Raw genomic sequence first — 71787 nt, 5'->3', positions numbered from 1 at the left:
CTGTACCTCAAAAGGTTCGTGTTTCCTACCTTGTCTTCATCCGGACAAGAGATGGGATGAGAAGAAGTTCTGAGGTTCTGAGGCAGTTCTGTGCTTCTGGGAGTTCAGGCTTCAAGGAACATCACCTGGGTGAGCTCTCAGTCTGCTCAGGAGAGGCAGGGACGGTGCAAAAGAAACCAGAGCTGTGGAGAAAATGCAATTAATTATAAATTAACACCGAACCGAGATACTGAACAAATCAAGGAAACCTCAAATGCTGCTTTACTGTAACAGGTTGGGATCTCACACTGTTTATTTTTTCTTTCAGGATAAGCTAAGCAGCATAATTTGGATCCATATCAAGATTTCAAACCGAAGCTCAAGGCTGCCTACATAAGGCTTCTTGTTGGTTTTGATATGAGCTTTTGTGATTTTTTTTTTTTTAATGAAAATGCCACATCACTCATTACAAGACCTTTTATAATATATCAAAGTAATTTTTCAGTATTCATGGTCTTTCACCTCCCATGCTGCTGGGAGTAGAATTGAAAAAATCACGTGCTTCAGCACTCAGAGAGACCCTGTGAAGTTAAAAGAAGCCAATTCAGGCAGCTGGGAACAGCCTTGATAGCAATTTTCAAAGGCACATGTGATTTTTGTGACCTTACCACTATTTCTTGCCTTTAGAAATCTCTTTTCATAGCTTAATTTTCAGATCCCCTCTTCGTGAAAAGTTTGCCCTCTGTTAGGTTTACACCTATTTTAAAGTCACTGAAACAAACGTTGTGGGTACTGAAAAGGGGGAGTGAAAAGTGAGGAGATAATTTGAGTTACCTAACATTTATTTGACTGAGTCATGCGGAGCTGATACGGAACGATGATTAAACCATGTGATCACCCTCATTATCTCTGCTATCCAGGTTGATCTGACAGTAACTTTTATTCAGAATCAGCCATACTTCTTTTTCCACACCCACCCCAAAGGCACTGGAGTTGTTTGCAGCTCCCCACATGGAGAAAGTAAAATGTGATTTACGCCCACAGTGCAAAGAAGGAGCTTTGGGGAAAAGAGATCTGGCTCTTTATTTGGGAGGGAAGGGCTGATCCAAAACCCACTATAGGCAAGAAATCAGGGTTTGTAAAGAGTCATAATATCCCAGAATGGTTTGAGTTGGAAGAACCTTAAAACCCATCTCATTCCAACCCCAGGGACACCTTCCACTAGACCAGGTGGCTCCAACCTGGCCTTGAACACTTCCAGGGATGGGGCAGCCACAGCTCCTCTGTTTGGTAAAGAGTTTGAAGGTCCTTGGATTCAAAAAGACAAAATGCTCTAACTCAGTTATTAAATGCCCACTGGTTCCTTATTGCTTTCTTGTACACATTTGTAATTAAATATACAGATATATTGCAATATCTCTTGAAATACTGCATAAATCATTCTGGCATAAGCCCAGAACCCTTGACCTTTAGTCATGGAGGCAAACACCTGAACATAACAATATTTTCATGACAAAAGGGCGCAGAAAATATTAGTTACAATCACTTCAGGCAGAAATTTCACTGTGCTAAATACTCCCAGAATATCGAATGTGCTGCTGGATAAAGCACAGGTTTGGTTAATGGGCCCATATCTCAGCTCCGGGGTGACCTCCTGCCTGACCTTTCCTTTAGTGGAGCTGACTCAGTGACAGAGAAATGGTTCACTCACCTCCTGTCCCATCCCTCTGTGCCCAGATGTGTCAGTGCCAAACCAGGGGCACAAAGCTTCACAGACTGGCCATTCCCAAAGAGCCTCTCTATTCCCAAAGCCAGGCTAGAAACTAAATTTGCAGTGCAAAGGTACAAAGATGGTTGTCTTCAACTCTGATTTCTGCTTTTGGAGTTGCTTGTTTTGTAAAAACTTCAGTCTTGCTGAGCTGCAGATCGAGGCACATTTGAAATGAGCTCATTTTTTTATGTCTTCTGACAGTTCTGAGACTTACAAGTTTTCCTCAAAGATTACTGAGGATCTCTTGGCTCTGGAGAGTCGTGCCCAGTTCTCAGCAGTTCCCAGTGTGCATTAAAAGGGAGGCTGGAGAGCAAGGGGAGGAGGCTCTGGGCGTGCTGTGAGCTGGGAAGAACAACATCTGATACCAACTTCATTTCTTCATTGTCCATTTGTGCTTCAATGGGAGGAGAATCCCAAAAAGGACCACTGGTGGTGGAGTTGGGAGAGCTCTGCAAGGCAGGATGAACCCAAAGCTGCTGCAGTGCAAGGCAGGATTGGAGTGGGTTTCTGTAAGCTGAGAGTTCAGCCTTTGCTCTGCTTTGGGTTGGTACTTGGTAACCTGAGGGACTGTTCTGTGGAGCAATTTGTTTGGATGTTCTGGGCCCTTTATTCTATGAATTATTAGCTTCATTTTATAAAAAACCTCTGAGGCAAGAGGGGAAACCAGGCAAGTTGCAAAATAATTCTCTGATCAGCCACTAAAGCCCCACGAGATGCATTATTCTGACAGCAAATCTCCCTGTGACAAACCCAATCCATACTTTTAAACTGTCATGGTAAAACTCCCATCCATCACACCCCCCAGCCTGCTTTGGGCTGCTTTGGCCCATCTTGGTTCTACCTGAGGCGTGGGAAACAATGTTCTTTCTCCTGATTTTGGGACAGGGAGAGGCCTCAAGGGGAGGAATTTGAAGGCAGCCACCCAGATATTGCTGCCACAGTGCAGGAGACAGAGCCTTTTGTCTCTGCTGTCACTAAAGCCAGAGAACAATTTCTCTGATTCGTGCATGGACTGACATTATGTGTCTTTCCATTGTGTGAGAACATTTCTCTTGCTTAAAATGTTACACTTAATGGAGCAGTCAGTCCTTAAAGATACAACATTGCACTTTTCTTCAGTGTGATTAAACCTGGAAGAGACCAAGGCAACAGTGTCAGTATAGAGGATTAGATTTCCTGTTTCTACTTGTATAACTCCATAGATTATGTGCAGTGCTTTGCACAAGTACAGCAAGACCTAAATACTTTACCATCTATTCATCTATATCAGATAGAACTCCCTTCTCAGTCTAAATAATTAATAAATGTTGCCTGAGTCATTAACGCACCAGAATTGATCAACACTGGACAATTAAGAGATAAACTCGGGGAGCAGAAAGTTGGCAGTGAACTGTCTCATTCCCATCCACTCATTCTCACCCCCTCAGAGAAAAAAAAAAAAAGAAAAAGAAAAAAAAAAGAAAAAGAAAAAAGGCAATGAATTGTTCTAATGACAATGGGGTGAGGAGGAAGGCACACAGCCCTTGGAGAGAGAAGAAATGGCATTGTGAATAGACTGGAAAAGCTGGAATCCTGAAAAGGGAGAAGGGCAGGGCTGAGATGCAGCTGAGTGCTGGGCTGCACACAATCACAGAACCAGCAAGGCTGGGAGGAGAATCCCAAAAGGGACCATCGGTGGTGGGGTTGGGAGAGCTCTGCAAGGCAGGATGAACCCAAAGCTGCTGCAGTGCAAGGCAGGATTGGAGTGGGTTTCTGTAAGCTGAGAGTTCAGCCTTTGCTCTGCTTTGGGTTGGTACTTGGTAACCTGAGGGACTGTTCTGTGGAGCAATTTGTTTGGATATTCTGGGCCCTTTATTCTATGAATTATTAGCTTCATTTTATAAAAAAACTCAGAGGAAAAGCCCTCCAAGATCATGAAGTCCAGGTGTTAACCCAGCAACACATGATCATGCAGGGCTGGAGATGGGGTGTGGGGAGGGGTAACCAGTGCTCTCCCTCACCCAGTGCTCTTCCCCATCCAGAGGATGGTGCAAGCCAAGGGCAGGAGTGGAGAAAGACACCGTGGTGGAGGAGAAGACCAAAGTCAACCTAGTGCCCTGGGAGCAGTGCTGGTGGAACAGGGAAGGAGGAGCTTCTTATGGGAAAAAAAGTACTGAATGGTCTGTAAATGCAGAGGAAAAGAGCTACAGAGATTTTCCAGGAATAATGCATAAAGGAACTTTGCTGGACTGGGAAAAAGGGAGGATGGACTGATAGGAGCTGGAAAACAGGAGTTTGACAAAAGAAAGGGACTGTTCTCGTACGTGAAAAGAAAGGTGGGTGACAGGGTTGAAAAGCAGAGGACACAGAGAGGCAAAGGTGAAGCTGGGGAGGGGTTGGATTTCCTTGCCTTTAAAGGATTTTATAGCCAATGCTATGTTAATTTTGTGTGGTGCCAAAGTCAATATAAAGTGCAGAGCAAATCAGATCTGCAGTGGTCGAGGATGTGGAGAAACAGCCGATTGTATATTTAACAGGAAGCCAGGGAGATCAAAGAGTTTTCAAAATGGTTTTGTTTTTAACTGATACCCTGGCTTTATTTTGTTTAGATTGAGCTGGGGGCCTCTCTGAAGAGGATGAAAGGAGAACAGAAATGTGTAACAAAGACATTTCCCCTCTCCTTAATAGTGGAGGGAAGTTGACATCCCTGTCAAGCAGTAGCACCATTCTATGACCCTCTGCAAGAAAGGAAGCTATTTTGTCCTTGGGAGGGAAGAGAAATGTTATCTTCCAGCAAAGAGGTGAAGTTCTGCAGAAATGCAATGCTGTTAATAGACTGTTATGACAGGGTGCAATTTGATTTCCAGAGAACAATGAGTGTCCCAGGCCTGAATTCTGCAGCAGTTCACCAGATCAAACAGAGCAGGGGCTGCAGCACCTACACTCTCTGGCAGCAGATCCTTCCAAACAGGCTGCTTATTTCAAGAGTTAAATTAGATTCTTGCTTTTAGCTATTTTCAGCTCAACATGAAGGGATGGTTTTGCATTAATGGAAGTGGCAAAGTCTAGCCATGAATTAAGATAGAATTACATTAGACTCTGGAAAGAGAATTCTCTACGAGATCTGTAAAAGGGAACATCTTGTAACACTCCTGGAGCAGGCCTTGGGCACAAATTTTTTGAATTAATTAAGTGTATGCTTAAATCTGCCTTCGCTCATCAAAACACTGAATCATCTTTATGCTTTTTTCTTGTTACAGAACGAATTTGAGTGAATACTCAAACATGTGTTTGTTTTGCAGGACTTTGAACTTAATGTGCATCAATACCCTGCTTCAGTCTCATCCTCCTTGCATGTAGGCAGAGCTATGAGACTAAAATCTTAACTTCCAGTTAAAACAGGATATTAAAGATTACAGATTAGAGGATACAAGAGGAAGGGGATGTGCCATGGGAGGCACATGTGCCCTCCCTGCTTCAGAAGGAGGAACAAACAAGAGGCTGTTTCCCACTTCTGCAGCCACGGCTCATGTTGGTGTCAGAGGCTCAGCAGCCCCTGCCAGTGTTGCTCCAGTTAAGGTGGTGCCAGCCTTTCCCTCAGAAACCAATTCATACCTTGGCCATAAACACTTTCTTCGAGCTGAGACTTGGCATCAAAAATTATCAGTCCTTCAGCAATTCTGAGGACATTTCCCTCTTCCCCAGGCTGGGAAATTCCCCAAGTATTTTCATGCAGAATATCTATGATTGATAAAGTTTCCTTTTGGGTCAGTATCCCCATTATTTCAAACCCACTTCGTACCTCTGACTGAACTGTGACACCATCCTGCTCATCAGTGCAAGGGAGAGCTGCCCTCCTGAGATGAAATATTCAGTGTACAGAGCATGATAAGAAATAATTTAGGGTAGGAGTTGCAGGTAGTTTCTAAATACTTGTACACTCATGTTTTCCCTTCTGCTGTCTCATGCAGCTGAGGATCTCAGAGTGATCTGTGAGCCCCGTGTGCTCTCAGTGTCATCTTTGCCAACACAGGCCCAGCATTCCCTCTCTCTCTGTCAACCAGACCTGTGTTTTCACCAGTGCACCCACTGTGTTGTTTTTGTGCTTACCACTCATGGATGACTTTCCATTTGATGTAACAGCTTTAGGGATGTAGGAGACACCGACACCTTGATGTCTTTGCCTGCTGGCAGGGCTCTTCATCCCCATCCTCATCCAAATGACACGACCACTTGGCCACCTCGCTGCCCAGGACAGGGATCACAGCAGGACAGGGGAATGGGCTGCAAGGCTCTGTCTCCCAGCCCCAGAGAGCTGCTGCCAGGGTGGGAGCAGTGTGGGTTCCCCCTCCTTCCCATGGTGTGCAGCCCTGGTGTGAGAGGAGGGAGGCTGTGAAACCCCATCTTCCTTTCTCTGCCCGCAGCTGTGGTCGACTTGATGAGTTTTTGTTCCCCTTTCTGGCATGTGCTCCTCCTTCAGCTCCAGCCTGGCTCGCAGGGATAAAGCTCTACTTCAGCCCTCTGCTCTCATCCCATGGTGGCACGAGGAGGGTGGTGAGTCAGGCAGCCCTTTCTCACCCACAGGCAGCTGCCTGTTGGCTTTGTGGTCTGCACCAGCAGGACGAGAGGAACCTTCATTGCACCGGCCTTCCCCAGGGCTCAGTGCTCTGCCTTTGGCTGAGGTTGCCCTCGGTCGGTCCTTTTGTTTCCAAACCCCAAAGCCTCTTTACTTTCGGGGTTACCCACAGCTTTTGAGAGCAGCTGTCGTTGATCACCCACTTTGCTCCTCCTGGATTGCTCAGATCCATCCTCAGGTGCAGACGGCGCGTCCAGACCTGGCGAAGGGGCAGAGCAGGGGCACAGAGCCAGGAGCAGAAATTCCCTGCTGCAGGAAAAGAGCTCTGTGTGAGTCAGGGCCACGCACCTGCAGAGCCCAGGCCTCGTGAAGAGCGCCCATCCCTGCCCAAAAGGGCATTTGTTCCAGACAAGCTCTCAACAAATGTTTTTTCTGCAGTTGGCAGCTCGTTTAGGCCATCGGCTGGGGGGAGGGGGGATGTGAAATATCTCTGGAAATCCCACAGAAATGCCGAGAAAAACAAGAATACTTGGTTTGTTGGTTTTTTTTTCTTTTTCCTCTCGCTGAATAAAGGAAATTTTTCTGCTCTCAACAGAGAAGGGAAGAATTTACACTGCCTTTAGTGATGCTGTTCTGAAGGAGGAACTAACCTGGTTCACTCTGGTGTAACAGAGAGCAGAAAGTCACTGAGGTGTGGAGGACTCGTGTGCTGCTCACACTGGCTCCTCTGAAACAATATTCACCAAATCAGCACAGAAAAATGCCTGGCACCAGGCACTAACCCAGGCTAACACAGCCTAACAGGAATGTAGCCCTCAGCCTGACATTCCTTGGAAGATGTGCAGCATTCACCAATTCGCTTCACTTGATTTTAAGGAGTAAAATTGTGGATTTTTAAGGTGAGACTGGATGTGGCATCAGTGCCATGGGCTGGGAACCACGGCGGGGTTGGATCAAGGGTTGGACTTGATGATCTTGGAGGTCTTTTCCAACCTGGTTGATCCTGTGATTCTATGATTGGGCCCCCTAAATTTGCATTTGTTTACATATATGGCACCTCTCAGAGGCTCTGAAGGGGTGATCCTTGCTGCCTGCTCCTTTCTCACTCCTTCTCTATGTTTCCTGGGTGGATTTTCCCTGGTGACAGCACAGTTTGGCAGCTCTGCTTGTGCTGGGGCTCCTTGCACTCCTGGGAGGACCTGCAGCAAGCCTGGTGCTCTTGGAAAGCTTTGGATCTGCCACGATGCTCAGGCAGAGCAAAGCAGGAATTCCAGACCTCCTGCTGCCACTGCAAGGCCTGGGGAGCCCCACAATACCTTCCATGTGCTGACCAAGCCTTCAGGGACAGTGGCATGGCTTATCCAAAGGGGTTTTACAGCTCTGAGGGCCCAGCTGTGCCCCCCCAGGGACCAGGCAGCTGAAGGGGTCATAATGTCATCGGAACAAGACCTGTCTGAAAGTCAGGAAGGGCAGAGGAGCCGTGGTCTGGCTCGGGGTTTACGCTGGGCCACGGGAGATGACAACATGCCACACTCAGGAGTTTATAATTTCTGAAACAACACCTTACTATATCAGTTCCCCCTCCTTTGTCATCAGAGAAAAACTCACACTTTCCTATCTGAAAGTTCAGTCTAAACATAAATGTCACTGAAAGCCCAGCGAGACCTTTGGGTTTCTGGTTTCGCTCTCCTGAGCCGTGGGGGAAGATTATGCAACAGGAACACTGGGGTGAATCATCTCCTGGCACTGCAGCACGTTAGGAAATGTTTGCTGTGATGTTGTAGGGGTTTCTACCGTCGGTTTGTGGTCTGATTTTTTCTTCCCTGGTGGATTTTTGTGCCTTCAAATCTCGAGTGCTGCCCTGCTGCCCTTGGGTGAGCACGGAAAAGGCTCATCCGGAGGTGCCGTAGCTCAGCTTTGGAGCAGAGGGTAAAAACAGCAGCTGTTGGAAGGAAATGATGTTAAAGAAATTCTGAATGTCCTTGCTCAGCATTTTTCTCCCCCTGTGAATATTTCTTGCAAGCTTTTGAATTACTGGCTTTCAACAACACCCTCACCTGTCAGGCACTGCAGCACTAAGGGGGTCAAGGAGATTTTCTTCCGATGTTTGTTCTTGAAGTACAAGGCTTGTCAAGATCACAGAGACTGTTCTAAGAGAGTCTGAGCATATCAGAGGAAGGACAAATTGAATGTAAGAAAAATCCTGAGTCAGGTTCATCCCTCCTTCTTTGCAGTTTCTTTTGGTTTATGGTTCAAAATAACTGTATATTTGTCCTGAAGCGTGAGAATCCACAAGGTGAGCCTTCTCTTTCCAAATGTAAGGATAGAAATCATTTCTGGAAGGACACTGGAAAGAAGAGAAATAAAACAAAAAAAAAAAAAAGAATAAGAGAAATAATAAAAAATAAAAGAAATAAAATAACAGAAATATTAACATTATGAGATTCAAAGTCAAACCATCAGAACCAGAAACACTACCAAGGGCATTAATGAGACACTTGGTTAAGATGTGGGATGCCACAAATAACCTGGATGTAAAGATGTGAGCCTTCATCACAATTTCATTTCTGGTCACTCTTTGTACATGTTTTAAAGTAAAGGATTAGAAGATGGGAAGTCCTGCAAAAACCCAAAGCTTGATCAGCAATTCCACAAATGACCCTCCTGTTGTCAGGAAGTGCAGCCCTGAGCTGGGACATTTCTGAGCTACACAACCTGTTAGGTTTGATATGAACTGAAATCCTAGGCAGACAAAAAGGGGCATGAGCTTATCAGCTTGTTCATTTTTTGCAAAAAAAAGAAACTATGAACTTATTTTGCCACAGAAATCAAACAAGGCATCAAAGCCCAATTTCCTAAGGACACTACCATCGGTTTCTTGAAGCAGACATTTTTATGACTAGCTATGTTAACAAATCCAAACTAAGTATCCAATCTGTCAAGGAGAAAAATAAGTTTGGAATGAAAGTAAGTATTGCTCGTTAAACTTTAATGGCGAGGCATTTAAAGGAAGAAAACCATCCATTATCATGTTGGTGGAACAGAGCGCTGTCAGATTCCCCAGAGAGGATTTTCATCACGGTGTTTAAATATATTATATTAAGGGATGGTTGTTACTCTGTTCTCTAAAAGGGAGGATTTTTTAGAGGAGAAGTTTATGTCTGCTTATGAAAATTTTCAAGGCAGAACCTGTCCCACATTTCCTTCCCCAGCCCCTCACTCCAGTGATCACATCACACGAGTCCCTGGCTCCGGTCAGCCCTGCTCCTGCCAAAGCACAGCTTTCCCCTTTAAAGCCTGCTTAGTTTTTAAAGATACATGGAAGCAGTTCCATGTTTTAGATGAACTACTTCCACATACAGAAATCCACCATAAGAAATGAAAGAGCTACAAAGCTTTGGCCCAGCTTTTTCTTGGGGAATCTTGGCACGGCCACTGGTGCCCCAGGCACGGTGCTGTCCCTGCTCAGCCCTATCTCCAGCATCTCTCCCTGGCAGCACAAGAGCCTGCAAACCCTTTGAACCAAAGATTACCACCTCTGCAATCTTTTAATGGTTTAATACCTTTAATATCACTGTCTGGTCTCACTTTCTTCGGTTGCAAAACCCTGTGAGGTCACCACAGTCTCCGTGAGTAAAACGTGGCTCTTACAGTTGGTGCTACAGCTCTGCCTCGATGCCAAGCCTTGCTGAAATCCTTGCCAAACTTTCATCACCTGAGTTGAAAATTTCATGGCAAAAGCCTGCCATGGTCTGGTTTGCCTCGAGGTTTTATTTACCCTTTTGATTTAAATTAAATCATGTGAAACCGTTCTGGAAGAATCCAGAGGCACAGACTTGATGATCTGTCTGTGTCAACTTACTGTGGCCCCCACAAAACTATTTATCATGGATTTTATTGCCACATCCTTGTTTTCCCCCCAAGTTTCTATCAGCATGCAGGCAAGACCCTATTAGGGGTGAATTAGGGCTGCAAGGTGATGGAGGTTGGAACCTGCTGGCCCCTGCTCCATTTGTTGCAGGAGGTGGATGTAGTGAATTAAGGAGGAAATTAGGAAGAGAACCAGCTAATGCAGCTGAAAACCAACCTGGAAAAAAGGTCTGTAAGATCCTGCCTCTGTCACAGAATTTTTGAGCAGAATTAGGCAAGTGACTGAAATAAAAGATTCCCAGATCATCACTAAATACACACTCTGCATTCACCAAGTTCCTGACTGGATCTGAGAAGTCGCAGCACTGGATGGGACCATAATTGCAGACACACTGTGTCCAAAACCAGCATTGGTGAACACTCCCGAACTTGATTTCTCCCTGCCTCAAATGTCATCTGTAAACCAAGCAAATACCACCCCCACATCTCACAGGGGAACCATGAAAAATAAAATTTGCTAAGGCTTGTCACCAGCGCCCTAAGAGAGCTCGCGAGGAAATGAATAATTCTGTCTTCAGAGCAGGATTTGAACAGGGAGCAGTAAATAAGGCACAGGGCCACACATTGCACAACAAGGAAGAACAAGAGGTTGAATAATGGTTCACTGAGCAAGTTTGTACATGGAAAGAGGCAGGAGCCCTACAAGGAAAATTGTGCAGAGTCACAGAGCAGAAGACGACACCGTAACACAAGGGCACGTCCACGCTCAGTGAGCATCCTTCTTTCAAAGTGGCACTTCCTACCTTTTGAGAACTTGACTGTTGAGTGCTTGATTTTAAGTGCCAAAATAAGTCTTACTGTGAAGAAGAAGCCTCGTTCACATCAGAGAGAGGGTACATACCTCGTGCACAATGAAAAGGCTCAGGGGTCACTTGGGGCTGGAAAAGATTTCTTGCTTTCCGGGCTCTGCCCACAAATGGTGCCCTGCCTACACCTCACTGAACAATTGTCTAGAGAGTTTCCTGTTCTCAGAGCTGGGCAGAAGCTGCTGTGTTTGCCTGCCCTCGTGTCACCTTTCCTGGGGCACCAACAGGTAGAACCCTGGACACGTCCCAGACACCTGAACGAGACAAACGACCCTCGGCTTCTCGGTCAGCAACGCGGTGACACAGGTTGGAGTTCACCAGAAGGACATTTCTCCTTGAGATTTGAGTAGCTCAGTTCCACCTCCATCAAGAACAGCCTTGATCCTGCCCATGGCAAATGGCAAAACTCCCACACGTTGCAGAGGGAGCAGCGTTGGAGCATAAGATTTTTTTTCTCCCTCTGGGTTGTGCAGTGACTTTTTGTCAGGCTCAGCAAGAGAGAGCCTTGGGATTATACAGTCTTCTGTGTCAGCCCAAGAGCAGATGGAATATGGGCATGCAGGGAATCTCCCACTGTGACCCACTGTGAGGTTTTGGACCTCTGAAGTGGAGAGCGATGCCTCCCTCAGAGCTCTGTCCACTGCAGCTCTAAATTTCTTCTGCAGCTCCAATCAGTGCTCATCACCTGCCAGGCTTGGACTTCTGGTACCAGCCAGTTGACTAAAATAAAAGCATGAAAAATGGAGTAAATCTGAACTATCATTTGTCACACATCTGGCAGCACAAGGACTGCCTGTCAGAATCTGAGACCCTGGAGGATACACTTCCACATCCCCTGGAGATGTGCACAGTGAGCCCCAGCCCCTTAGACAACAAATGTTGAATGCGGGGGAAAAAAAATGATTTTTAAAACAAGTGACCTTAATCCAGGGAGACCTGTCAACCTTGGATCTATCTCAAGTTTCCCTTCTGAGGCTGCTGTAATAATCTCCAGCTTATAAGGCTGAAGGCCGGGGGAATCAGAGACTTGTGATCCTTGTGCGTGGCCTCTGCACAGCTGCACCGTGAGCTTCTCCCTCCTGGGTCACTCTTTAAAAGGACTTAATCAAGGCTGATAAACCTAAAATTAGCTTTGCCAGCTCAGGGGAGTGTGAGCATGTCTGTCCTCTGTCTCAAGGCTGCACCTTTGTTCAGCCAGTGGTGATTGGAAATCAGAATTCTTGCATATTTAGGAGCTGGGTGCACAGTGGTGCAGAAAGGGAGCACAAATCCACACTTCCACTGACTCCACCAGGTTTTGGGTCAGGCTCTAGATGGGAAGAAGGGTAGTGGGAGACTGTCATTAGCACAGAGGTGCCCTTATACTCACAATGAATGCCAGTAAATGACAATTTCCTGTCCTCTGTGGTCCTCTGTGTGTCTCCTCTGCCAGCAAATCCCACGGGGAAGGGAGTGTCTCCTATTCCATGTTTGTTTAGTGCCTCGTACAATGAGGCTCTCTTCCAGTTGGGGCCACTTGATGCTGCCACAATATAAATAATAACGATTCTAATAATAAAATGCAGACTTCCATGGGAATTCAGCAGGTCGAGCTGCTCAGAAGCATTGGCCTCTCTTGCTGACTTGCTTCCTCCCACTTCCTCGCTTCCTCCTCCTGCAGGAGAGCACTTCTGCATCACCAATTCCCAAAGGTGGTTGTCCTCACTGTTGTTTGGCTCTGCAGGAAGCACCATTGCTTAAGACACTTGGCCTTCTCTTTACAATTTTTTTTTCCCACTGACGTGCTGCAGAAACTCTCGTCCCACACCCTTCGCTTCCCGGGAACGTCTGCCCGCTGGGATCACCCTCCCGAGCATGGCCCCGCTCCCACACTGTGCCCAGGCACTGCCTCTGCAGCAGCTGGCACTTTCTCCAGCCCTGAAGACGAGGAAGAAGAGGGGACACCCCCCAGGGCACAAGCTGGCAGGAGGCGGGCAGAGAACAGAACAGAAGCGCAGAATCATTAAGGTTGGAAAATCCCTCCAGGACCACCCAGTCCAAGCACTCCCCAGCACTGCCAAGGCCACCACTAACCCATGTCCCCAGGTGCCACATCCACACAGCTTCTGAATCCCTCCAGGGATGCCTGCACCCCCTCCAGCTTCATGGGGGGGTTTCCCAGCAGAGGACAACAGGCCTGGGCTCAGGGCTAGGGAGCAGCTGGAGTAGCTTCTTCCCACATTTGTGGATGTGGTGGGAGCCAGTTTAGCTTTGTGTCCAGGCCTGGTTTCAATTTGGCTTTTCACAGAGCGCTCTGCTGACAAAAATGGCTCTTGGCTAAAGCTTTTCTTTGTTTTGGTTGGAATTTTCCAAGTTTTCGGACAAAAATGCACACGAGGGTTTTGATTTTCTGTCACTTAATCTGCTCCTCCGTTGGAAAAACGGAAGCTCAGTGGAAAAACTGACAATGAAATGTATGTGAGAGCTCAATAAAAAGATACAATAATCAAGGAACAAAATCTGTGAAAAAAATTTGAAAGGAACAACCATTTTTGCAGAGAATATATATAACATTTTCCAACCAGCTTTAGCAGTGACCTGTAATTAAAGAGGAGTCCAAGCCACAGAATTCAGAACCAGACTTTCCCAGAATTTATGGGTGTCTGGGTTTGGTTGAGCCCAATGTGAGCCATGGCAAGAGCTGAGATCCAACTCCCACCTCCCCTGAAGCTGGACAGAGATGGTTTGAAGGCACCTCTTCTTCTAGAGCATCCTGCTCTGGCTCAGAGGAGCTGGCTCCCTTCCACCCTGTCTGAGCCCTGGGTAGGGACAGCAGGACAGGCAGAAGTGTCTGTCCAGCTCCCAGCATCATGCTGGGAACACTCCCTGCTATAATACAATTACTAAATCCCAACTGCAAATCACAACCCTTTGGAAATTAAAGCAAACTACAGAAAAAAAAATAATCAAGAGTGAAAGAAAAGAGGCAAGGAGAGAAAGCCAATGGAATTAATTGCACAGATATTTTTTGAGAAATGACAGTAGTTGCTGTCAAGCCACAATTTCACCCAGAGATAATTCAAAAAGATTCCTTACTCACCTCTGCATGGGAGAAGGAAAGGTTATTGGCACTGTGCCCAGAGCCTGGAAAAGGGTCTGAGGCCTCCTTGCTCTTAGTGCAGTGGGAAAATATTTGTGCCACCCTCAAGGAATGTATTTCTCTGTTAGATATTATGGGACAGGGTTTCAGGCCAGCCCCACACCTTGGCTGCTGACCTCCTTGGAAAACCTGGCCCTGCCAGTCACTGCCAAGTTCCTGAAACACTGGCCCTGGGCAATGTTGGAAATATGGCCACACCTGTCCCCGTTTCGCATGGCTATCAACTCCAGCACATCTTTGGCTTGGCCTGGTTTCAGCACCGTTTGTGATTCCTCCTGCCAGGTGTTGTTTGTGCAAACACGCTGTCCTCACGTCTCAGAACAACCTCATCCCGTGCTTTGGACCCAAACCAAGGTGCATTCCTACAGGCTAATAAAAGTGCTTGGTGTGAAGACACCAAGGGGTGGTTGGAGAGGGATCCCAGGCTCTGATGAAAGCAGGTTACCTGTCTTGCTCCTTGTTGAGGCTGGTCGGGGCAGGCTGCCAGCAACAGCTGTTTCTTAATTGCACAGACACTTATCTTGTTCTGACACCACAGGCAAACATTAATGTTTTTCTGCAAATGTGAATTTAGAGATTGACTCTGTGGGCTTTCCAAAGCCCTGTGTAGTTTTTGGGCCATCAGGACAGACAGATGGAGGGGCAAAGCCTTGGGGACACAGAACAGAGAGACGCAGCAGGGCCTGGTGGTGCCTGTCAAGCTGGTGACACAAAATGGTCTCGTAGCACCATTTTCAAGCAGAGGTGGCAAAGTCCAGATGCCAAAGCCAGAACAATAGGGGGCAATATCAGTGGTGTGGAAACTATCTTTGAAGGAGAAGTTGGTCCCAGTTGGGCCACACACGTGCCTGCCTGAGGCTGTGGGAGATCACTGGATCCCAAAATGGTTTAGGTTGGAAGGAACCTTAAAGATCATCTTGTTCCAACCCCCTGCCACGGGCAGGGACACCTTCCACTACCTCAGGTTGCTCCAAGCCCCATCCCACCTGGCCTTGGATCCCTTCCAGGGATGGGGCAACCACAGCTTCTCTGGGCAACCTGTGCCAGGGCCTGCCCACCCTCAGAGGTGTTTGGCCCAGCAGGCAGCACGAGGCTTCACAGCCACCCACGTGGCTCTTCCTGGAGACTCCAGGGCTTCCCCCCGGATTACCTGTGCTTGGGCAGCCCCTCAGGCCCTGCTCTTGTGCAGGTCCCTGGTCACTGGAGCCCTGGCTGTGTCTGTGTCACAGCAGCAGTTCCTACCCCAGTGACCCGCCGCCCACGCCTGCCCGATACCCATCTCGAATTTTCCACCCAAGGAAGCCCGTCTGTGTGTCTGGGCGGGAGCCTTTCTCAAGGTTCCCAGCCCTGCCTGGCTTTTCAGCACAAGAGTTTTATTTTTGGTCCTAATCCCTAAAGCCAAAACCCCGCTCCTCCCTTTGCTCCGACCGCCAGAGCCGGGAGCTGCTGTAAACAGGCTGAGGAGGGAGCAGGTCGGGAGGATGGGCTGGGAGAGGAGCTCCTGCTGCCAGGAGGGGCTGCAGGGTGGGTGTGATACACCCCTCTTGGTGTTACCATGATTTTAATGTAATTACCATGTAATTAAGGTTTCCCTGGCGCAGACATGAGATCACCAGGAAGGGGGACCTCGAAATATCTCTGTTTCTTGGTCGAGGCGTGACATTTAACATTGCCCCTACTAAAAGAGAGGCCTGGAAGAGAAAACAGCAGCTGGAATAGCCAGTGCTGGTCATCAGCTGTCTGTCTACCTCTCACTCATCCTCAATCCCGTGAGAAATCCTATGGAATTTAACAGGCTTAAACAATAGCTTCCACAAAGATTAAATTGAGGCATTGCTCTAAAAAAAAACCCCCACAATGTATGAGAGTGATCTTTCTAAAGCTTCCTTTCAAAAATCTGTAGTGGGTTAATCCTTCTGCATTACATTAAATGTATGATTTAAGTGATTCATAAACAAAGGTCAGGTCTGCCCTGGAAACTTTCCCTTGCACCACTTCCCTGCTCGGGATTATGGGTTTTCACCACATTTATGGACCAGAGCCCCACACTGTACTCTTGCCAACAGGCCAAGACAGACTTTTGGTGCCAAATTTTATGATGTTCTTGTATAAAGCAATGTTTCCTTCATCTGTCCAAAAGGCAAAGGATCTGATAAACCCATTCCCTCTCCAGACCCTGATATATGATGTGTAACCCTGGTGGGCCTGAAACGATCTTCACTCAAACTATTTCCCCCTTTCTATTTTCTAAGTCACACTGGGCTCTTTTGCTTTTTCCTTTCTTTCTTCTAAATGAACAAACAAACCCCTCACCCCACACATGCTCTGTTTGCAGATGCACAACTTCCTAATTTTTTCTTAAAAGCAAGAGCGAAACTTCGCAGCTGGAGCAAAATGGGGACGAGCAAGCACTTGATGCCCAAATGATACAGAAAGGAATGGCACATACAGCAAATGCATCTGGTTTCTGAACCACAGCAAGGCACTAAAATAAGTACATGTGCTTAATTGAATCTTGAATGGACTGGTGTTAAACATACACTGGAGGACTTGGTGGGACTTGATGATCTTGAAGGTCTTTTCCAACCTTAACAATTCTATGATTTGCTGAATCAGTGCCCTGAATGACAGAGAAGCAGCAATTGGCCTTATTCCTGCCCAAAATGGTATTTGGTGGGTGGCTGGGAGCTCTCTGCCTGCTGGTGATGCTGCTGTTCCTACACAGAGGGTGACCCTGACAGCACGTTCCATCGAACTGGGACTGTGTTCTGGCAGCAGAGGTGCAGATCCAGGGCTGCTCTCTCCCAAGCCATGGGGAGCTGATGTTTCTGAATGGCTCCAAAGATGAGATATGGTGAGCACTGAAATCTAACAACTTGTCCAAAAGCTGGGTTTTTTTGCTAGACCCAAATTTCCGCCCCTGATAAAAACTGGGGTGTAACAATCAGGTGGTTTTAACCCCCCACAAACACTCCGTGGTGGAAAAATACCTGGGCACTGGCTGCAGCACAGCCTCAGCAAGGCACTGGCATTCTGATTGCTCCTTCCAGGCTGGACAAGGTGTAAATCTTCAGGTGCAATCCCTCTTGGAAAGCATTGTGCTGTGCTTCGAAGCCTTTGGTCGGGGCCAGGATCTGGCGTCGGAGCATCCCTGGCAGTGCCAGCAGTGCCTCCTCTCACCTGGCTGCCCCACCTGCTGCAGGGGAGGATTATTGTTTCGTCACTCAAACACTGGGGCTCCACTGAGGAATATTTTCCATCTGCAAGGGGAAAAAAAAGTCTCTGTGAGTTCCAGCCAGGCAGCTCAGACGGAGGGGAGCGATCCAAGGTGCCGGCTTTCCACACGCGCAGACTTCCCTCCCCAATCCCCTGGAAGGGACATGAATTATCCCGGGCTGTGGAGCTGCCCTTTGCCATGTGTGTGCCAGGAGAGTGAGGATGCCACGGGCAGGGCACGAAAGGGACATGAAACAACTCCTCTGTTGTATTCACAGCATATTTCTTTCCTCTGACGAAACAGTAACTCAGCCCCTCTCCCTCCTGCATTCCCAGCATCACACACACAGGCTATATGGGTTACTGGAACTGCCTTGCCCAAAAGTTTTTCATTAAAGTTTTACCGTGAAGAAAATACACACATCAGCCACACAGGCATGTGGTTTCAATCCATTAAAACACTGATTCATAACGTGTTTAGCAAACGTTTTCTCCCGCATCTGCAAACAATCGCTACTCCCAGACTTTCACTGGCCCGTGGTTGCTGCTGTGAACGCGGTGGCTTCTCTGAAACCAAAGAGGTGAAGTTTCTTTCCAAAAGGGTCTGTTCTCCTGCTTCCCAGCTGGGAGCATGGCCATCCTTCCCAGTTTGGAGGGACTGATGCCTGAAAATGGATAAGTCACAACCTTTAGGGTTGCAGTGGAGGAGAGGCTGCGAGAGCTCTGAAAAGGGCCTCGGTCCATGTGAGATCCTTTAAAAATGAAGTAGAGGTAAACAAAAAGGAGCCTGTGGCCATGGTCAGGAACACACCTCTGCCTGTTTGGGATAACTGAGCCCTGCCAGCATCCCTGAGCAGGTCAGCCTTTCAGCCTTGGCATCCCCAGGCTGGTCTGTGTTTTGTCCTTGGCAGCGGAGGTGACTCACCGGAGGTGCCTCAGGACCGGCTCAAATACCAGCTCCCGGTTGAACCTCTGGGGCAGCTGTTCAAATAACCTGGGACCAACAGAACCATCCATTCCCTGAAAAACAACAACAGCCTCTTCTCCAGGGCTGGTTTCCTGCAGGAGTGAGGTGGCTGAGGTGGCACAGCTGATGGTACAGGGACCGGGTAACCCCTGAGCCACAGCGGGGAGGACCCAAAGGCAGCGACATTCCTACAAATTCCATGAAAACCTGAAGCCCCCCTTCCCTGCACAGCACACACACACCCCAAAGCAGATTTTACTCACTCCTCTGAGGAGACAGAATTACTCACAGGTGGTTCTTTTCAAAAATACATATGGGCTGAGGCTGAGAACATATGTTCTGATGGCATATTAATAACAGAGAGCTGAGGTTCCCTGTTACTCACACAGTAAAAAGCAGATTGAGGGAAAGACACCTTTCCCGAGGAACTCCTGCTGCCCCAGCATGCATGAATCAGCCCTAACCAGGTCACCCTGTTCCCAAAGCCCTGCCTAAGAAAATCAGCCATTTATGGGTATGCAGAGATAAGGGGGGTTTTTTATCCCTTGCGTAGAAGCTGGGGATAAAACCACAGACTTTCTCCTCCATTGCTCCAGGATTAAAGCACATTTTTGTGGGATACATATAACAAAGCCCTTGTAAGGTCTGGAGAAGGAGTTTTGGTCACCGTTTTTCTGTACTGATTCCCAATGCTGATGCTTGTGAATGATAAGGATGCTCCACCACATTCCCTGTGGGTACCAACCTGGTCATTCCTTACTCCAAATTCACTGACCTTCTTCCTCCCCCCTTAGTCACCTCTTCTTCCTCTTTCTTCTCCCTTTCTACCCAGAAAGGCAAAGATTTATTCTAGGGGAAGGCGTGATGACTCTGTGGACATTTTCCTTGACCTTTCCTGTTCTTAATTGCCCATTACAAACGAAAGCGCCCGGCAGAGCAGCCCAGCTCCCCCCGCGGCACACACAGCCCCAACCTCTGCCTCCCCAGTGCGCACTCACAGCTCTCAGAGGAGATCCAGGGTTAAAAACCCCCCAGATGACCCTCCCCTGCTTTGCCCCGGTGACAGAGCAGCCTTGTAGCCCTGATTTATGGCACTGGGAGAAAAGCAACCCCTCCCTCAGCGTCCTGCACACAGCGCTGCCTCCCTCCGAGAGCAGGGAGGATTTCCCAACTCCGGGAGGATCTTGCTCTTATCTCCTCAGTCCTGGGAAAAGATCAAACATGCTGCAGCTGGGAGCTTAATCCAAACAAAGCCGTGCTGGATGGGAGATGCCTCAGCCAGCTCGTGCCTTGCAGCTGGAGCTGGACTCATTCAGTGGGATAAAGCCAAGGGTGGCCTGTGGCTCTCCTGCAGGAGGGGTGAATCCCTAAGGACAGGACCCAGCAACACCCACTTTTGGATCCACAGCTGAGAGATTTTTTTTCCTGCAAACACACCCAGGATGGCACTTCTGCCAATAAAACCAGCTCAGTTTTGATGCCAGAAAAGCCCTGATGTGCCCTTGCCAAATTTCTAAGCTGGATTAACTGCTTTGGAGTGGAGAAAGGGGATGGGGACTGAAGAGGATGCAGGAAACAATACAGGTTTTATTTTGTCCTGGGTTAAGGGCAACGACTTGTTTAGGTTGTGACTTAAGGCAGGAAGAAAGTAAAGGAGCTGTGAGCTGGTGTTTGCTGTGGAGAACCCCAGGGACACTCAGATCAACTGAACCAGAAAAGAAAAGGGCCACAGCTCTGGAAACAGCCCCAGAAATGGGAGAAGTGCCCCCCTCATTGCTGAAATGTTGTACCACTATCACCCACTTCAGCTAAATGTGCCTACACAGCCAGTCAGATTTCACTAAAATTAAAGTTAATTGGAAATCGCAGCCTAAAACAGAAATACAACCCCCCCCCGCCCAGCATCCTCTCCTAAGGGTCTGTATTTCCAGGGACCTGGAGCGCTCCCAGGAGGCTGCTGGCTGGGCTGGGCTTTGGGAGAGCAAAGCACAGCACCCTCCCTCCTGTTTGATCCGCCCCATGGGAAACTCAGCGTGCTCGGGGTGAAAATGCAGCTGGATAAAAGGAATGTCTAATCCCCCACAACAGCCGGTGAAACAAAGGTGCACGGGAGATTGACTTTTATCGCGAATTCACCACAGCTGAATTTTCCAGCTCAGGATGCTCCTTCTCTGCTGGGCCTTAAATTTGTCGGTGTGAAATCAATATCCACAAACTCAGTGGCCCTGAGCCCCAAGGCTGAGGCTTTAGTTTGCTGCACTGCATGCAAAATGAGCTGAGACCCCTCTGTTTGACTCCAGGCCAGCCTGCAGACAGACCTTTCACCTTCCACCTTTGCTAATTCATCTTCTCTTTGTGTTAATGGGACAACAAATTCAGCTTTTGGTCCCCAGAATAGCTGTAATCACGGCAGGAGAGGGGGAGGCAGAACCCCTGTTGTGTTCTGCAGCAGGAGGGCAGTCTCCAGAAGCTCAGGCAGGATATTTTACTTCGGTGTTAAATTTCCTTCCAGCTCAAAAGATACCACAGAACCTCCACAAATGTGCTCTGAGCCAGCCCTTAGCTGGAATATACCAGGACTCCAAAGGGTTTTAAAGGACATTTGTATTCATTAATGCTCTGGCTTCTTATTAATTCCTTTGTTTCACTTGTAGAAGTGGCCCAGGTTTAAATAACTTTATGTTTGTTACAAGGAACTAAGAGCAGGGATGGTTGGAGAGGAACCAACAGAGAAGCCTCTGGAGAAGATTTTTAGAGCCTCTTCCAAGCCCTAAAGGGGCTCCAGGAGAGCTGGAGAGGGACTTTGACAAGGGTCTGGAGTGACAGGACAAGGGGGAATGGCTTCCCACTGCCAGAGGGCAGGGTTAGGTGGGATTTTGGGAAGGAATCGTTCCCTGTGAGGGTGGGCAGGCGCTGGCCCAGGTTGCCCAGAGAAGCTGTGGCTGCCCTGGATCCCTGGAAGTGTCCAAGGTCAGGTTGGATGGGGCTTGGAGCAATCTGGGACAGTGGAAGGCGTTCCTGCCCATGGCAGGAGGTGGAACGAGATGATCTTTAAGGTCCCTTCCACCCCAACCCTTGTGGCTGTTCAATAGGACACTGCCCCAAGCAGACCTTCTGCACCAAGGGAATGGAAAGCCAAAAACTCCCTGAACTCCGTGAAGTGACAACACAAACCCACAGCCAGACGCTCCAAAGCCACCGCATCACTCCAGACACTCAGATCCCCCTTGTTTTAACACCCAAACCCCCCTGGAAGCTCCCAATCCCCCCGTCCCCCCGTGAGCGCACCGCGGTCCCGCCCGGCTCGGCCCGTTCCCGGGCTCGGCGCTCCCTCCCGTGGCCAGCCGGGCTCAGCACACGCCGAGCGGGAGCTCCGAGCGCTCCAGAGCCTTGTTTTGATGTTTCCCCCCCCCCCCCCTAAAACAAAAGGCAGACGGTGCTGCTGCTCCCCGCTTTTGCGGGGCCGCCCATGCCCATCCCTCCCGGCTGCGGGGAAAGGTGGGTGCTCCCCCGGCACCCAGCGCTGATGCTGCTCCCCGAGCCTGCACAGAGCCGGGCAGGGCGGCCGGGGCAGTGCTGGGTGGGCAAAGCTGTCCCTGCACCCACAGCCCCCCCACCTGTCCCCAAAACGAGAGGGACTGAGATGCTGCCGCACAGAGCTGCCCGACAGGAGGGCTGTGTGACACACCGGGGGGGTGGCAGTCTCTTCTCCCAAGGAACAAGCGGTAAGATAGGAGGAAATGGCCTCAAGTTGCACCAGGAGAGGTTTAGGTTGGATATTAGAAAGATTTCTTCCCTGCAAAGGTTGTCCAGCCCTGGCACAGCTGCCCAGGGCAGTGGTGGAGTCCCCACCCCAAAGGGATTCAAAAGCCGTGTGGATGTGGCACTTGGGGACATGGATTAGTGGTGGCCTTGGCAGTGCTGGGGGAATGGTTGGACTCGACCTTGGAGCTCTTTTCCAAGCTAAACACTTCCATGATTCTGTGCTGTGCAGCCTCAGGCAGGGCAGAGCTGGAGGCTCTGGGCCTGATGTGGATGAACTGCTGCCTGTGGCACTTGGAGCATCTGCTGTGGCACTTTATTTCCAGCTTGGTGCACTTCTTGGTCGTGGACTGATGTGCTGTGGCTGAGCTTTCTGCTGTTTTCATGAGCCTGGATGTTTCCCTGTTCTGCCAAGTCTGACCACAGGCAGCAGATTATGGCATTGGAAAGATTTTGGAGCACACAGGCCCCCTGAAGATGTCCTGCTGCCTCCAGCACTGGGACCACAGGAAAAGATCCCACTTAATTGCTGAACAGAGCTGGTATCTACAGGTATCTCTATCAATCTTTACTTCTCACAGCCCAGCAAATAAAAGAGACTTAATAACACAGTGTGAGTGGCTGGTGGGTACAACGACCCACTGGCTGCAGCTGCCATTAGGATTTTCCAGGCAAATCCCTGGAAAACCACACAGAGGAGTTCGGCCTTGCCCACCTGTGGCTGCCAAGGGCACGGCTCCCAAAGTGAGCAGATGCCTTTTAGTCCCTCCTCACGTCTGGGTCACTCTGTGGCAGGGAAATCTCCTGCACCAGCCAGCAGCAAACAGTGACTGAGAGCTCCCTGACCTCAGCCCCCCCTCTGGATTTTGGGGCCAGGTTGGTGACAGCTGGAGCTGTGACCCAGGGAAGAGCCAGTGGCTGCTCCCTGCCAGGGCTCAGACAGGACATTAATAACCCTGAGTGACAGAGCTCACAGGAGCTGAGCCAACAAATGTGTTCAGCCAGGGGAAGGTGTCCACATGCTTTGGTGACTGCCCTCTCTTATTGCACCACATATGCTGTGTTTTTTACACTAATAGATGTCTAAATTGGCTCTTTCTATCTGAGTGGTCGCCTTAAGTGTTTCCATATCACATCTTTTATGACTAATAAGGGTTCCATTTGCTTAACCTGCCCTGCAATCAGCCTGAGACACGTGTTGGTACCAGCACTGGCCATGCCCTGCTCACTCCTCCTCCCTGATGCTCCACACTGGTGGTGCTGTGGGGCTTGGGAATGTGGGAGCAGCTCCATCCCAGGCATGGGGTGTCCCTGGGGCCATCTCAGAGTCATCTTGAGGCCCTTTCCCACATCCCCTGTTCAGAATGAGCACAGAGATTTGCTGTTTCCTACCAAGACCAGAGGAAGAAGCAGAGACTGGCTGCTCTTTTCTGTCTCTCCACAGCCCTATAAACATCCCCCCATTAAGGAGGACAACCCGAGGGACCCTCTCAGGGGGGTGGTCTGAGCCAAGGGGATGAAAGAGGCTGTTGAGGAATGAACAGCAACAAACCAGGAATGGCAGCACCTTTCAGGGCCGGGACCTACTGACCCTGAGCTATTTAACTAGAAAATAAACAGTCCTGAAGTGCCACTTGCCCAGGGCTGGAATGAGCTGAGCTTTAAGGTCCCTTCAACCCAAAGGACTGAGTCCATAATCCTGTACAGCACCTCATGCAGTGCTGAGGAGCTGGGGGTGATGCAGAGACCATCAGGAGCTCCTTCCCTCCCTCCGGATCCACGGAGCACATTCCTCCAACCCTGCTCTTCCCTGCACTGGGCCAGACAGGACAAGTTGCCCCTCAGGAGATTAATTTCCCAGCTGCCCAGGTGCCCACACTGCCCCTTCATGCTGCTTTCATTGCTCCTGGGCATGAGCACCCACACTTGCACCAGACATGCCAGGGCTCCCTTGCACCACATGCAATGCCAACAACATTCTGCTGCCTCCATGGAAAAGACCTCTCTGGAGGTGCCCTTGCTTTGTGTTTTCCCAGCCCTCAGAGCCACTCTGGAGCTGATGCATCCATGGATGATCTTTCTGTCCCACTATTAGTCCCAGCAGAGCCTTGCAGCAATCCCTGAGTCCTGCATTCCCAGCACCATCAACAGAATCACAGACCATTCCTGAGTTGATCCCACAAGGATCATTGAGTCCAACTCTTGGCCCTGCACAGGGCAACCCCAAGAATCCCATGTCTAACAGTCCACACTAAGCATTATAATAATCCATAATAGGCAAGATTCAAGCACCCTGCCAGCTCCCAAGAGCCCCAGCCCTCCCTCATGGCACCCTGCAAGGGTTAACAGCAGGGCTGATGCCCAGGAAATGCGAGAAGGTGCCCAGAGCAAAACAAGTGGTGTTCCAGGATAGTTTTGTTCTATCAATGCTATTAGACTGATAGATGGTTTGGGGAAGCTTTTTATCTCAGCCCTCACATCTGTTCTGCATTTGGAGGCAGCGGTACAAGGCTGGGGGTGAAGAGCAGGTGCTGCAAGTGTCTGGTGAACATTAGGGAACGTTCACTTGGAGGCTCTGGAGCTGCCAAAAAGTGCAGTGATTGGCCAGATGTTACTTCATTACTGTCAACTCGTCATCCTGGATGTTTTAAGGGAACATTTGTTTGTTAAGGAAACACAGCTGTTACCGAGAAATTTGTTTTTCTTTTCCTCTTTTTGGCTGCAGGGCAGAGAAAGAGCCCGAGGTACCTGGGCACCTGCAAAGCAGCTTTTTGGGCAGCTCCCAGCAGCTGAGGAAGGGGCACAGGGCCATGAGGACCTTGCCTGGTCACCTGCCACCCTCTTACCCCGGGGATCATCCCTGTCTAAACTCTCCTGGGCATGTTTTCCTTACCTGGTCTTCAAAATTCCCAGTGTTGGAAGCTTTCTGGCACCAACGCTCCGGTTGTGGGGTCTCTGCTGGAGCCAGGTGGTGGAGGTGGATTGTCACGGGCTCCTGGGTGTTCAAACCTCCCTCCCATCCAGGTTCAGGGCAGGTCTTCCAGAAATCATCCTCAGTATGTGATTTGTCCCAAGGAACTGCAGGGATGGTGCCATCCAACAGCAGAGTTACCTGGAGAGGAATCAGAGCACACTTTGCCCCACAGCTCTGCCATGGAATTCCCACCTGGAGGGCACATGCAGGTGGATTGTATCTGGTTTATCTGATTACATACCTTCCAAAAGATGGGTCTGTAGACTTCCCTCTGGTGTTCAAGCCAAACTTCATCCAGAAATATTTATTGGGAATGTCAAATCTGTGCCTTCAAGGGCTGCTTTGGGCAGGAAGACCCTTGTCTTATCCCACAACAGCATAAAATGGGAACAGCTGTGGTGCACAGCTGATCTCCCCATCTCTGATCTCCTCTCAGGGGGGATTTCAGGAAAAACCAGGTCTTCTCCATCCTTTGGATGAGACTGAGATGCTTTCACTGTCCCTGTGCCTCGGTTTCCCCTCTGGGGAGTTTGGACAGAAGGAAGGGTGTCAGGAGGATTAATTATTAACCCCCAGTGTCCTGTGGTGTTTTAGTGGAAGGCAGAGCTTGCTACAAACCCACAGAGGGGTCCTCAGGGTGGGAGCAGGCTGAGAGTAACACATGGATGCAGAGACAAATCCGAGCCACATCCCTGCATCCAAGCCAGGGATGGAGTGGGCAGGGAATACCTGCTGGAGCAGTGAGAGCACTTGTTAGAAAAGTCCTGCTTTAGGGGGGGGTTAACCCACAGCAAGGCTCATTTTGCTTTTCCCCTGTGCTCTAAACACCCCTGGGAACTGCAGCTGATCCCAGCATCCCTCTGGGAGACCTTCCAGACCAGGGTCCTGGAGCTGCTGAGCTGTGTTGGCTTAGGCAGCACCTGATCAATCCTGAGTTATCATCCTCCTTATCTATCAGCACCATAAATGACTACCCTGCCCCTGCCCCTCTCTCTGTGCTTTCCCCTGTCTTGCACAGACTCGTTTTCCCTTATTGATTTTTATGCTCCAGCTTTTCCACTTTGATTGATTCCAAGAGAAATGTGCAAATGAGGAGTCAAACGTCTTTATGACCCGAGCACTTATCAAAGGAATTCACTGCTCTTAATAACCTCCCTCTCAGTGCTGGGTAAGCATTTAACAGCTGTCGAGGAGAGCAGCCTGGTCATCCAGAGGGATGGGATGTTTCCTTCTTTCAGCTCATCCCCCACTGGATGTGGGCAGGGAAAGAAGGTGGCTCCATTTTGCACCTCTTTATAACCTGTTTCTGGTGGGTTTTTTACCCCCCAGTCTCCAGCTCAGGTGCTTCTCTGGGGGTTATGTAGCAGTTAAGTCTCAAAGAGCAACTTCATCTCCAAGGGGTGTCCTGCAAAGCTGCCAGGAGTGGGTGGGCTCCTGCTGCTGCCTGAAAACAGCTCTCTGGTATTATGAGAGGCTGGATGATGATCTTGAATATCAGCATCAGTGCTTCAAACCCAGCAGAAATCAGCCTCTGGAAGGAGATGCTGAAAGAAGAGAGAAAACATCAACAGGAGTATCCGTGCAGTGCTTACTAATCATGGGAACAGAGAGTCATAAAATCAGAGAATCGTAAAATCATAGGATGGTTTGGGTTGGAAGGGACCTTTAAAGGACATCCAGTCCATCCCCACTGCCATGAGCAGGGACAGCTTCAACCAGATCCTCTACCCAGAGTAATGCTGAGTGCTTTGGGAGGATTCCAGCTCTGCCCAACTTCTCCTTGTCAAGCAAATCACAGGTTTGAAGGCTGAAAGCTGTCCTTTAAATTAATTAATTAATTGAATCTCCTCAAAACCAAGTCACAACCAACCAAACCTGTCGTGGGAGCAGCTCCTGCCTTTGTGTTGCACCAAGTCACCTTCCAAACATGAACCTCACCCAGGCTGTGGCCTGGGGAATCCACCTCCTGGAGCACAGGTTCCCTTCTCAAACCCCAAAGAGAAACAGCCTCACAACAAACACCAGCCAGAGAGTTAAAAACCCCTTCGAGCTGCTCAGAATTCACTCAGTTTTATAAACCTGTGCTGATTTTAGGCCACTAGAACTGCTGATTTTTAGGAGCCCCCAGTGGTTCCCTATTGAAAATAAATGGGACACTGTGACCCAATTTTTCAGTCCTAAAAATTGGGAATTACCAGCATGGTGTGCCTCCTGCCCATGTCCCTTTGAAGGGCTGCTGGAATGGCAGACAAGGTGCTGCAGTACCTTAACTGCAGGATTTCCTTGGGTTATTAATGTTAAATAAAAGTTGAAAGCTCTTTGCAGTTACAGCTGGAGCCAGAGACGTGGAGGAGGAATCTGCTGAAAATGAGTTTTGTATACTGACTGGCTGAATGGATAATTAAACAAATAACAAAAGTGAAATGCAATTTTGTTTTACCTCCTGGGAACATTATTGTTAGTTTATTCTTTTTATCAAAAGACTTAAGAAAAAAAAAACCAAACAATAATGCAATTGAACAATATTGCTTTTGTAAACAATTTGAAAATCCAATAACTGTAAAACTTATGACATGTTATTAAAATGTCTTTTTTTTTTCCCCCTACAAGTGAAAAAGCAATTCCAATCTGAGATGCTATAACTTAATTATGCACTTTAGGTTCTAAAGATACCATAATTCTTAGCACTGAATACATTCTGTTTAATGTCCTTCTGGCATGTTTGAGAAGCTCAGATGTTTCTGAGCACGTTGGTCCAGTTTCCCAAAAAACTTTGCTCGCCCATTCCCGGCTGGGTGAGGTTCAGGGAGAGCAGGAGGGCACCACACATCCCCAGCATTCCTGCACAAGGGGGTCACACACAGCCCTGGATTCCCGTGGGAGGAAGGTTTTGGGTTCTTTCTGAACTATCCGACAGGCAGGATGCTGAGGAGGCAGAGGAAGCACCAGCTAAACAAATTCAGCGTTATCTTGAGGTGCCCCCAACGTAAGAAGGATGTGGAACTGCTGGAGCAAGTCCAGAGGAGGCCATGAAGTTGATAAGAGAACTGGAGCACCTTCCCTATGGAGACAAACTGGGAGAGTTGGGACTGTTCAGCCTGGAAAAGAGAAGGTTGTGTGGAGACCTCACAGCACCTTCTAGAATCTGAAGGGGCTGCAAGGAAGCTGGAGAGGGACTGTTCACCAGGAGCTGGAGTGACAGGACAAGGCTTCACACTGAAAAAGAGCAGGTTCAGATTAGATGATAGGAAAAGATTCTTCCCTGTGAGGGTGGGCAGGCCCTGGCACAGGTTGCCCAGAGAAGCTGTGGCTGCCCCTGGATCCCTGGAAGTGTCCAAGGCCAGGTTGGACAGGGCTTGGAGCAACCTGGGCTAGTGGAAGGTGTCCCTGCCCATGGCAGGGGTGGCATGAGATGATTTTTAAGGTCCCTTCCAACCCAAACCATTCTGGGATTCTATGACTTGGGGAAGGGGAGTGGAGCTGGTGACGAGCCCCAGCTCAGGTGATGATGAGCCCACGTGGCTCAGGGGGCCTTTGGTGGGATCTGGTGGCCCAGGGAAGCAGGACACTTGCTGTCTTCCCCACAAACCGGAGCAGCCACAGGAGATCTTACCTTAGCCCTGAGCTGCAGCGTGTGGGTGCTGCTGCAGCACCTTGGCCAGTGTGACTCCAAGGGGCAGGAGAGCTCATCTGTGCCCACCCAAACACCACAGCCCCAGGTCCATGTGGGTGCTGCCATGACCCTTGGCATGCCTGTTCCCAGGGTCTGCCAACCCTCATCCCTCACCATTCCCACCTGAGCAAGCACAGACTGGAGGGTCTTCAGCCGAGCAAGAGCAGGACCCACCCCACCAGCAGGAGTGTTTCCAACACAACAACTAAACTGGACAACATTTGAACGCTAACAAATAAATAAAGCCAAGCTACAGTGAACCAGTAATAAGATACCTTTGGATGTTCATTATGCCGGATTTCCAGGCAGTTAAATAGTTTAATGCTTTTCCCTTTGGCTTGGATATCAATCTCTCAGCCTGTCTGAGAGCAGCATCTCCCACCCTCCCCCATCCACATTAGAGGGGAAGATGCCTTGGTGGCACCAGCAGTGGCTCCCCCCAGGTAGGGGCTGTGATTCACCGACAGCCGCGGCGTGAGGATAATTGATGGCAAGTGATTGCCAGCGTGGGATGATTATCTCGTCGGGTTGTCTGAGAAACAATTAATGGCGGCGAAAAAGAATCCCTTTAATTAATCATTTCCTGTAAACAAATGCGTCAGAATAAAATAAATCACCACATCCTTGCTAAAAACCTTTTGCTGGCAACGGCTGCCACACGTTGGAGTGATGGAGGGGGTGGTGTGGAAGAGGCAGGGAAGAGGGTGAAACAGCAAGTGGGTGCCAGTTGTCCTTTCTCCAGAGTCTGGAAACATGGGAGTGGACTAGTGCTACATTTCTTAGGGAATTAACTTGCTTTAGGGGTTGCAAAATGAGCAGGATGCTGTGGACTGGGTAGCTGAGTCATGTAGCAAGAGCCTCTCTCCTTGGGTGTGAGCTCTCCCTGCCTCTCTCCTTGGGTATGAGCTCTCCCTGCCTCTCTTCTTAGATATGAGCTCTCCTGCTTCTCTCCTCGGATGTGAGCTCTCCCTGCCTCTCTCCTTGGGTCAGAGCATTCCCTGCCTCTCTTCTTAGATATGAGCTCTCCCTGCCTCTCTCCTTGGGGGGAAAAAGGGTTTAATGGAGACCAAGCGTGATGTTCCTCACTGGTTTTGTCTCCTCAGCAGAGCCCCAGGGCTCCCATGGGGACGGGAGCACAGGTTGCTGGACCTGATGGGTTACCCCTGCTCTTACCTACAGCAGCACAGACTCTTCTGTTCCTGTTCAAGCTCCAGGTTGCTCTGAGGACTCAAATTTCCACCATACAGTGGATTTCAGTCCAGATCCACCTGCAGCAGCTCCCTGTTAGCTGCTCTCAGCCTTCAACCCACACAGCACTACCTCAGCATCGCCTCATTCCTGACCACGACCCCCCCAGGAGGCACAACCCCCCTCACACCCAGGTGATGCTCCCTTCAAACCCTGTATATCCCTGCTGGAAAGCTGCTGATGCTGCCTGGGATGAGCAGCCACGAGCCCCACCTGGATGGAGCAGCATCATCCTGCAGCCCCACGTGGTGTTTGGGAGCTTGAGGTGCCTGAAGGGCTCCTGCCCCCCAAAAACAGCTCGTGATGAAGCATCTCGTGGGGATGAGCCACGAGCTGCCAGGTTATGGGGGTGTAAATCAGGGCAGAATTTGACCTTCAGAGGAAACAACGGGCAGGAGAAGAAGAAAAACAGGTAGATGTTAAAAATAATCACAAATAACCCCAACCAGAAAACTACACAAGACGTGTCACAAACCGAGGGTGTCTTAAGAATGCTGAAAGTTTCTAAAATTAATTTTCTTCATTTTACTTTATTAAAATTGCTTTCATTTATCTCCTGTGTTAAATATTTTATTTTTCCATATTAATGGCTGCAATTTCTACTGCAGCTTGTTTCTGTCATTAACACTGTACAAACTTAATATCATTAGTAGTTTTTTCCCTTAATTATGTGAGTGGAGAAGAAAAACATCAAAGTTTCCGTGAAATTGGAATAGTATATCTAAATTGCCTCATGTTTATTTTAACATTAACAGTAAATGAAGCTAATGGGCTTTTATATTATTAAAAGCAGCCATTTGTGTCCTGCCTGCTGTAATATATAGCAAAGCTTTAAAAGATGTTAAATAATTAGTTATTTAATAGGGATGTGCAAAATAGATCAAACCAAAGGCAAACTTCCCGGCAGCAGAAGCTTCGGATCAAAGCAGGGCCCCTTTGTGACGCCTCAAAATTGGGTTTTTCCTGCACACATCTTATGTCCCACTGTTATTTTGATTGCTTTCATCTCCAGCAGGGCCAGAGGGTCCCTGGCTCCAGCCTGGGGACAGCGGAGCCGTGTGCCCAGAGGCGAGGGGGATGATGGCATCGGGAGGGGGATGATGGATTGATAGGAAGCTGAACATGAGCCAGAGTGTGCCCAGGTAGCCAAGAAGGCCAATGGATCCTGGCCTGGATCAGGAACAGTGTGGCCAGCAGGTCCAAGGAAGTGATCCCCTGCAGGGTGGGGATTTTTCTTAAAACCTTGGCAGTGACATCACGGATGTGACGATGAGGAGCTGCAACACTCTCCATCGCTCTTCCATTGGAGGAAGCCCATGGATCTCAGCACAAGGACAAACTTCAGAGCAAGCTACAAACTTGGGGGCAAAATGCAACACTAATTCTCAAACAATATTTGAGAATTTAGGGCCATACTGCAAAAGCCTGACTGTCTAATGGGGAGGAGCTGCAGGATTAGCACCACTTCCCTGTGTCCCCATAAAACAACCTCAAGTCTTTTTATCATACAGGATGACAATTAAACACCTCCTGGTATCACCTCTCACCCCCTCACATTTGTACTTCAGCACTTTAAAACCGTCATTAACAGCCTGTATCTCCCTTTCCCACTTTTTTTCTCTTCTGGGAAGACACAGGGACTTAAATCACCTACAGATAGAGAGGGGTGCAAATGAGAGCACGTGTCTCTTCCAGCCTGTTAGTGCTATTAAAAATGTGCCTGGAATTAATAATAGTAACAAACTGTTGCAGCTTAAATAAGATCAATAACAAATGGCAGATCAGCAGAAGGCCTTGGGAAAAGGCTGGAAGAAGGGAGGGAGGACACGGGGAGGAGCATACACCTGGGAATGACAAAGTGCCAGTGCACTGGAGAAGGGATCAACTCCCAGGGGTGGTTTTGTGTTTGCTGCTCGTCTCACAGCATCTTCCCAAGGGTTTTTTGAGCAGTGTGTTCCCCCAAAACCAGCCTCCAGTGTAACTCCAGTCCTGGTAGGCAAGGAAATTCTATTTCCTGTGCCCTGGAGAAATGGGAATCCATCAGGATAGGGATCGCTCTGCCTCTCTGCAGCATGGGCTGCACATGTAGGGCTGGGAAAAATAAATAAACTGGCCCTGTACTGCAAGCCACAGGAATTTGTCATCTGAGGAGTGGTGGAGAGGGGAGAAATCACCGTGTGATTGTCAATCCCATCCAGGAAAACTCGTTCCCACCAGCAGAGTGTGAGTTTGCACCCGACTGAACGGCCTCGCTGTCCTTTCATCATCCATGTGCACATGGATGGACTTGGAAAAGGGGCTCCCAGAAGGCAAACACAGCTTGGACAAATGGGGATAGAGAGGAGGGTGATGGGGATATCAGTGGGGATACAGAGGAGGGGGCATGTCAAGTCGTTTTGCTTTAGGGAAAGTAAGAGGTAGAGCAGAAGAGAAGAGGAATTGTGCAGGGAGAGATGAGGTTTGTCTAAAACTTCCAGGTTGTGGATCCTGGGATAACACCAGACTTGGAGCTTGCAGGCCAGAGAGTTCTCTGATCCAAAGCACCTGCCTTATACTCTGCTTGGACTGCAGCAGGGTCAGAAGTGCCACAGTCTCCCTCAGTGTGAGCCAAGGTCACTCTGCTGAGGTCCAAACTTCAGCCCAAGGGACCTCCAGCAGTAAAAGAGACACCAGGAGCCAAAGCACGAACCATCTCCCGTGGTGTGAAGCAACATCAGGCATCCTGGTCGAGGGGAAGGTGTCCCTGCCCGTGGAAGGGGCTTGGAACAAGATGAGATTTAAGGCCCCTTCCAACCCAAACCATTCCATGATTCCATGATCCTCTCCTGTCCCCAGCTGCAATTCTGGGGAGATTCTGCACCTCCAGCAGCATCCACACTTTTCACCCTCCCCAGTCTACCATGAGTCCCTCTATTCCTCCATCCAAGGCCCCAGTATCCAATAAACCCCCGTGGGAAGGCAGGTTTGTCCCCCCTCCATCCCACACCTCCAGGCAGGAGGGACGGGAGGAACGTGGCCCGTCGGCCGAGGGAGAGTAATTACAGGGAAGTGGCAGCTTTCCTTCTGCTTAACTTGCTTTGGAAGGAACAGTTGGGGGTACTACAGAAACTAATGTAAGGTAATGTAATCATTTACAGAAGATTTGTGGCAAATGAATGTTTGGCCTCTGGCCAAGCGCTCAGCCAGGGCTCATTACGCCGGAGGAGATGGCAGGGAAAGCTTTCCACGGCCACTGTTTGTCTTTCATTTCATCTCATGTCTGACCCCCCTGACCCCGGAGAAGCCGCCCAAGACTTTGCTTTTCCCTGGCTGGCTTTCAGCAGCGGGAAATGGGATTTCTTAGTGACAGGGCTGTAAAGGCTCGTCGTGCCGGACCCTTCCCGCAGTAATGAGCCACAGCTCCCTCAAACTCCGCTGCTTTAGCGAAGAGCAGATTTTTATTTTTTATTATTATTATTTTTTTTCCACATGAAAACAGCAGCGAGGGCCCTGGGATAGGGTAACTTAGCAACTCCACCGCAGGGATTAGGAAAATTGACTCCAGACCAAACTAAAACAGCAGAGTTTCCTGTTTTGAGCCACTCTGGACTATATTAAAATTATTTATGAAAAGGGTAAGAAGGAGGGGAAGGATGGGGAGCTGGGGCTGCTGCTGGGAGAGATGAGCCTGGGGGGAACTGGGAGGGGAATTTTTTATCCTACCACTGAGCTTGTAGCAGACACAGGCGGTGTGTCAGGGACGGGGATGCTGAGCAGGGAGCAGCATCAGGCCATGGGTCACCTGCCCATGCGAAGGTCAGGCCAGTAGCTCTGTCCCTCCAATCCAGATAGCAAAGCATCCCCAAAACTCCCAGCACTATTGTATGGGGCAGATCCACCACTGTGGTGAAGGAGGGAAGGTTGGATGGGTCTGGGATAAAAAGGATGGAACCCACAAGCACCTGGTGGTCCATGAGCAAACACTGTCCCTTCACTGCACTGGATGATCCCACCACACCAGGGGCTGGATTTGTGTGGGAGTGTTGAACTAGGGGCTGGAGGAACATGGGCATGAAGGTTATGAGGGAGATCTTGCTCCTACACTTTCTTTGGCTGTTTCCATTCTGGAGCCCTGGAGATGTGCGGGGAGAGCTTGAGCTTGAGCTCACCCGGCTGAAATTGTGCCTGGGGACCCCCACCAGCTCACAGGGCCTTAGAATCCCAGAAAGCTTTGGTTGAAAGGGATATTAAAAACCATCTCTGATAATTTGAAGGAAGCTGTTTGCTGCCTGTGAATCTCTCTGGTTTTGCCCCCCCCCTCGAGAAGTCTGAAACCAGAAACGTTTTTTGCCTAATTTCATTTACCAGAAAGCCTTAAACGAAAGCAGCTCTTTGAAATCTGCAACAATAAAAAAAGGCAAGTGCCAAAAAAAAAAAAAATGGAGCTGTCTCATCCTGACCACAAGGAAGGAGTGGAAGAACTACTTCCAGCAGGGAAAGATGGGGAGAAAAGGGGCTGTGCCCCTCCACCCACATCTCCCCGTGGGTGGGCATCCACACATGCCCCACCCCTGGAAGTGTCCAAGGCCAGGTTGGAGCAACCTGATCTAGTGGAAGGTGTCCCTGCCCATGACAGGGGGTGGAACAAGGTGGGATTTAAGGTCCCTTCCAACCCGAACCATTCCAGGATTCCATGATTTATTATCCAAAGGGAGACATGCCTTAGATGTGCAAGATGGAAATTCAAAAGGCAGAGAAAAAGTACCTTGTCAGAGCCCAGTTCTCCTGCCATTTATCTTCTAGTCCTTAAGACGTATTAAAATAGATTTAAAAGCACACTTTGAGTTTTTTCTCTTTAAAGAACACATTAGTGGCTTTTGTTTTAATTAAAATAGGTATTGAAATCCTCCATGAAGCTTCAGTGGAATTGTTACAGACTGCAGTTTTCTTACGTGCAGTGCAGCCAAAATATACTGTAGTTGTTATCTTGCAACAAGGCAGAAGTCTTATTAATTTAGTTCAATCAAATCAAAGCTGCTTTAATTTACGAAGCAATAAAATCTGCAAGCATCACTTTAGATCAAAGAACTAAAAACAGCCTAAACACAAGTGGAATGTTTATTTTGTACAATGGTCCATAACTGCATTTATGTGATTTAAAAGCTTTTTGAAGCATGTGATAATATTACATGCATATAGAATTGTGTCCTTGTTGTGGATCATTACTCCCCACAGAGACCAAAAAGCATTTGCTGTTCAACTCCTACCTAAAATATTTCCTTTTACATTATTTTTTTTCCCCCTTGCCTTAAATGGGATCTCTATGGTAATTTTTTTTTTTTGCGGGGCTGTGGTGCAAAATCATTTACTAAAAGGGATGGGAATGCTGGGTGGCATAAAGGAAACTCAGCCCATTTTTTCAGCTTTGGATGAAAGGAATGTTTGAGTTTTCCAGTTCTGAAAAAGCTGCTTCACTGAAAGAACCCAACCTGTAGGAACCCAACCACACCACGGCTGTTGGGAGGCTGCAAGGAGGAGCCCAGCACCCAGCAAAAAGCTCATTCTGCTGCTCTGGGGCCAATTTTTATCCTCCTACAGATTTCAGCCCTATCTGGCTGAGGTTTCTGCACTTGGCAGGAACGACGTGATGGGGAGGGCGAAGAGCAGGGTGGGCCCATCCTGCTGGGATGAACTGGGATGCGGGTGAGATGCTCCAACCTCCCGGTGTTTGCAGGGCCTTTGATCTGGGGAGCAGCCCACTGTGGGCACCAAAAAAAGACTAGAAAGAGCCCTGTGTTTTTGTGTTTTTAGGTTTCAGCCCCGTGTCTGTAAATAATTTGGTGCAACAATGCCCCCTCTACTGTACTTGGGAAGGAATGAGAAGTATTTGCGCGTTAACAAAGGAATTTAATGGCTTGGAAAATGACTGTTGTTCTGAACATGAGGCTTTCCACTGTACTTGAGAAATCTCACCAAGTGTTGAAAAACTGGATGCTGTTTCTCACCTAACTATTAAACCCTTCCAGATGTGGGGAGAAGGAAATATCTGGAGCACTGAATAAGCCACCCCAGTGGACGGGCAGCTCTTTGCCAGCATTGTTTGTAACATGAACGTGTCGTTTCCTCCCTCTCGCACATTTTTTGTAGATTTGGGAATATTTCTGCCAGAGCTTTTTGGAAGATGCTTTACACCAACACCACCGAAACCCAGAACTAATTTTCTCCTCTTTCCTTTCCTTGGTGGTTTGCTCAGACCGGGAGACGGTGGCAAAAACACAGTCACGAAAAAGAGTTGAAATCCAGAACTGAGTGTTTATATATAAAAAAAGGAACACTGAGAAAACCAATTGTAGACAAATGATGGAAAACTAATGAAACTGCCACGGCTTTCTAAGAAAAAAGCCAGCTCAGCCAGAGTCCTCTGTGCCATGGCCGGGTTTGAGCAGTAACTCAGACTGCCAGAGCTCTAATAAAGGAGAATATACAACTAAAAGTGCTTTTTAGCAGTAACCCAGCAAAGTTTGGTGGTTTTGTGGATTTCTACCAACTACCCCATCCAGCCCCAGTGCTGGCCACGCCAATCCATGGGTTTTGCAGCCAGAGTCGCCCTCTCCACCCACACAGTAGAAAAAGGCAATTAAGCTGAGTGCATTTTTTAAATTTTAGAGTCACTGTAAATAATACAGAGCATGAGTTATGGAATGAGGGCGACAGTAATTGCTGCCTTCTTCACTTTTTATTACCAACAGCACCCTGGGAGCTGGTTTATTGGCCCATTTGAGTGTATAAGGGCCCTGCTGGGGTCTGTCTTGCCCTCCCTAAATCTGCCTCCGGGGCTGAGCTCTCCGGAGTCTCCCGCAGGCTCCGTTTACCTGGCTGTCATCGCCCCTGGCCCGCAGCACCAGGATGATTTAAACACTCCTCAGGCCACAAACCCGAACTGGATTTTCCATAGTGAGACCTCCTGGAAAGCTCTGGGTGTTTTCATCCCCATCTCTCCCACGTATTGACCTCGAGTGTTGCTCCTGCCCGACGTCCGGCCCGACTGCAATTAGTGCATCCGACGGGATTATATCCCACAGGAACCAGCTCCCATTCAAGGCTCTGCTACAAATCACCCGTGCTGGGAAACCACGGTCCATTCAAACCCAAATCCTTCATTCACTCCCCCTGATTTGGCTCAGGAGTGAATGAACCATCAGCACAATCCTGGTGTGAGCAGAGGAGCATCCCACTGCCCTGCCTATAGCTCCATATACATCTGCTCCAGCTATTTATCTATTTCCCACTCCCATGTGCCAGTGTTTGCTCCAGAAAAAGCCCCTTTTACCCCGTTTCAGATGCAAATCACACAAAATGACACGCTACAGGGAAGCACCCAGTTGTTTGTAACACTCAACCTCGTCCTGGTCCGCTACCTATTAATAAAGGCAGGAGAATTCCCTCCCTCCCCCTCCTTGCCCTTGAATCCGTTACTTTTCTTGCTGCCGCCGAAGATGGCTTTATAAAAGAAGAGGAAACTTCAATGGCAGCAGATGGCAGATAAGTAGGAATGGTAAATAGTTTTAATTACTGCATAATGTAAGTGAGACAATAAAGGGGAGAGAGTGGGAACACAAGCTGCTGCCATGGCAGCTCTGGAACTGTTGCGGGCCCCAATTTGTCTGGGAGGCAGCATGTGCTGCTCCGAGTCTTAGGAGGGCTCTAAAAAAGAGAACGCCGAAAAAATATTAATTGCACGGCTCATCTGCCCATCCATCTTCGCAACCGAGCAACACGCTCCCTTAATTCCAGGGGAATCGTTTTCGAATGGGAATCATGCAAATGAGTATTTTAGCTATTCATTTGTTTTACTGCAAGAGCTTTGTGAGCAAATGGCCTACAGCTTGCAATGAATTAAAAGACACGGGCACTGGAGACCGATTTTTAATACAAAGTCTTGACACGGAGACGACCCCGACCGGCAACACGGAAAATGTTGGCATAGCAACTTTGGGCATTTTCATGCAAATTGGCTCCTGTATAGATGATACCGAAGCAATGTTTTCCTTCAACTAATCATCATAAAATTAGTTTCACTATATTTAAATGCTCCTACTTAATGCATTATATCCATATGCATGAAATTGCCTCGGCTAATGCAGTACATAAAATGCCAAAGATACAATGAATAGCCAAATTGCAAACAGTTATGTTATCTCCCATAAAACCTCCTTTTTTCCTTATTGAATGTGTGGGCCCCAGAGGCATCTATCACAAATTGCTATTAATGCACACACACACACACACACACACACACACACACACACACACACGGGTGCCTGCACCCACACACAAAACACCTACATTTAAGTAACATTAAGGTTGTTATGCAACCTAAGACAAGCCCAAAATCTAAATTCAGGCCGGGCTTTTTGCTTATTCTTCTCTCCATCGGATGTATTTGTGTACTCATGGCCATGCTGCCTATCAGCTTCACAGGGGAGGTGAACCTCAAGTTATATTATTACATGAACAGCTTTCTAAACTTGAAACAAATGACATTTTGCATGAAACCATCCCTGTGCACGTCCCTGGGTTGCATCCCACTGGTTCTCATGATACCCAGGTCTACTGAGAGGAGAGAGAGGAATTGCTGTTGCTTTGAGTTGCCTTCACTTTGCTGATTTTTTTTCCAAATCCTGCCACTAAACTATATTTAGAGGTTTTTTTTTAATAAATTTATTCTTTTTATACCTGGACAAGAGCGGTCTGAAGGACAGGTTTGTCCTGCATGTGCCCTTTTTAACACTTGCTTTTCAATTTGGGACAGGAGCTGCAAACAGAGGAATTCACGTTTGCTTCCCAAGGGGCTCTTAGATGTCTTCAAACAAGATGTTCATCTCTTTTGGAGGGCTCAGTACACCAGACAAGGTTTTCAGTGTCAGACAGGACAGACTGAGAACATATTTTCCCTGCCTAAAACACCAGGGACAATAAATCATTAAGAAAACTTTACATCGTGTTAAATGCTGTTGGGGGAGCACTCAGCCATTCATCTCCTTCTCCAGCAAAGAATCCAAAGGGAATCCAAAGGGAATCTAAAGTGAAATCCCTATCCCACCTAGGAGATGCTTTGGATGGTGCCTGGATCTCTGAATTCACACTGGTGTGAATGGATAACAGGGTCACCCTCTGCTCCCTGAGCAACACTCCCCAAAAGTGATGTGGGGAGCAGAGGAGCAGAGTTGAGAGGGAATTTTCAAAGGTTCAAATCCAGCATCCACACACAATGTTGTGCACCCTCCTTGTCACAAAACATCTGAAGGATGGTGTGTTTTGATTTGTCTGTGTATTTTGCCATTGTGTCAGGGCCCAAATGCACTTCTAGAAAATATCAATTTTAATTAAATTGATTCTAATTCTGGGAGGTCCCAAGCAAGCAGCAAAAGCAACCCCAGACAGCTGTTTGGACACTTATAAGAAATCTCCCACTGTTGAACAACTCACCTGATTGCAAGTTATATCCAATTTATGGAGTCATAGAACCACAAAATGGTTCTATGGAAGGGACCATTAAAGCCCATCCAGTGCCACCCCCTGCCACAGGCAGGGACACCTTCCTCTATCCCAGATTGCTCCAACCTGGCCTTGGACACTTCCAGGGATCCAGGGGCAGCCACAGCTTCTCTGGGCAACCTGGGCCAGGGCCTCCCCACCCTCACAGCCAGGAATTCCTTCCCAATATCCCATCTGTCCCTGACCTCTGGCAGTGGGAAGACATTCCCCCTTGTCCTGCCACTCCATGCCCTGGTCAAAGTCCCTGTCCTGCTCTCCTGGAGCCCCTTTAGGAATCTGAAGGCCACTACAAAATCTGGAATTCCCTCTCTGTGCATCTCCTCAGTGGTTTGGTACCACTTGCACAGAGATAAACCACCTTACCTCATCACTCAAGGACTAATTGCAAGATGATTTAATTAAAGTATACCTCTCCTTCCCCCAAGTTAGTTGTATTTCATATTGCTCTAGTAGGAGTAATTTGCAGAAATTAAGCATTGCATGTCGCTGGAATGGTACAGGTGCAATGGAAGAATAAAAAGCCCTTCATGCAGCAGCAGGCAGTGCCACCAGAGCTCAGTGAAATATCTGTAATGACTCATTAATTCAGCAAATGCTGCACTTTGCAGCAAACATTCAAATTAGCCACAAAGAGGCTGTTTTTAAAACTTGTAGGTTATTCATAATTGCTCAATGAACTCTTCATGCAAATGTAGTTGAGCCCACTGGGCAAACTGTGCACTTTGAGTATTTCCTGCAGAAGGCACAAGCAGGAATTTATGACATCATGGGATCTTTAAGGCCAAAAGCAGGATGAGGAGAGGAAGCCAACACAGATAACAGGAGTTATCTGAGAGCTCTTTTGGTGAGCAGGAAGAGGCAGAGACCCAGGATAAACCACCAAGTTTTGGCCCAGAGGTTGGGAAGAAGTGACTTTGTGGGTACAAATCCACTGTGGCTTCTGTCACACGTGGGACACACACAGAGCTGATTTACCCCCTCCCGGCCATCTGTGCATAACCTGCCTACATTTGCCACACATTAAACACTCCAGTCAACTCAAGGCACCCCTGACAAAGGGCTTTGCACATCCAAGGGAAAGGGGAAATGATTTCTTGTGGGGGCCAGAGAACATCCCTCCTGCACCATCCCCTGCTGACAGCCCTGTCGCGGGGGAAATAATCCCAACATTTACAGCCTTTGCTTTCTGCCAGGGCCAACAATTTTTCAAGCTGTTAATTCGCTTCATCTCCCGACTCACAAGTGTGTGCCTCCCAGATATTGGCAATCATAATTTTTATTACTACTTATTGTAACAGTGAAGTCATATCTGTCTCCATCTCACCCTGGAGAGTCAGGCAGCAGCAAATGAACGTGGTGAGCAAGGCACGAGAGGCAGATGTTGATGGGGTAACGCTCCCACTGCTCTCCGAGGTGCCACTTCTTGCAGATGGAAGTGGTGCCACCTGCAAGCCCCCCGAGGCCACCGTGTCCCCAACGCTGGGCACAGTGAATGCAAATAGGGATGTGGGTGTGATTTCAGTCTCAACCCACAGGCCAGGGAAAGCCTCCTGGGACTCTGGGGCAGCTGGAGGATTTCCCAGCCGCGGTTTCCAGAGAGCTCTGCCCGTCACTGAAGCCTCCTCTTTGCTCCCTAGCTGACATGACACTAATTCTTTTCTCTTTTGCTCGTATGTGATGATGTATCTTTCTAAAGGCCACGAAAATTAGAGCCAAATTTAGCTGCAAGAGCAAAAAAAAAGAGCATTTCTTTGCCTTGACATAAAGCACGTTTTGGTCTGCAGGCGTGCACCGAGTGAGAGCTTGGCAGGCGCCTCTGAAAATGAAATTAAATCTTGACTCGGGCTCAGGACAGGCTCTGTGATTCCACAGACACCTCCCACCCAGGGCAGGGTGCCCAGTGTGCACCCAGCCCCCTGTTTGCCAGGGCAAATTCCCTCCTCCAGGCAGGCATTTCTGAGTCTGGGGGTGACACCCCTGTGTTCCCGAGCACTTGAAGGATGAGCACTTCCACAACTTCCATTTTGTAGGGGTTGGGAATGTGCTGTTTTCCAGACCCTCCTGACTGTGGGGCTGGCATGCCTCTGACAGCAGCCAGCTCTGTGACCAGGTAATTCACATAATGAATGCACCACTGTCATTTAAAGTAGGCAAGGAATAAGTCTTTTTAGGAAAATTTGACACAAAGAGGAGCACTTCTATATATTATCTCCTAGTTTTCCCTGGCTGGGGGAAGCAAGTCTGTTCTGAGATGTGCTGGTGAGCCCAAAGCTGGAGCCCCAGCTCTCACCATGGAATCAAGACAATGGGATGATGAACAACTCCAGAAAGGGGAGGGCTGCACACTGAAGATTGGGACCCTGAGTTCTTCCCACCCATCATGCCAACCCCAATTGCTGCTGGATGCTTCAAGACAGATTGGTTGGTTTCCTCCCTGAAAAGCCTCTTTCTTCACAGGCAAAAAGAGATAAAATTGAGCCAAGCTGCTCCCTCCCACCCCTCTGTGCTCCAGCCCAGGTGAGGGGAACCAGGCAGCTCCCAGAGAGGCACCTCTGTCACTTACTTAAACCATCATTTGATATCTAGGAGCTCATTAATCTATTTTTTTCCTTTCTTTTTTTAATTTCCTCCCTCCCCTCCCCCAGATGGGGAGCGCTTACGCTTATCTTCAGCTAAACAACTCAGGTCATAAAAGGTAATACCATGGGTAGCAGAATGTAAACAAACACATTCTACCTCAATAAACATGCTAATTTCCAGCTATAATATTCACAAGTAAAATATCCATCACACAGCCCCTATTTGGCGGAGGCAGCAGCCCTCATCAGTCAATGAAGTAGGCTCCTGCCAGTTCACTGCAGGAGGCAAATAGTACAACTTAACTCACTTGATGATGCCCTTGGGGGGAAAACATGAGCCTCATAAATGAGTCTGGAAATGTGATAAAAGGATAATCTTGCATAAATGAGTCTGTATCATCATTACCTGCCCGAACAGAGGAGCGCCGAGGCCGTCTGAGTGATGTGGCCACGTTTAGGATAAATTGAGCCAGGGAGGAACCACTGCAGGGTTTGGGGTCCTGCTTGGGAGGTGCTGGGGGTGGTGGAGTTGGGATTCTCCACCCCCTTGATCTCCCCCCACCACAGCACAGCCCCCTGAGCCCTGGAGAAGCTGTGCTGAGGGCCAGGGGTGGCCTGGGGCTGAGCCCCTTCAGGTGGGGTGGCTGAGGCTCCTGAGGGACCAGACCAGCCTCCTCCCGGCCCTTGGACTTGTCTGGATGTGGCTTTAATGTTCTGTTCCAACCAGCAGATAAACAAATGACCTCCTAAAATGGCACTGGCGAGTGGAAACAACCCAAAAGCACCTTGCTAGGGTGGTGAAACCCTTTAGAACAAGAGATGATGCCAAATGGCAAAAATATGTGATATGGGGGGCACGATTTTGTCTCCCCCTGCAGTTGCAAAGGCACCTCCTGCAGCACCCCGGGCTCTGCTGACCATCTCTGACCATCTGGATTGTCCTGAGGTCCCCTGGGGCTGGTGGGAAGCTGGGATGTCCCAGCTCCCGGCAGTGGGGTTGGACTAGATCCCCTGAAAAGGTCCCTTCCAACCCAACCCATTCCATGATTCCCTGGTATTCTTCTCAGATTCAAAGCCTTCAACACGCGTCAGTGCTGGCACAGCACCACACAGAAAGCTGCTGGAGGGCAGTGGTCCCATGGCCAGGGCTCCATGTTTTCCCAGCCTTCCCCAACAGAGCATCTTTCCCACCACCCGGGCCCCTTCCAGAATCACACAAGGATTTTGGCTGCCCGAGCATCCCGCTGTGTGCTTGGGGATGGGCAGCAGGTGACGGGACAGCTTCCAAACCACCACTTGGTCAGGTTTGATTTCCAGCCCGTTGCTTTGGTTAGACCCCTAAAAGAGTAGCCAAACGGGATTATTTTCCCCACAGGATGCAACATCTTTCATTTCAGTTTTTCAGGGGAGAACACTGACGTGAGGGAACATCCAGTCCTTCCAAGTTTACAAACAGGCTGCTCTGCTGTAGCACTTGGTGGATAATGTTGATTTTGGGAAGGGTTTTAGTCCTACTTGATCAAACCCTGAAGCAAAGGAGAAAAGAGGCAGGGAGGGCTCAGTTCTCCTGTTCCCCCCACCTAACCTGGCCCATAGGAGCTCCCCGTGCCTCAGGTTCCCCAAATACCACAACGGTGAACTCACACGGGAGCCATTAGAGCATAAAACACTTTGATTCATCCAAACCCACAGAATTTTGAAGGATTAAGCCCAAAGCTTTCAGAAGGATAAAATTAATTGCGCTCTACTTTACCCCCCCAGGTTAATCTCTTGGATATCACAACCCACTCACACAGTGATGGTTTGTGGAGAGCCCTCCACCCCCAGAGCTGCCAAAAACCTTTCACGAGCACAAGGCAGCGGCTCAGCTTGTTTGGATCAGCCTCTGCCGTTTCCAAATGAAACATTTCACAACTGTTTCCCATATCAAAAACCACGTGGCTGATTTAAGGAGCATTTGAAATGCTTGTTGAAAAGGCACAATTAAATACACGATTCTTAATTATGTGGACTGTATATTGATCTTATGGTTCCATCTGTTGCCACTGCTATATGGTGTCAGTGAAAATCCCTGCTCACATCAGACCTGGCGTGTCCCACCAGCCCGGGAAGCGGGAGCAGCTGTCATTGCTGGGATAGGGAAGAGGGGATTTGCTCCCTGGTTTGCAGGGGAAGGAGTCACTTCCAAGTGTGTGACATTATCAAATCGTGCCCTGCATCCACTCAGAGACAAACCAAGAGCCTCTTGCTGTCCCCTCTGTTCCTGCTGCTCAGGTTTGACCCGGATGCTCCGGCACAGCCTTGGTAACTGAGCTCCACCAAGGATGCGCTTCCCCTGTTTTGGTTAATCCCCTGCCCGGGATAAGGATGAACGTGGGTGTGTGTACACATGTATTTATTACCTGAGGCCACAGAGTTCTAAATGCAGCAGAGAAGCCTGGAAAACCCCTACGCTGCACAACAGGGTTGTGTTTTATGCCTCATGTGCCAGGAGACAAAATGTTCTCTGTGCGTGTCATCAAACATATTCCATTTCCAACCTCGGCATCTCAACCCCTTTGCCTGGTGGGATCTTCCTGTTACAAGAGCAAATACAGTGCAAAATAGTGTTTCATATTCTCTTTTTTTTTTTTCAGCTGCCATTCTTTTTTGCAGCCACAATCCCCCTTTTAATTGCACAGTGCATTAAAGGCTACATCACCTTAGAAACTCCTTGTAAATGAGATGCAGGCTAGAAATTAACCTCTATTTACTTAAGATTCAGACCTTTCTATTTAAGAAACCCATATTTGCAACAGGGAAAACCCATAACTCCTCATGTGGAGCCATCAGGGGGTTTCAGCCCAAGCTGAAAGACCCGAGACAGCTTGGAGAAGCCAAGAAACTTCACGTGGCCAACAAGCACCACCACGGTATTGAGAAACACTGTGGATCAGCACAAAACCCAAGCCCCAGGGAAGCAGATGGAGCAGATACTTAGGGGTTAAATCTATTTTGCTTAAGTGGCTATTTGTGCTTGTGGAAAGTAAAAGAAAAAAAAAGGACATCAATAAAATAGAGGAGCAGAAATCTTAGTTGCAAGTCTTGGCTGAGAAACGAGGTGGCCGTGCCAAAAAGTGACACGTTTAAGCTGGTGTGTAATTTTGATCTACATGTTTAAAATACTTTTCTCCGTTTGGTAAATGGAGGGTTTGAATGGGGCAGAGGGAGGGAAAGTACATTGAAAACACACACTGAAAACATACATTGAAAACACACATTTCTAATCACGACGACTTCGGGCCATAAAACGTGTTGGCTGAGGGCGGCGTGTTAAATAAGAGGGGGGTGGAAAACATGACTCACGAGGGCTGTGGATGTTGGAAGGCTGAAATGAAACGCTAACACAGGTCTCCTGAGGAGGTGCAGGGCTTTGAAAGGAAAACCCAGCAGCTGGGGCGGGTGTGTGGGGTTGGGGTTGACCTGCTGACCCTGCAGAAGAGCTTTGGGTGCTACTGTTGGTGCTCTGGTGAGCCTGCAGTGGTGGATCCCCCTGTCCTGTCTGCTCTGTGCACAGAGATCATGGCCATGGGATGGGGATCCCAGAGAGCAAAGCAACACAGACCCAAGTGGAGATGTCTGGTGAGTGACCCAGGTGGAAAGAAACCCTACAAACCCACTCCTTGGTGCTGATGAGCCGCACGGAGACACCAAGGCAACGCTTTTTGGAATCACTCTCTTATAGGAGAAAAAGAGGCTTTTCTCTTCTAATTCCTTGAGATTCCCATGTCAGTACCAGGATGGGTGTTAACTCAAAGGCAGTGGGGCTGCTCCCATCACAACCCAACCAGGCCCAGGGTGCTGGGACGGGGTGCCAGGACATGGTGCCACCGTGGCCACTGCCCAGACCCTCCTGGGACGTTACTGCCAGCAGTGACAGAGCCAGGCCGTGCACCAGACCCAGAGCAATTTCTGGTCAAGCACTGGGAATGTTTTTAATAGTAAATATTTACAACACAGAGTCCTGCTGAAATGACATTGAACGTGTTGTGCTCTCACCCTTTCATAAATCTGCAGCAGCTTTTACCAGCCTTTTAATTCCTCACATCATGAGCCAAACCAAAAGGGAACTGCCCCTTCTTTGTCCTGGGCATTCCCCAGGGCTAATTCCCACTTGTTTAATCAGGGTGTATGTGCTATTTCTCAACGTATCCTTCCTTTCTTCCTGTAAATTTTTGGCTGAGAGATATTAATATGTATTTTTTTCAATTATGCCATCTCCCAATATCTACCATTTATGATGCCCTTTGAATGCTGCTACTTCATCTAACGGGGTTCCAACAGAATTGTTGGAGGATCTGCCAGTGGGTGCAGGTCCATGCTGTTCATCATGACAGGATGGAGATTGTTCCACATGGACCCAGCCCAGACATGCCATTTGGATCAGGATCCCAATCGGAAATTCACCGCTTGGGCCCATCTCTAATTTTAATATTTCCGTTGAAATAAATTATGGACTTAATTGGAATTTCTGATTTGGTCTCTCTACTCCCCACGCTGCATAAATATCCCTCAGCATTTATTTTTTCCCCTTGCCCACAGCTCATTATATTTCCCTGTCTCGGGATTCTGGGTTTTTATAGCAATTTTATCCCATCTGCTGGGGGAAGTCCTTGAGGAAATGAAGCTATTTGGGGGCTCTGCTTCCTTCCCCGCTCTCGGGGATGAGGGGTCCCCACGAGTGTGCTGGGATGAAGGAGGTCCCTGGGGACACACCGGCCCTCACATGCACAAATGCTATTAATTACCATGTAAATGACTCTTCTTCCCATTTCAGGAGCTGGTTCCTGGCTCTCTGCAGCTGCATCACCAAGTTTGCTCCGTGCTTGAAGGCACGTGCTGCTCTGTGCAGGGAAATGGTTATTTTGGGTACTGAGATACCAAATTTCTCACCCACTGCTGCTTTGTTGTAGCAGCCTCGAACTGTGTCAGACACTGCTCGGTTTAACTGTGCCCTTCAGTTCTAAAATCCCATTTAATGGGTTTTATGGAAAATTTCCCTGTGCTTTTGGAGGCTGACAACACAAGGCAGAGGGTGGGAGGGGTAAGGAGGCTGATAAAAATACCCTAAAATACCAGTTTTAGAGTCATAGAATGTCCTGAGTTGGAAGAGATCCACAAGGATCATCTAGTTCAGCTCCTGGCCCTGCACAGGATGACCCCAGGAATCCCATCCTGGCCCTGAGAGCGTTGTCCAGTTACCTCATTCCTGCACGTTCCCTTTCTGCAGATCCACCTCCAGTCAGGGATGGACCTGTTTCACTCCAAACCCCACAGGGCCACCAACCAATGCAGGTTGTAACACTGGTCACTAAAAATCACCATTTATCCCACTCAAACCCTCTGACCTCCTTTCTCACAGCAGCTTTTCCAGCCTCAGCTCCCAGGCTCCTCATACCCCTAAATCCTCCCTCTCACCCCCATCATCTCATCAGCAGTCGGGTCCTCTGCCCTTCTCAGACCTCCCCAGCTCTTACAGGGATTTAGAGGACATATCCATGGAAACTTCAGCCTTGAATTTCACCTCCAGAGCATCTCTCCTGCTCCTATTTAAGGCACCAGTGTGGGCCATGACCAAAACCCTGCTCCTCATCCCCACCTATGGTCCATGTGCCTCGTGGTCCCTTTCACCCAGCACACGACCCCGTTGTTGAGTTATTTGGAACTGGTGGAGAAACTCTACTTTTTCTATCCCACCAACCCCCTTGTTTTGGTTGGAACCTCAGCTTTCTGCTCTAATCACACTAATTGCCCCCCTTCAGCCACCAGCAGCACCCAGAGCCAGCTCGAGGCAGTTTTTGGCTGAACACGGTGTGTAACAACCCGGCCTGGCCAGCACATTTACCTTGTACAAACTATACATTACACCCTGTCGTGAGTGTTTTCCAGAGGCAAAATTCCAGCTGTCGTGGCTGAGAAGTGCAGGAATGGGTCGGGAGCCTTTTTTTTTTCCCCAACAAAGACATTAAAATAATGGATAGGAAGCGATGCCAGCAGCCCCACACTTCTCAGCCTTTAATCTTGCTGCACAGCTATTACAGAGACCTGACGGGGTCTCTGGTGTTCCTGGCATTTTTCTTAATGAAAAATTAGCAAGAATAAGGAACAACTTGTCGAAATGGAGGGGAGCATTTCATGCATGACATGTTTTTGCAGACGCTGTAGCAGCAAGAGGAGAGCCAAAACAAACAGAAAGAAGAATTTTCATTGCCTGAAGTTGAATATGATCAGGATAAACTGCAGCCACATTTCTAGGAGAAATTTATGTGCTGGCAATAATCAGGCAATTTTAGCTCTCAAACCACCACCCCTTTTCCAAGTGAAAATCAAATTAATTAGTACATTTACCCCCTCAGAACAATCTTTTACGCAAAGCTAATCCCCAGCTCCCCTTTGCCTGGGGATGAAATGAGCTCCCTCAGGCTGCTGACAGTGGTTCAGGGCATCTCCCCCTTGGTCCTGCCTCCCTGTTGCTCACTTTTCAAGAGGCTTTCCTTGCAATCCAGAGAACACTGTGGCTAAGCTTGACCCGGAAAATATCAGCATGGAGTGTTGGGAAGGGTTCTTTGGCTCAGGAGGAGGCAGGAGAAGCTGCTCAGAGCTACTTGAGCAAAAGCCTTTGTGCTTCCCAAAGACCCATCAAAGATTCATGGAATCACGAAGGTTGGAAAAGACCTCCGAGATCATAAAGTCCAACTGTCAATCCAGAAACATCCAACTGACATGGAGAAACCCCCAACCACTCCTGGTCCAGCTCTGCCTTCTCTTTGCATTCCCAGGTGCCATGGAGAAGGGTGCAGCCCTCTTTGGGACCAGCACCCTGGGACACGTTGGCAAGCAGGGAAAATGCTTGGCCCAAAATAAACATTGATTTTCATGGGAACAAGAGACACTCAACCTCTTCCCAGCATGTCCAAAGCTGGGCTGAACCTCACCCCCTTGTTGGGATATAAATCATGCCAGCCGGGGCAGGATGGTGCCATCAGCTCCCCACTATGATATTTTGGTCCAACATTGCCAAAACTGCAATGAAGGGCAACTCCCAAACCCTATCAGGCTCTGATTAACCTCCCATGACTAGAGAATCCTTCGAACCAGCACTAAATTAGATTACCAGGATAACTTTTATCAATTTTTCTTGGGTTCTTTGTCCCAGGCTGACAGAGGAGCCTTTGTTTCAGACCAAAATGCTGGGGGGAGACATGAGACATCACAACCCTGCTCTGAGTCCCGGCCAAGGCCACCATGACCCAACATGCAGGGTCCCACCAACACCTATGGGCACCTGCACAGACGTTTGATTCTCAGTTTGAAGGTTCTTCCAGTGCCCTTTTCTCTCTTGCACATGATTTCCTGGGAGCAGAAGCAGTTTGTGGGATGAGCACAGTGCAGTCTGGCTGATCGATGCCCTTCTTGGGAAAGGGCAGGGGCGTGCAGAGTTCTGCCAGCTTAGTAAATAAGGATCCACCATGCTCATAAAATTCCAGCACAGCCAAGCATGATGGTGCCATCTGCTCCTCGTTTGGTGAGATCCCTGGGAGGTGCCACGCTCCGGCTTCGACTCCCGCAAAGGGCTGGCACGGCTGCGGAAGGCAGGGGACATCCCTCGGTCCCAATGGCTTTGGCTGTCATGGAATTGCTTCCTAAACAGAGCCCTTCTGCAGGGGGAACGCTGGAGTCAGGACTGAGGGCTCAGGATAACACAGCCAGACAGCAAGATTGATTGGAATTGTGTAAGATAGCCCTTAGCTCACCCGCGATTATAATTACGTTAAATTGCTATTTAATGGTTTTTCACATCATCTTTGACAGTAGGTTATTTTTGTAATCTTTATTTAAAATAAACTCTTTTTCTGTCTCGTTGCTGAAACCCTTCCCTGCTTCTATTTTGTGCTCGGTGCATTAGGAAATCAGTTTGTCTTCATTATCCCCAGACTTCTGCATCACTCCATTATTACCACAAGATTAGAAAATAAGTAGCTCCCCCAAAAGGGCTTCTGGGTGAACAAACTTTCTGGTTGGAGTAAAATGAAGTGGAGCCTTTCCCCAGTGCTATCCATGTACCGCAGCCTGTCATTTCCTCATGCTGCCCTGCCAGAGCAGCAGGAAAATCTGGGCTTGGAATATCCTCCCTCCAGCTGCATCAGAGCCACTGTTACAGGGGTTTCGAAGGGAGTCGGGCACTTTGGGAAGCTCTGCCAGCTCTCAGGGTGGAAATAGAATCCAGACCAATGAATGGAAAACTAATATTTCATCTTCAAAACGCTGTGGTAGTGGCTGGGTGCTGTGACCCACCACTGCCAGGGGGATACTCAGACCAACCCAAGCAGACACTCCACCCTCCAGCCAACCCTGGACATCAAGACTTGGGTTTTGGCTAAAGCCCACCTCTAAATCCAAAGACTTTCTATCTGTCTGAACCAGAATGGAAGGGGAAAAACCTCTGGGAGCTGCTGAGCTGAAGGAGCTGGAGCATCCTCATGGAGTCCAGCATTCCTGCATCCACTCAGCTGAACCACACTGGCACCTGCCTGAGACCAGGCTTTTCCCACATCCCTTCCTTCCTCAGCATTGTCCAAACTCTCAGCTGGGATGGAAACCTCCCAGATCAGAAGCTTCATCATCTGTTTCCACTCAGGGAAATGAAAGGTCCACTTCTTGTCCTAAATTTAAGAATCGCTTCTTGAAATAATTTACCACTAATTATGTAATTTACTGGTTATGCAGCACGAGTTTTAAAAAAAAGGAAAAAATGAGCACTTATGGTCTAAGGGATTTAGCCCCTAATTCCTAATAAAAGAGCCAGATTTAAGCAATAATTTTCTTTTTAAAAGATTAGAAAAAAGCATTTTAGTGACTCCCTCCTATAACCACATGGTCAAGAGCTTTTGCAATGAGCACATAACAATTTTCAGGCTTGAGTATTTCAAGGTACTCTGGAAAACAAGACCTAAGTACTTGACTTTTCAAGCCCCAAACTCAACTGAGAAGCAATAGTGGCACATTCAGTGGCCTCTGAGATGGAATACCTGAATTAAACAATTTCTGTGGCCACCCAAAAGCCACCCCAAGTGCTTGGGTTAGAGATGCAGCAACATTTCCACAGCGGCAAGAAAAGATGTAATGCTTATCCTCGTGATGTTTAATAAAATAAAGCAAAAGGAAGAGTTTGTAACTGGGTTGGGGTATTTACACCAGGGGAAAAGGTAGCATGGTGATGCTTAGCTCATCTGGAGCTCCCACATCCCAAAGCCCTGTGGAGAAACACAGCTTGGGATTGCTCCAAAGGAATTTTTTGCAACAAAGGTGGTAAAATATTGGCACAGGTTGCTCAGAGAGGTGGTGGATGCTCCATCCCTGGAAATGTTCTAGGTCAGGCTGGATGGTGCTTGGAGCAACCTGGTCTTGTTGAAGATGTCCCTGCTCATTGCATGGGAGTTGGACTAGAGGACCTCCAAAGGTCCTTTCCAACCCAAACCATTCCATCACTCTGCAAGGAGAACCATAGAATCAGCTGGGTTGGAAGGGACCTCCCAGATCATCAAGTCCAACCCTTGATCCAACCCCGCCGTGGTTCCCAGCCCATGGCACTGATGCCACATCCAGTCTCATCTTAAAAACCTCCAGGGACGGAGAACCCTCTCCCTGGGCAGCCCATTCCAATGGTTGATCACCCTCTATGGAAAGAAATTCTTTCTAATATCCAACCTAAACCTCCCCTGGCACAGCTGAAGACCCAGCCCTCTTGTCTTGCTGAGAGTTGCCTGGGAAAAGAGACCAACCCCCCCCGGCTCCCCCCTCCTGTCAGGGAGTTGTAGAGAGTGAGGAGGTCTCCCCTGAGCCTCCTCTTCTCCAGGCTGAACAGCCCCAGCTCCCTCAGCCTCTCCTCATAGGACTTGTGCTTGAGAGTGATGTGAAGGACCACAGAGGTGGCCCTGGTCGGGGGGCTTGGCTGGAGGAAGGTACCTAATGAAGTCCTGTGACCCAGCCCTCTCCCCCATTGTCCCAAACAAACCACTCTCCCGTTGTTCAAACGCTCGGCTGTCAGGCCCTGACGGTTCTGGGACAGGCCTGACCCCGCGGGACGCGCGGCCTGGACACGCGGCCGGGGCGCTTGGTGTCATTAACGGCCCCGTTCCCAGGGGCAGACAAAGCTGCAGCCCCGCGTGGCGGGCAGGCCTGACACGGCAAACCCAGTCTCACTCGTCACCCACACTTCGGGCTGGATCAACAAGCCAGCTGGACTAATGAGCCCAACTCCGACAGAAAATGACCTCATACGGGGCAGGACCCCGGCCGTGAATTTGCTCTTTGTTGTCGCAGCCGCCTCCCTCCGCCACGGCCTAATCCCCTGGTATCCCCCTGCCCTCGTGTGTACTTTATATCTCTGAGAAATGGCCTTTGTTTGTGCGGCTCAGGGCGTGTTTAAATTGCTGGGCTGCTCCAGTAACAGTTTATCCAGCCAGATGGAGGAAAAAAAAAAAAACCACCAAAAAAAAAGGTGTTTCCCACCTGTATGGAAATGTGTGGGATATACACAGCTCTTTCTTTTCAAGCTAATGATTAATTTATCACTTCTCAGTTGAGTTGGTTTTTTTTTTTCCTAATGTGATGGAGTAATTAGCAGGGCTTTTTCCTAACTAAAAGCCACTGAGGTTTTAGGTTTTTCTGTGCGTGTTCACTGAGAGCAGCTGAGCAGGGAAATACCTGAGATACCAACAGAAGGCACTGAAAAAAATTATTAAACTGGAAGGAGGAAGGACTTTAAATACTTCTACCCCCCCCCTTTTTTTTTTTTTGTTTCATAGAATCCTAGAATGGTTTGGGTTGGAAGGGACCTCAAAGCTCATCTCATTCTGACCCCCTGCCATGGGTAGGGACACCTTCCACTAGAACTAGGCAGGTCCAACCTGACCTTGGACACTTCCAGGGATGGGGCAGCCACAGCTTCTCTGGGCAACCTGTGCCAGGGCTTTCCCACCCTCACAGGGAAGAATTTCTTCCCAATATCCCACCTAACCCTGCCCCTGTAAGTGTGAAGCCATTCCCCCTTATCTCTCCCTACATGTCCTTGTGCATAGAATAATATTCCTGTAGAAGAAGAATTCCCTGCCCTTGGCTATCAAGACATGCAGGGAAGTGGCATCCCAAAAATGTACTCTGTGCATTGGGGGCTTGGTGACTGCTAAAGGATAGGACTGAGGATCAGCTGAAATTTATTCAGCATCTGCCAAGGGATTAGGGTTGCAATCCAGGCTGTGGCAAAGCTGTGGATCCCCAGGGATCCCAGGCAGGTCCTGCAAGGCTTAGACATCCTTGTTCTTACAGTGGGATGCAACTGGAGCCACCCCTGACCCTGAGCCTCGGGAGAGGAGCAGCTACAATTGGAAACCCCAAAATATTTCTCTCTGAGGCATGACAAGAGCCAGACCCTTTGGGAACTTGTGATTCAACAGCAGTTCGTGGAAACAGATAAATCCCCACGTGTCATGTGGTTCAAGAAATGAACACCTGCCATAACTGTGGTGGGCTGCAAAGTGCCTGACGCACACAAAGCACATGGTTTGCTCGTGTTCTGTGTGAAGGTGGCACTTGGACATTTGTCACTGCCCTGTGTGCTGTCACACACGTCTGCCACGATGCATCTGAGCTGCAGAGAACCCTGGTTGCTGCTGGGTCACCCTTGGTGCACTCCTTTAAGCCTCCAGACTTCACATCACTGAAGCCATTAGGGTAATGTAAGAGATAAGGTTTCGCTCAACGTATTTGTCCTCAGACTTAATGAAAACACAGTGGTGTTACATTTATAGCTCCAGAAACCACAGGCTCAAATTCTATATGCCCTGGAGAGACCTTATCTTCAACCCAGGAAGCAAAGATAACAATCAGGTTCAGATATTAACTTCCCCTTGTGCAGGACCCCTTGCTGCTGTGGATTTTTCCTGAGGGCACTGGTGCTCTGTGGTCATGAGGGTGTCACCTCCATGGGGGCTGTTTGGAGGCTCTGGTGGCTCTGCCATCAGTCATTGCAGCAAAACCCTGGGTGTGTCCCACTAGAGTTGTCAGTGAGTCTCCCCAACCACCAACACTGTCTGTAGAGTCAGGATTCCCACACAAATACATCCATAGAGGGGAAAAAAAAAATCAATCACAGAAGGTTGGAAAAGACCTACAAGAACATAAAATCACAGAATGGGATGGGTTGGAAGGGACCTTAAAACTCCAGCCCTTGCCACGGGCAGGGACACCTTCCACTAGCCCAGGTTGCTCCAAGCCCTGTCCAACGTGGCCTTGGATACTCCCAGGGATGGGGCAGCCACAGCTTCTCTGGGCAACCTGTGCCAGGGCCTGCCCACCCTCACAGGGAAAAGTTTATTCACAATCTCCCATCTATCCCTGCCCTCTGGCAGTGGGAAGCCATTCCCTATGTCCTGTCACTCCATGCTATAACATGAGTTATACCATGGCCACAGCAGTGGAATCCTTTGAATCAAAAACCCTGGTGATAGAACCAGCCTGTGAGAGCCACCTGGGGCAAAGTAAATCTGCTGTAACCAAAAGGGACTAGAAAGGGGTTGAATCCCTTCTGCAGAAGAGCAGAATGGTCTCACATCCACCCACACCGGTGTGTATGGAAAAGGCAACCTCAGGGAAACCCTTCTTAGTTATTTTGTGACCTCCTGCAGGTTTTGGGGGGATATCACCCAGAGGCAACTGCATTACCCATATAAATCACAGAACCATGGAATCATTTAGGTAGGAAAAGCCCTCTAAGACCATTGAGACCATTCCCCAGGACTGCCAAGGCCACGACTAACCCATGTCCCCAAGTGCACATCTGCCAGTCTTTTAAATCCCTCCAGGGTTGGTGACTCCACCACTGCCCTGGGCATCCTGTTCTAGTGCTGGACAACCCTTTTGGGGAAGAAATTTTCCCTAATATCCAACCTAAAGCCCCCCAGGAACAACTTGAGGTCACTTCCTTTTGTCCTAAATCCCCTCTTCAACCACGAACGTCCCTTCTGTTTGGTGTGAAGGGTCAGGAGCACACATGGACAAATTCTGCTTAAGGGAAGACTGGAGCAAAGCTGTGCAAGGTTTAACTCCAGAGCTGTGAACATCCATTTTACAGGTGCAGAGCAGGATCACAAGGCCTGGTGCCTTGTCCCAGCCACCACCCCGATGACTCTGAGGACCACTAAGGACTTTGCACTTATTTACAGAAATCTTTCTTGCTCCAGGAGCACATGAGAGTTCCCAAACCCGCTGCTCACACACAGGCCCCCCTTGATCCCCCACCATGCTTTATAGCCCCACATCAAGGACTGCCTGGTGCTCAGTATCCCCCAGGACAGACCACTGGCAGCACCAAGATTCCAGGTGGCATCAAGGCACCTCCCAAAGGCAAGTCAACAGGCTCAGAGCTGCTTTTCCTTAAATACATGTCATTACAAAGGTATGAGCTTGGCTCCTGCTCCCTAAGCCTGGGGAACATCTAGGAGGGCTGGGGCTCAGCAGACCCCCAGCAAGGGGGGCTTCACTCACTGGTTTCATGCTTTCTTTTTTTTGTTTGAGCTTGAAAGGTCCATTAAGCAAACAAGCCTCTGGTTGGATCTTGGCTTGCAGGGCTCCCCAAGGCTCTGAACCCCCAGACTTGGCTCCCAGAGCATGCTTTGGATGCCTCCCTGGCTCTCACCTTCCAGCTGCACTGCCTCAGTATTTCCCCTTATAACCCGTACCTGGAGACTCCTTGGCAGCACTGGGGCTGAAATAAACCTCGTGCTCCTTTTCCCCCCTGGCTGCAAACTGGGAGCAATCCCAGGCACTGCCATCACTGAGATCCTGACAGCCCAGCTCACAGACCCCCGGGGCTGAGGGGAGGCTCTTCCAGCTCTCCTGGAGCCGTTCTCACCCCTCACCTGCCAAACCAAGAGGCTGTCAAGGTAGCAAAAAAATGAGTATTTGCATGTTCCTCAGTTTGGCTTTCGAGTCCAACAGCTTCTTGTATTTCCAAGAGGTTGGCACAGCTTGTGCTGTGACCTGATCCTCAGCTCCACGGGAATAAATGTGGGATTCGCTCCCCATCACCCGTTAAACACCAGCACTGCCTTGTCCCTGCATTTCGTGAGGGATCATGAGAGGATGGCAGCTTGTCCACAACTGGAAACTCAAACACAAGACACCAAAACACCCAAATGCAGCCACATGAAGCTTTTCCAAAGGATTTGCAGAAGGGGTGTGTTGCTGAGTGAAGCAGGATGAAAGCACAGGATCCCGATGCTGGACCATGAACACAGGCTGCTGCAGGCTCAGAAGTCACCAGGGAAGGCTCTACCAGCACGTGTGACCACAAATTGTCCATTTCCTTGGGATAAAGGGCTTAAAGGAAAACCCCCACATTACTGTTTTCACCTGCTCATGAGCTGCACTGGGCTGTGGAACAGTGGGACCTGAGCTGAGTGGCCACTGGATTGGGATGTTTGTGCCAAAATCAAAGGGACAGGTGCTCCTAAGCCATGAATATACTTCAGAAAAAGCAATGGCTTTTTCAGCACTGGTTGAATCAGGAGTTAAAAGCAGTGGGGCTGAGCTGAAGGCTTTCCTGACACCCACAGAACATCAGGGCAAATACATCATCGTATCCCACTGGATATGCACAGTTAGGACAGGACTGTTCCCTGACAGATAAAGAAATAATAACCTGGATCCACTCATGTGGATTAGCACTTGCAGGGTTGAAGGCTTGTAACAGCTTCATCACTTGGGACTGTGATTAGAGCAAGATTCTTTGGCCAGAAATCTCTCTTTTCAATAACTTTAATTAACTTTTACATCATGTTCCTCTCTATAACACTTGGACAACATCCATCCCTATGGATGGGATTCTGACTCCACACCACCAGCCCAGCTCTCTGGTAGCACCAGCAGGACCAGGAGCTTGATTTGGAGCAATATCTTTTTGGCCAGAAAACGAGGACAAGGCTCACCTCCCACAGGTCTGGTAGGAGAGGAGTGGCACCAGGCACCAGCTCACATTTTATCCCACCTAAGGTCCTATTTTTGGGCAGTTCAGCCTTAGCACAAACTTTGCTTTTAAGGCTGTTGTGCCTGGGAAGGGGCATGGGATGTTCCCTCGGGCAGCCGAGGGGTTAAAAGCGGGAGAAAGCCTTTGAAGAAAAACTGCTGATGGGCTTGAAGGAATCCTTTGAGGAGGGAGGCTCCTATAAAAATGTTTTTCAATCTATTTTACAGACTGGGCCCGTTTATAGGAGCACCAAAAAGTGCTGTGGGAGATGAAAGCCTCTCTCTAGCTGGTCCAGCATCCTGTCTCCTAGAGCAGCCAGCGCCGGATGCTTCCGAGGAAGGTACAGAAACAATGGAGCAGTCAGACACGGGATAATCCAGCCTCTTTCATCCAGCCCTCTAAGAAAGATCAGTTTATATCCAGCGACCCAAGATTAAATGTACTTTAATAGTTTGCCTGGTTTTCTTTACTGACAGATCTCTGTACTCCTGCCACGGCCTTTTCCATTTCTATTTCGGGGCAGTGAATCGGGGTCACTGTTTGATTTTGGGGGAAGCCTGGCAGGTTTTGGTGCAAAGAGGGTGGAAGAAGTGTTTGCTTGCAGGAGTCTGATGGGTGACGCTGTGGGCTTTAACCGGGATAAAAATAGGAACTGGATGCTTTCCAAAGGGAAAAATAAACTGCTAAGTTTCCACTGACTTGGAGTTGCAAAAATGCGTCTTGGATTCTGGAGCACTTGGTAAAATATTGTGGTTTAGGCTCGGTAAATAGCAGAGAGCATTAGTTTGGAAATAGCAGTGTAAATACCCGGCTTAATGAGATGGTTTGTTCCAGGTTCTTTTTTGGGTTATAGGCTCAGCAACCTGTTTTAGCCTTGTGTTTCAGTTCGAAGGGCAGCCCCTGGCTGGGCACACACCTGAGCTGCTCAAAAATGAGCCTGACTGCTCTGTATCAAAGAGATAATATCTAAGAGGACACCAGAAAAAGGGTTAAACTGGGAATTTTTGGACATCATCTGCCCTGCAGGCTGCTGACAGTCTCAAGGCCTTGTCTGCACCTCTCCAGGTGGGGCCAGGGTTTGTAGGGATCCAGCCCAGCTCAGGAGCTCCATCCCAGCCCTGTGGTCAGGCAAGTTGGAGTATCTCTCTCGAGAAAAGCAGGGGGAAAACAAAGGAGGTTGTCTCTTCTGCCAGCCCTATCATGCAGCACCAAGTGCCCTGTTGCCACAGTGAGCACATCCAAGCTTTTGTTTTAAAGTTTAAACTAGATTTCAAAACCGACTGGTGTTCCAGCAGATGCTGCACAATGTCCAGTACTTCCAAGAAAAGTTGAGTTTAAAAATTGCCAAAACTCTTGGACCTCCTGCGTCCATGCTGGATGTGCTCACACCACAAGTGATTCCTGCCTTGAACAGCTTCACCTACAGCTCCAGAGACCTGCCCAGTGCCAGGGACCCTCCTTTGTCACCTGCTGCAAGCTCCAGATCACACAGCCTCCCCTCCCTGCCGAGCTGCAGCCTGGGAAATCCAGCTGGAGAAATCTCTGTGCTTGCCCAGGGCAGTTACACACAACATCTGGCTCTTAATACGGAGTGAAAATTTTAAATTTTAACCTCCTATTTCAACACACATCCAAAGCAGATCTGAGAGGTGTTGGGATGCTGAGGGGACACAAACCCAGCTCCTCCTCGGCTCCAGTTCTGCTGCTAGATGCAAAGCATCCAGCTTTGCCACTAGATGGCACAGGTCATTGAGAAATGCGGGATTTCATCAATATTCGGGCTTATCCCAGAGCCAGAGCCCACGGCAGCCCCAGCCCTTGTTTCAGAAGAAAGCAGAGACACCTACAAGCTCGCAGCAGGGAAGGAGGGAAGAATATCCTTGCTCAGGCAGAGGATGGACGGCTCAAAAACCCACCTGGTGCCTGCACACCTCTGGTTCAACACCTTCCCCATCCTGTTATCTCACTGCCAGGAATGGCATTAGTCAGTTCTGGCAATGAAACCTCTCTGTAGAGCTGCCAGCCAATAAACCCTGGCTCATATATTACACAGCCCTTCTAAAATTAATTTTTAATAGTGTGAAAAAACAAATTAACAGGTGAGCACCAAGTTCTTTTTTTTCCCCCCTCATATTAATTCTACAAATTCCAGATTTCACGTGCATGAATTGGATCCAGGGCTCAGTGTGAGACTCCTGAGTGTCCCAATCACACCTGAGTCAATACCTGTCCAGAGCAGAATTAAAGTGCTTTGGCTCTGAGATGCTTTGCCCTGGGTGTACAGCCAGCACCCATCCACAGGGAGCTAGGCAACAGAATTCCTTTGCTATCAGTCTGGATTTCCAAGAGAATTCCCCCTCACTCTGCTCCCAGCCCCCTGCTCTCAGCTCCCAGAGACCTCCTCGGGATCAGGTTTTACCAGCAGGAACAGTTTCTAGAGAATGAATTTCAAAGCCACATGGATTCATGGAAAATTAATTCCAAAGCACATGCCTGAGCACTCACGAGCATCCAAGTGTTCATCTGATCAGGGGCTGGGGCTCATGTGGTCAGTCCTGCTCAGCCCAGCACTGACTGTTCCCCAAAACACTTCTCGGAACTTCAGACAGCCCTAAAAAAAACGTTAAATTAACTTCATGAGTGAACCTTTAAATCAGTCGGCTCTCTGCTCCTTTCCAGGCTTTGTGACTGCAGGCCCTGAGCTGCCTCCAAATTCAGAGCCTGGGGGGAAATGCAGACATGGGATGATGCCACTTCCAAATACACAAGGGCAGCTGAAGGACACACCTGAGCACTGCTGATGTTATGGGTTTGAAACCTGAAATAAAACCAGTTTTCTGCTCAAAGTGGGGGAAAAAAAATTGGGTTTGATGGGATGCATTTTGGACTTTTTCCCCGATTCTCTCTCTATAAACAAACACAGTCATTACCCAAATATCAGCCTCTCTTGGCCAGTTTTTCTTTACAGGAATGAAGGAAAATCGAAGGAAAATGTGCATTTTGTGTGATTTCTGAGCAGCAAAGTGATGTCCCAAGGCACAGTGTCTCTACCATGCCTGACACCCTCCCTGCTCTACCTGCATTTGCCTTCCTGAGGTCAGGGCTGTTCCACCCTCACACTGTTCATCTGCCCCTTCCAGCTCCTCTTCCCTCAAGCTCCATTCCAGCCTTTGATCCAAGTCCTCTGGACAGAAGGAGCTCTGTGGACCTTGCAGAGATCTTTCTACGTGATCTTTTTCTCAGAGCCAGCAGCCCAACCCACAATGGCCTTGGCAGAGCATCTTCCCTGCCTCGATTAAGAGCATCCTCTGAATCCTGATGTGATGCAGGATCAGGGCTGCACCTGGATCCTGCTCAGACAACCTGGAATCAGCAGATCACACCTTGCATGAGAGCTGGTGGCCACCAGGAGAGTCCACAATGCCCAATTACCCCTCCCAGAGGCTCAGCACCGACCTGTGAAACCAAAGCAAGCCCCCAAAACACTTTCTGGGCTGGCTTTCTCTCCCAGTTCCTGGCACCAAACGACCTTGCATTTAAAAGCAGCTCCATGCATATGTATCCATCAATTACTTATGCATAACATCTCAATGAGCACAAGAACTGGCTCATTTGAGCACAGTAAACAAACATTGAGTAACCGAATTCCTAATAAATCTGCTCTTCAGCTCCATTTACATCACTAAAACAAGTCAAAACAAAAGTCACTGTCCACCAGTGCTGGAGCCCAGAGCCTCTTGTCCCACACTGGACTGGGCTGATGGGCTCTCAGAGGCCAATTCACCCATTAATTCTGGTCCATGTTGTAAATAACATCCTTTAGGGAGGGGTTCTGCCCTTCTGGGTGTTTGACTGTAGAGCAGAGGAGCCCTGAGCTAGCAAGGCTGGAGGGTTCATGGTGATACTCTGCTTCTACTTTGAGGTGATAGACTGGGTGACTCTGAGCCACCTTCACAGCCCAGCCTGGGGTAGCCCAGGACTCTCCAAGCTTTGGAAAGCAACAATAATATTGATTTCAGGCTCCTGAAGAGCATCATTTTCAGGTATTCTGGACCCACACCTAAAAATTCATCCATGTTCGAAGTGCAAACCCTCTCGAATATAAAATAGCTTGGATCAAACATGTTTCAGGTTACAGTCATTTTTGGAGTTTGCTTTGCTTTTTAATAACCCTCCTGCCAGCACCATCTAGTGCTCCACGAGAAATGTTTGTGGCATTAATTGCAATTGGGGGGGGGGGGGAAGTGAGCCAGGAGTCCAAACCAAAATCTGTCTGGAAAGGGTTTAAAGGAGAAAATAAAACAAATGGCTCTCCAGCTGCACTGGTTCCCTTTTGTGCCTGTGTGTGGAAAATGTGAAACATGTCACCAAGCAGGTGAGGGTCCTTCCAGCAGCTCCTCCCAGGGGTGAACCTTTTCCCTGGGAGGGTGGGGAGGCCCTGGCACAGGTTGCCCAGAGAAACTGTGGCTGCCCCTGGATCCCTGGAAGTGTCCAAGGCCAGGCTGGATGGGGCTTGGAGCAACTTGGGATAGTGTAAAGTGTCCCTGCCCACAGCAGGGGGTGGGATGGATGAGCTTTAAAGTCCTTTCCAACCCAAACCACTGTGGGATTGCTCATGGGGTGGCTCTTATTTCACCTGCCTCTCCAACAACGTTTTCACAGCAATGTAATTGCACAGACAGCAAATGCATGGAACGAGGAAAATCAAAGGAAGGAGGATTAGAAATGACACACCAGCAGAAACTTGGAATTGCCATTAGCAAGGAGGGCAAAGCATTCATTGGAAACACGTTTTTTGAGTTACAAATGAATTTCTGGTGCCTGAAATGAATTTATCAGTAAGTTACAGAAGCAATTCTCACCCGGGGGTGTCAGATCCCATCGGTCAGACCTGTCCCCAAAGCCACCCCACAGCAGCTCTGCCCCTCTGCACGATTAAAAGCTGTGGCCAAACAACAGCACAAAGAACAGGACAGAAATTTCTGCAGCTTTGCATTTGGAACCAATCTGCTCCAACACTTCCCCACTGCAGACCCTGGTTGGACTGTACAGACCCTCTGGAGTGGGATTCCCAATGGCATAACCTCCATCCCTGGATTCTGGGTGTGTGAAAGGCAGGTTGGGGTTTGGTCTGACACTGGTTGTGCACAGCAGAGCTGAAACCATCGTGGAAACCCCACAGTAACCAGAGGGAGATCATGTTTGAAGGGTTTCGCTGTTGACTGTGAGTCCTTGCCCACCCTCCATCCCACCCTGCCCACTGCAGGGACCAGGTATCTTTCAGCACATCCCAGGTCTGCACAGCAAATCCACAGGGATTTAGGATCACCCAAATTTAGGATTGAATTGGGGGAAGGCTCAAACCCAGCTTTTTCAGCAGACTCACGTTGCACCCAGAGCAGGATGATGCTGCAAAGGCACTGCCCTCAGGCCACGAGCCCCCTTTTGTTTTCATTGCCCTTCAGTGAAGTCAAAAGCAGAAAAAAAAGACACAAGAAAGGGAGATCTGAACTTCTCCTGACTGGATTATTTTCAGCCAGATCCTCTCAGATTATCCCTGTTAAAGCATGGACAGGGAAAGGGGCTTTGCAACAAGACCAGCTGTGGGACCAGTGCTTTCCACGGAGATGAAGGGCATGGGTCTGGGGGTACAACGTCTTAGGGGAGGGCACACAACCAGTTTTTGGATTATTTTTTAAATTGGTGCTGCCAAACATGGAATCATCAAGGTTGGAACAGACCTCTAAGATCATGGAGCCCAATGGTTAACACAGCACTGCCAAAAACTGTTGTATGTTTTTTAACCAAACTAAGGTGGGACACACACAGGGACCCTCGAGGGAAAGGACAACTTTTGCACAAGAACCAGGAACGGAAGATGTTGATACATCAATTGATATCACAAGAGCCTGACACCTCAGAGACCATAAACACCCACAGCTCAACCAGCACAAGGGGAAACCGAGGCACAGAAAAGCAAAGTAATTCCCTCTGGATCCCTCAAACCCAAAGGCAACACAAACCCCAGCCTGGGGACCAGCCCCAGCGCCCTCCCCTCAGCCAAGCTCTAATTGTTTAGAGGCTTAATAAGTTGTAACTTAAAACTAGTTTATGGCTGTACATAGAGAGAAGAAAAAAAAAAAAAAGTCCTGTCGTAAAGTATTTATTACACTTCCTTTGGAAACGATGACAGTCCTCCAGTGAATGTTTTTATTGTTATTCATCATCTTTCGAGAGGGTTAGACAGCCCTGAAATACAGCTTTAATATGAGAGCCAAATGAGAAAGTGCAGATTTAAGGGAAACCTCGGCAGATCAGGTTTCACTCAGTGCCTGCAGCACTTACAACATGTGTTTCTGATCTGCAGCTCCACTTTGTTGTACCCAAACTGAAACTGCATTAAATTCTCTTCGCGGGAATTGCGAAAGGACCAGAAACAGCTCACAAAACCCGGCTCGTTTTACACGTGTGAGTCCCGCCTAATCCATGACCTGGAGGCGGAAACGGGGCTGATCCCGATCCCGATCCTGCCGAGGGCTCCCACAGCCCTCCAGAGGGAACAGCAGCACAACTGGTCTCCCATTCGACTGAGTTTGGGGCTTGGACAAACAAAACTAAGGATGGGATGGGAAACGGTCAAAGCCTTCCAGGTCTCTGCTGCAGGTGGAGCCTTTAAGCAGATAAGGTTTGGAAAAATACACCGAATTTTTCTCGTTTAAGGAAAGCTCGTGCACGCGCAGCCCACGTCACCCCGCCACAGACAGCACCTTGAAGCCCAAAGCCCAGGAAAAAGGGTTTGTCTCTCACAAATTCCTCTCTGTCCCTTCACACCAGTTCTTGGAAAAACAGGTCTGGAGTGAAGGAAAACCTGTGACAACTGAAGGAACCTCTTTGGGCTTAAGATGCCATGACACGCTATGACTGTTTATTAATTATGCATGTTAATGCAAGAGTGCCTGAGAAATCAAGTTGCTCCAGCTGAAAACCCAGAGAGAGACAGTTCTGCAGCTCCAATGAGAAATATTCCCTGAATCCTATTGCATTTTATCCCCCTCTTCCCCTCAGACATCCCCATCAAAGGCAGGAGGGAGGATGGAGTGTGCACCCTGCCTGTGCTGCCCACTCCAGTAGGATGGGGATGGCAGGAGGCAGTGAATTCCTCCACACATCATTTAAATCATGGACATGATGAATTCCTGAGCTTTATGGCTCCTATAAATACTCAGCAACATAACCCTGTTCCCTTCCCTGCAACATCCTGCAATGAATCCTAGCAAAGCAGCTGGATCAGAGCAGCCAAGCCTCACTGGTTTCTTGTTATCTGGTTGGATAAATACAGATCCATATCTCCACCTGAGATGAGGAGGAGAGAGGAAAAGGAAGGGAAAACCGTTTAACCTGCAGAGGTTTGCCTGTGGGAACACAGGATGGTGGTAGGGCAGCATCCCAGCTGGATCACCCTGGGTACCATCACATCCCAACCACGTCACCTGGTTTGTCACTGCATCCCAACTGCATCCCTCTGGATACCAAAACATCCCAACTGCATCACCTTGTGGATTACTGTGTCCTAACTGCATCCCATGGCATCCCAACCAGACCACCCTGGGTACCATGGTATCTCACACACATCACCCTGGGTACCATGGCACGCCCACTGCATCACTCTGGGTACCCAGAGTGCATCAATCCCAACTGCATCACCTTGTGTATCACTGCATGCCCACTGCATCCCTCTGGGTACCATGGCATCCCCACTGCATCCCTCTGGGTACCATGGCATGCCCACTGCATCACCCTGGGTACCATGGCATCCCCACTGCATCATCCTGGGTACCATGGCATCCCAACCAGACCACCCTGGGTACCACTGCAAGCCAGCCACATCACCTTGTTTACCTCTGCATCCCAACTGCATCACTCTGGGTACCACCCCGTGCCCGTGCACACCCTGCCAGCACCCCCCAGTCCACCCCACCCTCCCCAAAGCCCTGAGCTCTTTCCCCTGCTTTCCCAAAGGCCCGGCCGTGCCGCCGCTGGGGGCGCGGGGAGGATTCCCCGGCGCTGGGCAGCAGCTGCCGGGGAGCCCCAGCCCGTTGTCTGTTTTCACTTTGTTTAACAGCTGCCCTTTGGATTGTGCTACTTCACAGGCTGTGGACGACGGGGCCGTCACAGGAAACGCAGCCAAACATTTACCTTCCCTGCTTTGATTTAAAACAGCTTCGGAAGGGCTGAAAGTCTGTACGTCAACATTCAGCTAATCCAACCTTTCCTCCTGCCAGAGAGAGCAAGCACTGAAGAGTCAATGAAAATAACTCCTCTGCCCTGAAGAAATCATAGTTTGGATGTAGAGTCATGCAAACTCCAATCACCCTCGCTTAACACTTGCATAGAATTATTTTAACATTTGATTTTAACTTAAATAAACATGCTCAGTGCTCCAGACAGGGGTGTGGGAGCCGCCTGCTGCTGGGCCACCAAAAAACAAGGCAGGAGGCATCTATCCCTCCCTGGACAAGAGAGGTCAGTGACATCTGCATTCACGGGGTGCAGACACCATCCTGAACTCAATAACTCTGCTGTGGCTCCACTCTGTGACAGATGAAGCTTTTTTTTTTTTTTTTAGCTAGAAATGAAAAGAAAAAGGCTGCCCAGTGCTAGCCCAGAGTTCTGCTGCACTGCTGAGAAGATGCAGCTAATTCAGAGCCACCCTGGAGACATCTGCAAGACGAGACATTCCCCGGTGACTTCTCTGCCCAGGACGGTCCCAGCCCCAGCGACCCGCTGAGAAACGCTGCCCTAACGCCCTGGACAGCAATTTGTACAGGGCTTTTTTGGGGAAAGGGGGGGAGGAGGGACTCGACTCGTCTGACTGCCCCCAGGGCTGGGATGCTCAGAGGGCAGGGCTCGCCTCCCATCTGGGCTGCGAGCTCAGAGCGGAGCCAGTCGGTCTGACGACCACTGGCTCTTCCTTGCTTATAAATGCTGAGAACATCAGATAATCCTGGGAGGTCGAGGTCAGCCACTGCGGCTGCTTTATCTCGGCCACGGAGCAGCCCTGCATGTGTCCAGAGATGCCTCAGCTTCTGCTTTTTATACTCCATATTATTTTAAAAATACCTCCTTTGTTGGCTCTTCTCACACAGATCTGCTGAAGCCCAAAGGGAACACGAGTGAGCACCAGCCCAGGAGATTTCCATATTTCCCCTGACTCCACACAAGAGCAGAAATCCTGCTTCCCTCCCACCTCCCAGCCCTGCTCCCAGCTCTTTGCAAACAATAAGTTGCTCATAAAATGTAAGGTCAGGGCCCTTGGCTCGTCTCATCTTCCCTGCCTCATATTGCAGAATTACACTGCTTTATAGCATCCTCCCTGCTAGTTCATGTAGAGGATGAGTGAGCTCTGCTGAGCCCAATAACTGCTTGATTTAAACATCCTTTCCAAAAAATGGATATATCTGTGCTGCTACAACTCTTCTGGGCAATTCCTCCATGAGGGACAGAGGTTGCAGAGGGATTTTTCCAGGGCACAGGTTAACTGGTGGAGCTGTTTGCTCTGGATGCTATGGGTCTCACATCCTTGCTCAACCATGAAAGGACAAGGCAATAGCTGCTGTTTGTTGGTTGTGGGTTTTTGTTTTAGACTCCTGTGCTCTTTAAAATTCTGATGTGGACTTCCCCAGTGCTTGGGGTGAACTTTTTGGGAGCACCCTGCCCCGTCCTGCACGACAGGCAAGCAGAAATGCACTTGCCTTGGGTGTACAGGAGCTCTAACCTTTGCAGTGGGCTGAGGGACTATTTCATGCTAAATAAAAGCTAAATAACAGGAAAAACAAGACCCCTGACTGCCCCAGCAGAAGGAAAGCAAATGTCCAAACCTTGAAGATTTCCACAAAACCTCAAAATTCTTATTCTGCAGCCAGCTGTGCTGCAGCATGACACCCCTCCAACCAGCACCTGAGCCAACGCTGCAGCAAAGGAGCCAAAAACACTCCCCCCAAACACACAGCTCTGCCCCACATCTCCTGTTTTGCCTCCTTCCAGCCATCAGAAATGGGTTTTAAACCCATTTCCTCAACAGATTTTCAGTGTGAATTCAGTTTTCCTCCAGCACACACCGAAGCAGTGCTGGGGAGCAGGTCCATCACCCCACTGTGGGGACTGGCCATCTCCAGGTGAGTGCCTGGGATGTTCCTGGCCCTCCATCCTCCTCATGAACAGGAACCAGGACAAAAACAGCAACTGGGATTGTTTGGAAACAGACTGTCAGACCTCCCAGAATCACATGGTTTATAAACAACTGCAAAGGGAATAAAGGCTTTGGGGAAGGACGGGTTGGGCTCTGGGTTCAGAGCCACTCCAGCACCCACAGGTCACATTCTAATGCTTTCCCCTGAAAATAGGTAGAACAACAAGTTTTTCACTATCTAGGCAGGAAGTGCATTCTCACATCATCTTTTCCAAGAGTGATTGGGTGAAAAACAACCCTCACATGGTCTGAAAACCTCCTGAAGAACAGGCAACGAGCGGAGGACAAGCCCATGGCCAAGAGCTGGGGTGCTGCAGCTCATCCCCTCCCCAGCACCCAGATGATACATTTATCTCTGCCACGTCCACCCAGGGTTATCCCAGGGAATATGGATCAGAGCTGAACTCTCTCATGTGGCTCAGGCACTATCACAAGCATCACTTCCCTCCCAAGAGCCCAGATCCTGGACAGATAAGAAACAATTCTAAAATATTTATAGCACATAAAAGCAAAAGGCACTCAGGACTGCTGAAATAAAGACAGAAAGGGCTGAACGGGCTCTGTTTGGAATACAGAGGTACAGGACACAATAAAGGGGAAGAGGTAGGACTGGAACACCAGCCCTGCACGGACAGAAAACCTCCCTGTCACCCCAGATCCCACATCCAGGGAACCCACCCTCCAGAACGAGCCTTTCTGCTCGGAGCACTTCAGCCCAGACTGGCTGCCCATCAGCTCCCTGCCTGATGCTCTTGCTTTTCACGCAATTAAACATCTTTGTTTGCATCCTTTCCCCCCAGATAAGCAAGGGCAGAGCTGCACAGGATCCTCCCCCGAGCTCTGCAGTCACTGGCAGGGTGACGTGCCTTTGTTCCTGGGATTTCACCAGCTGCCTGCCGGCGGATTTACTCCTTGAAAAAGAATTTCCCCCTGGAAATTGGCACAAAATCTGATTGCCACAGTATTTCTCCTTCTCTAAATAAACAGTGTAACCTGTGATAATTACACTCTGCGGCTGGAAACTTTTAAATGGCCAAATACAGAGTTTGGGGGATTTGCCACGTCAGCACAGCTTAAAATCTCACACAGGGCAGTGGATGTGCTGTAACCCCAAGAAAGGTTCATCCCTTTATCTTCAAATATTTTATTTGTATTTCCTCAAGGAAGCACAGCTTCGTTGCTCTGTAGAGGTGCAACCTGCCCCCTGTGGCTGCAGTTTTTACACCACACAACCCTCCACGGGCATTTTTGGGGTGAAACCTCATCTCTGGGACATGTTACAATTTGAATTTCTGATGAGCAGAATTTCTTAAAAATTTTTTTTAAAAAAATTTAAAAATTCTTTTAAATTGAGAATTTAAAAAAACCTTTCTGTTGAGAACCATCCCCCTACCCATCCCTTCAGCCGCAGAGGACAGATGGGTTCCTCGTTGAGGCATCACCAGCAAGAGAGTGGATGATGCTTTTGGGCCTGGGATGGAGGACCCTGAGGCTCCATCCTCCACTCCAGCTCCTTGCTGGAAGCAGATGGCAGAGTATTTTGCATTTCCATTCAAGTGGAGCGTGAAGGAGAGCCTGTACTTCACTAACAAGAGATCAGCTACTATTTATCTTACACGGGTGACTTCACTGTGGAAATAGCACCGAGGAGAGGTTTCAAACCTGTTCCTCGCCAGACCACTTCTCCTGAACAGCATTTGGGAAAAGAGCAAAGCTCAGAAAACAAAAAAGGAGAAAAGTTCACAGACCTGCACGTTCTCAAACTGTTGTCCTTTCACAAAGTCTTTTTCTAATATTAAAACAGGCAATGGGAGAGGGTGACTATCTTACGTTACTTTTTAAAACATCCTATCCCCGCCGTGGATCCTCCAGCAGCAGTTTGCTCCCTATTTCTCTGTCCATCACCAAATATTGAAATATTCTTCAAGGGCTTGCCCCAGGTAAGGGCGTTTGAAGGAAGCAGCCCCAGCTGTGCAGGTGCAGCGATTCCCTCACCCGCAGGTCACCCCATAGCTCCCGTTATTATTTTTAATGCTTCCTCAGAGCACAGCAGGACGGGCCTGGGGGTGGATGCTGATGGATGGAGCTGTGGGCAGGAGGGAAGTACCTGCTGACCATGCCTGGAGCGGGGCCAGGCCGAGGGAGCTGAGCTGGGACTGACAATGCCAGGAAGTTGTTGGTCGGTGACTCCGCGCTCACTAACGACTTTCGCTTCCTTTATTTCCCACCTTTCACTACCCCGGGCACTGCCTCTGTGCACTGACAGCATCAGCCTGGCTCTCACTGCCACAGAGCAGCCCGGGACAGGGGAGCTGACAGCTCTGGCACCACACAACAAGAAGGTTTCCACTGCAGACAGCAGGTTCTTTACAAAAAAAAAAAAAAAAAAAAAGGAAAATATTCTACAAAATCGGCAGAGCTGCTTATAGACCTAATTTTAGTTTTGCAGGGAAGTGATACTCCTGTATAAGCTCCTCAAGTTACAAACAGTATCAGTTTCTTCCACAGCAGAAGTATCTTGGATTTCAGTGGTGAGGAGACCAAAGCCTCCCTAAGGCCACTGGCAGAGTCCCTGCAATGAGCAGTGTCACTGCAGCCCAGGGGATGGCACAGGGAATACCCTGAGTTGGAAGGGACCCACGAGGATCATCAAGTCTCTGCACAGGACAACCCCAACAATCCCACCATGTGCCTGAGAGCGTTGTCCAAACACTTTCTGAACCCTTCAGCCTTGGTGCTGTGCCCACTGCCCTGGGGAGCCTGCTCAGTGCCCAACCACCTTCTGGGGGAAGAACCTGCTCCTAATATCCAACCCAAACCCTTCTGACACAGCTTCAGGCCATTGATCTTCACAGCAAGATTGTTGCCACGGGGTCAGAGACTTGCAGAGGAACTGGGAAAGGATTTAAACCTTTTCCACAATTCCAACCACAGCACAAATCCTATTTATCATCCCAGGGGACTTGGAAACACAGACAAGTTTGCAAACAGGTTGAACATCCACTGGGAACACAAGTTTGTTAAAGACAGTGATGAAAATGAAGAACCCAAAGCAATCCTACCTCAGGTATCATTTTCTTTTGATTTGGCTCCTACTCACCCATTACAGGACATACAGTTGTGATATCAGGCACAAGGCAACTCAAAACCTGCTTTTATTGCTTAAAACCAATGATTCAATTTTAAATTAAGTTGGAGCAAGCGAAGAGCACTGACCCATCCTGCCCAAGGCACGTGCCAAGTGCCAATTCATCAGAAAACCAGCTCGTAGCATTTAAAGGAGAATTTACGAGGGGAAAAAAAAAAAGAATCTAAAAAAACCCGCAAGAGTTTTGGGATTTTAGCAAAATCACACTGGGAGGAGGGTGAAAGGAGGGATGTGTGAACCTTGGCAGACAGGGTTTGACAGCTCCACGGTGCATTTACTCACCCCTTATTTCTAGAGGTGCCTTGCGTGGTCGGAGCAAACCTGATAAATCTGTCAGTGCCTGCAGGATGCTGGAGAGTTTCCTCAAGGAAACCCTCCTATATCATCCTCAATCATCCAGCAAAATTTGGCAGCTCCACTTCCCGAGGTGAAAGGCATCACTGAGGTTTAAATGAAGACATCCTTGGCTGGACTCTCTGCTCTACTTTAATTGAAAGATTACACCCTCCATCCCCTGGGAGGTATAAACCACTGTTTTTGTAATGATGCAAACAGCTGCCATCACCATGGACAAGGGCTGAACCAGCAAATGGGTGAAATAGAGCTAGAAATGGTGTTCTGCTTTCTCCACCAAATCATTACCCCTGGACTGCTGTGGAAGAGCCACTTTTAGAGGTCCCAGAGCCTCGAAAAACCACTCTGGAAGTAACACAATTATCACGGGCTTTATGCAACCAAAGACTTCTGAGGTCTTCCTGACTGCTGGAAGACTTGGAACTGGCTTTTTGCATATTTTGGATGACCTATTTATCCCAGAATTGGCAGGGCTAGGGAGCAGTTTTCCTCACCAGGCAGGTCTGGGTCATGGGGAGTTGGTAGGAAGGAAGGAAGGAGGCGGAAACTTTGCATAAATAACATCCCTCACCCCTTCCAGCTCCCTCCTCGCTGATCCTGCCCCTTCCCTGGCAGGGAGGAGGTGGGACACAGGGCTTTGGTTTTGTTTTGAAAAAAGTGAATTCCTTTTTCAACTGAATTACAGAGCCAGGGCCTCAGATCTCTGGCCAGAGGCATGTTCTCACTGTCAGGAACAGACTTTAAAAATAAATATGTCCCATGTCTGCCAGTTCTGGGTCTTCTCTAATTAACCAAGTGTCCTCACTGCCTCTGCTGAACAATTTTGGGTCTCCAGT

The 71787-nt window shown here is 48.9% G+C and overlaps 1 long non-coding RNA gene across 1 annotated transcript; it reads right to left on the bottom strand.

Annotated features, from left to right (window-relative positions):
* Nucleotides 1-44550: 44550 nt before the first annotated feature.
* On the bottom strand, nucleotides 44551-48811 carry LOC127475289 (uncharacterized). The gene is made up of 3 exons (XR_007906164.1): nucleotides 48705-48811; nucleotides 46924-47019; nucleotides 44551-44712 (listed from the first exon to the last, which is right to left on the bottom strand). It is a non-coding gene; the product is annotated as an uncharacterized LOC127475289 (long non-coding RNA).
* Nucleotides 48812-71787: the final 22976 nt, after the last annotated feature.

The sequence above is a fragment of the Manacus candei genome, unplaced genomic scaffold (genome assembly GCF_025592945.1).
Source record: "Manacus candei isolate 608988 ecotype Guabito, Panama unplaced genomic scaffold, ASM2559294v1 h1tg000046l, whole genome shotgun sequence".
NCBI lineage: Eukaryota > Metazoa > Chordata > Aves > Passeriformes > Pipridae > Manacus > Manacus candei.
The sequence above is the reverse complement of the archived record's forward strand: the minus strand, read 5'-3'. Positions and strand labels throughout refer to the sequence as shown.